Here is a 72,089-nt window from a genome sequence, read left to right on the forward strand (position 1 = left end):
TTCCAGGAGCCAATGCCTGTAACGAGCTTTGCTTGTACAAAGAAGAAAGAAACTGGTTGCACATGGGATTGGCCGTATCCTTTAAGAATTTTTCAAACATGATGCGAAAAATACTTCAATGAAACTGGAAAAAGTTCAATTCAGGTTTTTCTACTCATTATGCAAACAAGGTTTATTCATACCTCAGTGAGCCGTTATAACAAACTGAAGTATTGTAATAGAGTCTTTCGATTATTCCACAAGAATTCGCCAAAAAAGGGGGCTCTAATATCGAATACACAGAGTTTGAGCTGAAGGCCCCTCATTTATTTTTCCAGAGAAGCATACCCTAGACACCCAAAACTAAACAAATAATTGCGCTTAAGGGTCGCTTCACTTACTCTAATAAAACCAAATCTCTAAAAGAAACCCTCGCTCGAATTCTGATTCCATATTTAAGATTCTATTTGATATTCTAGTATTGCTAAAATACACATTTCCAGAGCACTTTCGCACATCCATTTCTATCCTTGACAAGGTCTAAGATCGACAACAATAACGAATGTGTGCCCCATTTGCTTACCAAATCTAAAACTGCACTAAAAGTTATGGCGAATAGGTATGCCATTATCGGCTATGCTTATCAAGGTCTAGGACAGTTCAAAACAGCAATCGACTACCACCAAGGTCATCTAGAAATTGCTAAAGAAGTGGGAGACAAGGCCGGAGAGGGAACAAGTTATGGCAATCTTGGCAACGCTTATCAAGGTCTAGGACAGTTCAAAACAGCAATCGACTACCATCAACGTCATCTAGAAATTGCTAAAGAAGTGGGAGACAAGGCCGGAGAGGGAGCAAGTTATGGCAATCTCGGCAACGCTTATGACGGTCTAGGACAGTTCAAAACAGCAATCGACTACCATCAACGTCATCTAGAAATTGCTAAAGAAGTGGGAGACAAGGCCGGAGAGGGAGCAAGTTATGGCAATCTCGGCAACGCTTATCAAGGTCTAGGACAGTTCAAAACAGCAATCGACTACCATCAACGTGATCTAGAAATTGCTAAAGAAGTGGGAGACAAGGCCGGAGAGGGAGCAGGTTATGGCAATCTCGGCAACGCTTATCAAGGTCTAGGACAGTTCAAAACAGCAATCGACTACCATCAACGTCATCTACAAATTGCTAAAGAAGTGGGAGACAAGGCCGGAGAGGGAGCAAGTTATGGCAATCTCGGCAACGCTTATCGAGGTCTAGGACAGTTCAAAACAGCAATCGACTACCATCAACGTCATCTAGAAATTGCTAAAGAAGTGGGAGACAAGGCCGGAGAGGGAAGAGGTTATGGCAATCTCGGCAACGCTTATCAAGGTCTAGGACAGTTCAAAACAGCAATCGACTACCATCAACGTCATCTAGAAATTGCTAAAGAAGTGGGAGACAAGGCCGGAGAGGGAGGAAGTTATGGCAATCTCGGCAACGCTTATAAAGGTCTAGGACAGTTCAAAACAGCAATCGACTACCATCAACGTCATCTAGAAATTGCTAAAGAAGTGGGAGACAAGGCCGGAGAGGGAAGAGGTTATGGCAATCTCGGCAACGCTTATCAAGGTCTAGGACAGTTCAAAACAGCAATCGACTACCATCAACGTCATCTAGAAATTGCTAAAGAAGTGGGAGACAAGGCCGGAGAGGGAGGAAGTTATGGCAATCTCGGCAACGCTTATGAAGGTCTAGGACAGTTCAAAACAGCAATCGACTACCATCAACGTCGTCTAGAAATTGCTAAAGAAGTGGGAGACAAGGCCGGAGAGGGAGGAAGTTATGGCAATCTCGGCAACGCTTATCAAGGTCTAGGACAGTTCAAAACAGCAATCGACTACCATCAACGTCATCTAGAAATTGCTAAAGAAGTGGGAGACAAGTCCGGAGAGGGAGGAAGTTATGGCAATCTCGGCAACGCTTATCAAGGTCTAGGACAGTTCAAAACAGCAATCGACTACCATCAACGTCGTCTAGAAATTGCTAAAGAAGTGGGAGACAAGGCCGGAGAGGGAGGAAGTTATGGCAATCTCGGCAACGCTTATCAAGGTCTAGGACAGTTCAAAACAGCAATCGACTACCATCAACGTGATCTAGAAATTGCTAAAGAAGTGGGAGACAAGGCCGGAGAGGGAGGAAGTTATGGCAATCTCGGCATCGCTTATGGTAGCGTAGGACAGTTCAAAACAGCAATCGACTACCATCAACGTTGTCTAGAAATTGCTAAAGAAGTGGGAGACAAGGCCGGAGAGGGAAGAAGTCACTGCCGTCTCGGAAGTGTTCATCTCCGTCAAAGAAAGTTTATAAAAGCAATCGAGTGTCTCCGATGTCATCTGGAAATTGCTAAAGAAGTAGGAGACTGGGCTGGAGAGGCATGCTCACTCTGTTCACTGGGAACAAGTTTTGAGTGTCAAGGAAAATTTATGATGGCTTTTCACTGCTTTAAATCTAGTGTAGAAGTGTATGATGACATCAGGGCTAGTCTCCAATTCAAAGATCAGTGGAAGATTTTTTATCGTGATCAGCACAGTGCGGCATACAAAGGTTTGTGGCGTATAAATCTAAATCAAGGTGAAGTTGTAAAGGCTCTTCTTGCCGCAGAAAATGGACGTGCCCAAGCTTTAAGAGATCTCATGAATACAAAATATCAGCAGTCTTATTCTTCAAGGAGCACCCATTCGTGCCTTTCCCTGAGTTTTGTTCCACCTGGCACAGTTTTTATAGCTATTAGTGGACCTTACCTTTACTTCTGGGTTTTCCTTAGTAGACATAATATCCAGATGAGAAAGGTACACGTGAACGATTATAAGTATGAGGATGAATTGGAATTTTTCATCCAGCAACTCAACAAAACTGCCCTTGAAGAGATCGGAAAAAGAGTTTCTCTTACTGGTAGAGTTCCTTCACCTGATGCGCCAAAAGATGGGGAAGTGGGGAACGATATGGTTCGAATTGATGTGAGAAGCTCTCAATCAAGTGCTCTACAGAAGCTGCATGACATCATTATATCTCCTATTGCTGGTCTGATCAATGGCAACGAGCTTACATTTCTTCCCGAGGGACCTTTTTTCCTCGTACCTTATGCAGCATTGGAGGATTCGACGTCAACATATCTGAGTGATTCTTTCAGAATTCGTTTGCTTCCGTCCCTGACAACCTTACAACAAATAAATGATTGCCCATCTGATTTTCACGTGAAGAGAGGTGCATTGCTTGTTGGCGATCCATGTTTCAAACATATCATCTACCAGAAAACACAGTTGGTGCAACTTCCGGGAGCAAGGAAAGAAGTGGAGATGATCGGACGCATGCTAAATATCTCCCCCCTCACTGGAGGAATGGCAACAAAACATGAAGTTTTAAAACGCCTGTCATCGGTGGCGTTAGTACACATTGCAGCGCACGGTAAAATGGAAACTGGAGAAATTATCCTGGCACCAAACAACGTAAGAGAGGACCCTCAGCCTCAAGAGAAAGACTATCTAATGACGGTGGAAGATGTTCTAGAAGCTGGGCTACGGGCACGACTGGTTGTTCTAAGTTGTTGTTACAGCGGTCGTGGGGAGGTTATGGCTGAGGGTGTGGTCGGCATCGCGCGAGCATTTTTGGGTGCCGGCGCTAGATCTGTTGTGGTAACTTTGTGGGCGATTGACGACGAGGGAACTCTGGAGTTCATGAGTTTCTTCTATGATGCACTCGTTCAGGGCAAGAAGGCAAGTGAAGCTCTCAATCAGGCCATGAAGTGTATGAGAGAAACTAAGAACTTCAAGGAGGTCAAGTACTGGGCACCATTTACACTCGTTGGTGATGACGTCAGCCTGGATTTCGAGGAAATTCAGATGCTTAACCAGGTAAATACTATGTTTATAGCTTTTTTTTATAAATTACAAGTGACTTTAAATCAAAGTTATAGCTTTATCCGGGAGTATTGATATCTATCTTGTTATTTTGCTTTTAATCGTGTTAGGAATTTCTCTTTTTGCTCGATCGATTGCGATGCAATTCAAAGTTGACACATTTAAGATGATACCCTTTATAAAAAATCCCGTTGTGCATTGTATCGTTTCACGTTGTAAAGCCAAAGAATAAACAACTCAGCGTTCAGAGACAACTCAGCGTTCCTCTCTAAATTTTGGATTCTTTCTTTTCTCAGTTAAAGCAGTAAGCATTGGGACTGCATCAGAAAGGGGACGAAACCCAAAATTAACGGCTTCCTACAAACGTTTACATTTGGAAAGGAAACCAGCACAGCACCAATGAAATATTTTGTAAAGAGTCTTCTTTTCAAATCAGAGAGAACCCGAAACAAGCATAGCTAAATTTGGAAAGAGTCGTGAAGGATTTTCATTTACTCAAAAGTTTATTTTTCTCTCTCGTGAACTGCTCTTACGAGCTTAAAAGAACTTTGGACACTCAAAAGGAAAAGGACTTTGGATTGTTGTTTTTTTTAATCTTTGGTATATTGCTCAAACTAATTTTAACGCGTTTTTTAATGTGACGACTTCAAATTATCATGACTAACTGTATAACAAATTGCTTTTTCAATATGAGAAGAATGAAGGTGATACCTACAAACAAGATTTCGGGTACTACATCTACGTTAGAGTTAAAACGTCTCGCAAACGTTTTCTACTTTTTAAAGGAGTTTCTGTTAGTCGGCTTTTACCTTGTAGTTGTTAAAAAGCTATCAAAGCCATATGCATTTCGAGAGAGTTTCCATAGAATTTTGAGAATATTCAGTTTTCCGATTGCTCGCTTATTTTAGTTTCAGTCGAATGGAAATTGTGTGATAAACTTTTAGAAGAGTTCTGCCTAGTTATAAGTGATCGATGTTATTTGGTGTCGCAGAAACATTGCATTTTTCTCTTTAATTTTGGACTTAAAATGACAGATTCTAACGTTTGTGGCCATTATTTAATATTAGTATTACGATGGATTTAGCAGATTTTTCCTTTGCCCTTGAATATGAACGCCTGTTATTTTTGTACAAACAATAAGATAAAATTTAAGTGATCGTATTTCTGAAACTTTCACCTGTCATCTTTGTAAAAACTAAAATTTTTTTTCCAATCGTCTCTGGGATTTTCCGAGGTTAAAATATCTTCAAAACCGACGTTTTGAACAGTTTTACTGGTCTTCCTCAGGCTGTTTAAAGGTTTTTCAATATGGCGGATTGTTTAGTCTTTCGGTTTTGAAGATACTTTAACCTCGGAAAATCCCAGAAATGATTCGATAAAATTTAAGTGTGCTGTTAAAACTAATCGCACAGTAGCAAATGAGAATTAGTAAAAGTTGTAACTTTTGCTTTACTGGCCAGGTTCAAATTGTGTATAATAGGAATCTACAAGTAAAGAAGCTCAGAAGTTGCAAGGAAGTTGGAGGCAAATGATGAAAATAGTCACTCCTATTGGGTTGTTTACCTACCTACTAAAAAAATATTTGAAAAAATTGGACAAGCCGTATGTTTCGAATTTTGTTTGAAGGGAGGGGTAAGTCGAAGAAATGAAAATAAAAAGGTTAAGAAATCTCTCATAACCTGTGGGGCTCATTCGATAAGAACCTTTGCCCAACAATTTTGAATTGTTTTATTGACTGGGAGATAAACTTCGATATTTTCTGATTTTATAACCGCTACAGAAGTTTCCTCGGCACCCTTTCCTTAGGATGTCGATTGACGTGCTTAGTTTGCGCGTTACATGATAGAAATGAAGTTTTAGCATAATTCGTTGAAATTTTGATTGGACCCAAAAGGCGAGAAAAGTAACATTTTTTAACGGTAGGATGTGGTGTAATAATCTCTTTCTGGAAAGCGTCCTCCGCAACGGGGTAGCCCAGGGAAAGACACACTAAGAAAAGTATTTGCGGTTCCTCGTCTATGAAAATGATTTCAAAGCCTAAGATCCAAACTGAGCTAAAGGCAGAATGCGAAAGAAAACTGAACTAAAGAAGATGTAGGGGATATGTGGAATTTAATTTTTAAAATGGTTTTAGAAGATGATGCTTCCAATTCGAGTTTGGGAGTGTTTATTTTTGAGGGCCGGGGAACAAAAACCAAAAATTCTTGGAGAAAGAATGAATCTGGAACAGACAGGTGTGAGGAGAACACAGGCACTGCACATTCCTGCTATGCTGAAGCTGAGATGTCAAATGAAACTGACCGTAGAAAGATAAAAAGATTCAAAGCAGCTGTAAATCATGATCATTTGAAATATCAACCGAAGTAAAAGCGAGCATCGCTGAGTTTCCTTTTCTTTTAAACGACAGTGAACCTGACCAAAAATGACATTATTACCTTGACCTGGGAGCAGGCCCACTTCAAGTCAGCGCTTAGCAAGAGCATAACTTCGGCCGTAAGAAAGAATTAGGACTACAGCAACGTAAGCCGGCGAGATGTTTGCCGAGAAGTCTAGCACTGATTAGTGCCAGACCTGTGGCAAACCTTTTCCTGACTCGTCTCAAATCCTCCGAGAAACACTTGTCCTTCAGTGCTGATAATGAGAGCCTGGCCACAGGATGTTATCACTTACAAACTGTCGGTGGACGTGGATCAAAGGCTTGGGTACCAGTTTAAACTGAGACACTTTCTTAAAAGAGGCACTGTCAGTAAAAGTCACATATGATCATCAAAATCCCGGAAACAGCCAAAAAATCGATTTCGCTCATACTTTCTATATTGATAGACCCTTGTACCAAAACAACCAAAACAGGGTTAGTTTTTTCTAATCTTTTTTATTTTGAGAGTAATTAAATAAAAACGGTCGAGTGAGGTTCGAGCCAAATTTCGATATCGAAATATCGAAACTCTGTCATATTCATGGCTTGCCAGCGTAAGTCGAAAATTACCTGTGAATTTTTCTTTACCATAAAATTATAGTTAGGGCCTTAAATAATTTATTGATGACATAAAAAGCAGATGTGTTCTCGTTATAAATATTTTATGAATTTTTTTTCTCGATGACACCCTGCGGCTGTTTTTCAATAGCTCTATGGTACCCTAAAACAACTGCCAAAAACGCTTGTTGGTACGCAAAGAAGAACCCAATAACTACATTGCAGATACAGTTTAAGGATAGGCGTTTTCAGATATACTTTCAATTTTTTGGGATAAATTTTTGTTTTGCAGTAACCCTTGTTTGAAGTTTGCTTATTTTCGAGACTTGCTGCAGCCGCCATATTGAAGTTTCAACTAACTTGGCCATCAAGAAACAATTGATCACATGTCGAAAAGTACATTTGAAGCTAAAACATGATAACGTAACTTAAGATAAGACTTGGTTTTTGTTTCTTATCTAGAAAATTAATTAAATTGGTGGTAGACGGGCGGTTTTTGCTTGTTGTTAGTTTGTTTACACAAGACATTTGGTGACTACTGTACCAAAAAGTTGCGTTTTGTTGATACCTTCGGTTTCGGTCGCAAATCTACTTTCTGGGCATTTAAGTTAGTAGCTTTACTTTTCAGAATGTACAATATACGTAAACTGCGGCTTTTCCATGCCAAATACTGATCAAATAATAAATAATTTAAACTATGTAGCGTGTGAAACAACCTGTGTCTATAATGTATCCGTCGGCAGACCGTCGGCACGCATGTTTGATGACAGAGCTACCGATATTTAATTGAACATTATAATAGTTATAGTAGTTGGGGATTTCTTCAGTATTACATGTTTTATTTATAAATCTGGTTCGAAGGGACGGTTAATTAATGATGAACTATACATCATAGTAGTTATAGTAGTTGGGGATTTCTTACTGCGCATTTTCGGGTTGGAAGCGATGGATCATAAATCATAAATTGTAAAGTTTACGATTTTCATTCATTTTATGATATGTTATAACATATTGTTTGGTATTTAGCACGTGCACGTTCTTACGAGCTTTGTCGTAAGCTCTTTTGTGTTCAACGTGAATAAATAAACTTACTTAATTACTTACTTACGCTTGTCCAAAGATCAGTATCACTGGCATGAGGAAGTTCGCTGATTTAAACCTTATTAATATTTTAAAAAGCAGGATATGTCCAAGTTTTATTCATTTAGTTATGTCTGCAAGGTTTATCTGAACGTAATCGTACGTATCCTACTCCAGTAACAGTTCTTTTCGTCTGGTTGCGTGACACTGTGAAGTGTGAATTTTGGAGTTGTCAATTTCAATTTTCTCTGAGAACTTTTCAGAAAATTGTCTTATAAGATTGCGTCATTGAAATAATAAACCTTTCTCAAGCATGGCTTGTACGTTTTTATCGATGGTCGAGAGAATTTGGACCTGATCCAAGATGGGAGAATCAATCTTGTCAGGGACTCCCCCTCGTATCTTGCAACAGGAATATTACACGCCGTAAAAAAACATTTAAGAATAAACACTAGCGAGAAAAACACACAACGTTTCGATGACTCCATGTCATCATTCTCAAGTGAGAAGAGAATAAAAATGAATAGTTAATTTATACCGTACGAAGGTGGCAAACGTAAAAAGTTTAAAATATTTAAAATATTTAAACAAATAATTGCGCGTGTTGAGTTCATAAATGTAAACTATTAAATAAATAGTTTCGCGCGTATTGAATCCGATTGTTTGTTCAAAGAGGGCTTCATCTTCTTTATGAAAAGCATTTCATGAACTAAACAGTCCAGTTTCCCGGTGCACTTTTTAAGCACGTTGAAATGCTTGGTCAGGTCGCCGATGGTTTGTAGGCCGTGGTCGTTCTTCAGATGTTTGCCGATGGCCGAATTACGGTGCTCATTAATACTTTGATGTAAATGCCGGCTGGTGTACCCGACGTACTCTGTATCACACATTTTTATTCTCTTCTCACTTGAGAATGATGACATGGAGTCATCGAAACGTTGTGTGTTTTTCTCGCTAGTGTTTATTCTTAAATGTCTAACAAAATCTAATGTCATAAAAAAAACAGTTGAAGATTATTGGATGTGACACGGAAATTGAGCTTATTTTAGCAAGGAGTACTCTCTGATGTTTTCGTAGTAACACGCTTTGCCTGTTCAAGCGTCAGTAGTGTTACAAAAATTCCCAGACACTGTAGAACAAATGATGGCCATGTTCTTGTCATGGCAAGGGTTATTATAGCAATCTTTTATGAAATTCCAAAGGAACAAATAAGCGAGATTCTGAAAAAATTATTTGAGCGCATGCCAAAAAAGAATTAAGGCGACTGATAAATAATACTTCCATAATATCTCTTCCTTTTTTCGTGATGAAGAGTAGCTTTAATTTTGTTGATGAAAAAGTCTCCGTGAGAATCTAATCTACCTTACACTAAGGGTGTTTTTAGGTTACCGTATTGTATGGTAATTTACTGTCAGTAAACGACCACCAAGGAGTGAATATCGTTTACACCATAATCTACGTTAATATCAACTGATAAAAGGACAGCAGTATTGAAACTTATACAAACAGTGTTCAAACTTTAGGTACTGGAAAGTACTGGAAACCAGTGCAAGCCATGACGCTTGACGAGAAGATTCTATTTATTTACATTTCTGTTTGTGTTGATAGAATTTTGTACTCCAAAGGGGCCATTACCCCTACGCGGAATGGTTGAACGGTTTGGACAGAGTTTTGTAGCCGGCCGTGTCGACTTTCACCCGTGTTCGGATCTCGCAGATGGGAAGTTGGAACACGGATGAAGTGTATTTCACTGGCGAGAACACGGAAAATCATCATCCGTGCAAAATGCAATTGTTGGCAGTCAATTTTTCTTTGTTATTCTATTTGCTTTTATATAGAATCAAAACGAATTTGGCTGGTTTATATAAGCTATTCAAACGTTATTAGTTTAAGCATATCAAGCATTTGAATATTATTCAAACGCTAATAGTATCAAGCAATTGATTCTCTCTATAAGAGCTATAATTTATTTCCAGTTTATAATATTACGTGACCTCACTAATGTCAGATCAGGAGCCACGCCTCCAAGGATGTTCGAAAAATGGAAAAGACGCGGTGAAATTGACGCTGAAGTGTGGGCTTTTATGGTACACTGTAAAAGTAAGAAAATAAATAGGTTTAGATTGAAAGGAAGTTACTTTATGGTGATTTCTTTTTGTTCAAATTCAAACTGCCAAAAATCCTAACTACGTGTCCACGTCTATGAATAATTGGCAATATGTTGATCATTACGTGATATTCTTGTTGCTTGTCGAGAGATAGGTAGCCTTTCCTGAGCAGGTCAAGCAAAAAGCAAATCTTTGGGACTATAACATTCAACTTTAGAATGTCACTATGTTTAAAAAAACTTGGGCTCATTCTTTGCACGCAATTAATATGTGGGTCTTTTAAAAATTACTTCTCCCAACATTAAAAAGAGTGCAGTCACGGCTTCGATGATGCCTGTTACTCAATTGCGTGACGGATCAGACAAGTGATCGAACCGCGTTGAACGGTCCTCGATTGTTGCAATGTATAAGGTGTTTTTACGTCTACCAGTGCAACACCGGAAAGTGTTCTGATAGGAAACGTCACCAAAATGAAGCTGACTTACTTAGCAAAGGTCGCTTGTGAAAAGGAGAAAGCAGAATTTAGCACGAAACAAACTAACATGTCATGACGAGCCAAACACGTAAAGACGAGGGCAAGAGGAGAGTTACAGCAGGTTTTGTAAACGTTTCTCGACGCATTTCTGTTAAGTGTACCTCTACATTTTGTTCTGATACATATTTAACTTATTTCATTGATTTTGCTTCGCTTAACAATTTAGAGGAGCTTCACATTGGAAACTTTTAACTGCAACCATGTGGAGTGTTAATTACTTCAAAATGGCGGATATTGAAAATTGGCTTACTTCAGGAATGTCTTGTTGTACAGATACGAAAGATACCAGGTAAATAAAACGGTAGAAAGTTGAAGCTATCCTTGAACCTAGCTCAGCAGATTTCCTGGTCGATTTCATTGCGTACCGCGGGCATTTTTGGCACGTTTGTTTGAAGTACCAACGAATCTATTTCAGAGCAGTTGTAGGTGCTCTTGAAAAAAAAATCATATTTTATTTTTAAGGAAAGGTCATGAGTTGGTTGTGCTGCCAATCAATTGCAGAAGCATCAGTCAAATAGGATTAGTGTGAAACTAATTCAAAACTTACGATGAACTGACTCGACAGCGCCACGAATTATGACAATTTCAAAGGTTTTGTTCAAGAAAATGTTGTAAACCGTTTGAAGTAGATTTCTCCTATACAAGCGAGAATTTTAACAAACGGACATTGCTGTCATGTATGGGACTAAAGCCTACCAATGGACAAAGTATGGGCGAAATTGAATTTTGAGCTGTGTCGGCGATTTCTCTGATTTTTACTGACATTTACTCTTAAAAGGTGGATAGCTTTCCACAGATCACCAAATACTATCAACGTTTATTATCCAACTACACCCAGACGAGTACAAATAACGCCATAGACGAGTAAAAATATCACGCGGTATTTGTACTCGTCTATTGTGGTACCGGTTAAACAGGTTTTCTCGCATCCCGCAAGCGAGGAATTGGTTGTAGTTACGAAAAAAAAAAACAAATTGCGGACAATTTGAATCATATTTCCGACGACTAAGAGTCAGAATGGCTGGCAAATATAGATTCAAGTTCATTAGATGAATCAAACGAAGAAAAACAGCTTGACGACCAGAAAATTTCGTCATTTAATGAAGAAAATAGAAACAGCAGCACAACAACGCGCAAATTCCGTTCCGCTTCGCATACTTCTATCACGCACTCCCCGTAAATAAACATCCACGAAATTCGCCCGCACTGAAATAACAGTTTGACGTGTTGGATAATAAATAACTTATAAGACGTTTTGTTGTGTAGTATCGCTAAGTATTTTTACTCGTTATTTGTATTTTGACTCGCCCTACGGGCTCGTCAAAATACGGCACAACTCGTAAAAATACTCAGCGATACTACACAACAAAACGTCTAATAAGATATATGTAGTACACTTGAAGTTCTTACAGAGGAGAGGAAGAAAGGTTTGTTCACTACCTTTTTCGGAGAAACCTTTTGACAATTTGTGAGACGTTTCTTTTCTCTCGCGAAAATAATTTCCTTTGTGTCATACACAAAGTACTGTTTGTACTTCTATTTTTTTCACTACAAAGTGTCTGCTCTTCGATTTAATAAACCCCCAACATTCCTTAGGCAGATAGTAAATCACACTTGGTGGCATCTTAAGACAGCGTTTTTTTTTGCGTTTAGAAACTCTGCATACTTTGTCTAACACAGCGGTCGACAGGCAACAAACATACAGGAAGTTCACGAACTGTGTATTGTTATGATTGACAAACGAGACGAGAAACGATCAGAAAAGGAGTATGAAACTAAAGACAATATTATCGTTGTCAATCATACGCATTATGACTAACTGCGCGGTAAGGAATCTAATTTGGTTTTATCAATTGAGATGATAATGTAAAGTGGCCACCTTAAACAGTTTAAAAGCTGACGTTTTGAGCGTTAGCCCTTCGTTAGAGCAAATGACGAAGGGCTAACGATCGAAACGTCAGCTTTTCAACTCTTTACGAACTCCGAGGCCATCTCACATCATCAACTCAGTTGATAAAACCAAATAACCTTGTTACTCACACCGACACGGCACAACAGTTTCTTTAGAAACTTATCCCCTTTGAGCATGAGGAGTTAACGCCATTTAACAATTGGTTCATGCTTTAGCATGCACCATGATCGAGTTATGGAGTACGTGGAAAGTTTGGAGAGCACGAAAGAAGCGTAAGAATGAGTTGCCCGAGGTAATAGCCGAGGGAAACTCTAGCTTCTTAAGTGCTCTCCAAACTTCCCACTTGCTCCATAACTCGATAGTGCACAGCTAAAAGCATGGACCAATTGTTTTAGAACATAGCCGGTGGAATTGTGCATCAAATCCGACGCAAAAAATCTTTTGTTGTTAGCCATAGTCTAAGGATGTAAATATATGTTTAAGTATGTATATTTTTATCACTAAGAAAAATATTACTTGTGACTCGATCAATTCTTGATCGAGTCACAAGTAATATGATCACAAAAAATAATATGATCGTGACAAGACATACTTCAACGGGTGATTCGAAAATTTCTTAATAATGAAAGTGTTTTTTCCGAATTCTTTGCAAGGGGCATATGATTTGAAAACAGGCACTTTCTGTAATTCTTCGAAACTGACCAATTCAACTTTTTTTTTAGCCGTTTATAAAGGAAGAACAGAGATCTTACCTTCCTATATCCACCTTTTTCTTTATTTAACACAATATCACAAGCTGAGTACAAAAACAAAAGAGCAGTGCCGGGGATTCTCCGACTCGCCTATCATTATGTCACATCTGTCTACTCAAGTCCGTTTCACATTGGTCGTCTGAGTAACGACTCCGTTACAGTTTAAAGAGCGCATTTAAGTGCTCCACTCCTAATCACAACTCCTAGGAAAGCTTCCACCGACGACATTGATTGCAAGCGGCAGATTCTCAACAGGATTTGCTAGGACGGTGTGGGAATTGTTAACATTAGGTAAGATTTCGTGTGTTAGTCTTCGAATTGAATATTAGATTATTTTCCTTCTCTTCGGGAATTTCGATAAGCTTTTGTACTTGTATATGTGGAAAGGAAATCTTAAGAGTCCTGTTATGAAATTCATCTTCCGAAATCAATGCCTTTCATGTGAGTGTGCCTGGATCGATACTCTGTGACGCTGTGTTCAGTCCTGGATATATACACACGAAAGCACCTGTTATTCTTGCGTGAGATCTGGCCGACCTCACAAAACAGGCGGTGGTACTACAGTCTATTTTCGAGATGGTATTCCTCATCCAATTAGACCCGATCTTGGCGCTTCTTTATCTGAATCTTGTGCGATTGAAATCTCTCGACCTAAATACAAGAAACTGATAATCTGGGCAGTCTACAGAGCACCTGATTTGAATCTGGAAAATTTTTATCAAGATTTAAACACATCTATGTCTTCTCTGCCTGAGAAGACAAAGCTTGTTTTGCTCGGGGATTTCGACATAATTTTTTTATGCTCTGAGATAGATAATGATAAAGCCAAGAAGTGCAAACTTCTCCAGGTGACAAATATTTATCACCGAGACCAACGAGTGATACACCAACGAGAATACCGGAAAAATCATCAACATTGATTGACTTATTGTTTACTAATACTTCTCATCATGTTATTGACCGAGACGTCATTCCATCACCTCGGTCGTAAAGTGATGAGCGTGATGGAATCACGCTCATCACCATATATCCCAGAAGTGCTCTGGCATTCAGAGTAATGCCTGAGCACTTCTGGGATACATGATCTACTTAGTTTTTCATTCCTGGTTAATATAGGTAAGTGTTGTCTATCCTCTATGGTTCACCCAGGCTGAAGTCCTGGCATTCAGTGTAATGCCTGAGTGGTTCTGGGATATATAACATACTTAGTTTTTCATTCATGGTTAATGTAGGGAATTTTTGTCTATCCTTTCTGGTTCACCCAGGCTGAAGTCCTGGTATTCAGTGTAATACCTGAGCACTTCTGGGATATATAACATACTTAGCTTTTCATTCATGGTCAATATAGGTAAGTGTTGTCTATCCTTTCTGGTTCACCCAGGCTGAAGTCCTGGCAGTTAGTGTAATGCCTGAGTGCTTCTGGGATATATAACATACTTAGCTTTTCATTCATGGTCAATATAGGAAAGTGTTGTCTATCCTTTCTGGTTCACCCAGGCTGAAGTCCTGGCAAAAAAAAACTTTAAACTTAAACTTTATTTTTATTTAGACACGGTAAATCTATCAGATAGAATAATAGTATTATTACATTTACATTCTACTTTAATCTATATAAACATAATCTAAAATTTAATAGTGAAATAGAAAAAATAAAGAAATTCTGCTTTACATAGATGCCGTGTGTGTTTTGTCGATTCTGACGAAGAAATCGCGACAACCATTTCGAAAAGATTGAAGTGATTGTGCTTGCCGCAATTCAGGGGACAAGCTATTCCAGATAAGCGCGCCGTTATAGCTAAGGCTATTTTTCAGGAAATTGGTGCGGGGCAATGGAACAGCTAGTTTGTTTTCAGAGTTCCTTAGATTATAAGGAGGATCATATTTAGTAAAAAGAGAACCAAGATAGTCGGGCGCAAGACCATGTATAGATTTATAGACCATGGTGGCCACTTGTATTTGTCGCTGAGTATCTAACCGTCTCCAGTGAAGTTGTTCAAAAAGAGGATCAGCGCTTGTGTCATAACTGGAGAAGGTCAGAATAGGGGAAGCCCGGTTTTGCAACTTTTAGAGCTTATTCGAAAGACCCTTGTCACAATGCCCCCAGACCTCGCTGCAGTAATTAAAGTACGGTTGAACTAAGGCATTGAAAACGGACTCCAGAGTGGTTCGGTTAACAAAAGGCCTACAACGTTTAATTGCTCCAATGCCCGATGCGATTTTCTTGGCTATTTTTTCAATGTGCATATTCCATGAAAGGTTTTCGTCTATATGCACACCCAGAGATTTAACCGAGCTAACTTGTTTAATTATGTCACCACCTATGATTAGTTTATGGGAAGTATCGTAAGTACCTATCCTTCGCCGCGATCCAATTAATATGAATTCAGTTTTAGATGAATTTAGAGTCAATTTGTTTGCAGTGAGCCATGTATTAACATTGGATAGATCGTGATTCATAACATCATTGATCATTTCTATGTTGTTACTGGCGAAGGTCAGGTAAGTATCGTCGGCATACAAACGTGCAACTGAATTAGACAGGCAATTAGGAAGATCATTTATGTATAAAACAAAAAGCAAGGGTCCTAGAATTGTTCCTTGCGGAATTCCACAAGTGAGAAATTGACTAATTGAGAGCGAACCATCTACGAAACATTGTTGATTTCGATTATCTAGGTATGACCTAAACCATTCATAAGCGATACCGCGGATGCCATATTCGAATAATTTAGACATAAGAATTGTATGGTCAAAGGTATCAAAAGCCTTTTTTAGGTCGAGAAAAATGGAACAATTATTAGTTTTCCTCGACGTGAGCTCATTTACAATCCTCCAGGTCTGGCGCGAATTGCCTTCGTTTTTATCTAATGCCCTTTCATAATAGAGCTCATTTGCTTTTTTAATCTCGTTATTAACTAGGTTGCGACATTTTTTTAATTTTAGCCAGTCATTAGCATCCTTAGAAAGCGATGCTTTCGATTTAAAAATATCTCTGTCATGCATTCATTTCTTTAAGTAAGATGTAATCCAAGGTGACTTTGAGGCGCGCGTCCGTTTTACATGAAGTGGGGCATGCTTGTTTACACATCCCAGGAATAGTTGTTTCCATGCAGCCCACATTAAATTAGGATCAGAGTAGCATTCGATGCTACTCTAGTCCTGTTGACCTATATCGTTACGAAAGTCCCTCGTTACGAAAGTGATCAGAGGTAAAGTTGATGCCTCTATCAGATTAGAAGCGAAATATGATCAAAGATTTTACCCAAGCAAGCTACTAAGTATCCAGCAGAGAATGCGGAGTAAAAGTGCTGGATACCTATTTTTTTTTTTTATTGCTAACGGTGTGAGGCTCGTTATGGGCGGGAGTTTGCGTATCAGATAATGGCCTTTGCCGAGGCAAGGAGAGGAGACGCCTCAAATTTGACGAGGAAACTTCGTGCTTTCTCTGTAAAGTATGTCAAAATTTCTGCGGAGAACATGGACCCGCCACTCAAGACGCTTGGTAAAAGATTACGTCGAAGATCAAATCATGGCGTTCTGCAGACAGCACTCCTCTCTTCCAATACTAAAACTGGAGTATATATAGCGGCAGTGTATACGAGAGGCTGAAGAGTGAAGCCGCCGATGAAGTAGATGTCAAGGTGGTTTTGAAAGCTAGAAGGGGAGAGAATAAAGGCTGATGGTCTCGAAAGAAACTGTTTGGGGCTGCGTCGGTGGGAGTAACGAAATAATTTGGATATATCAACAAAGTTGAAGTGTTAAATTGGCCATCGCAACGATTACAAAAGCTGACGTTTCGAGCGTTAGCCCTTCGTCATTCGCTCCGACGAAGGGCTGACGCTCGAAACGTCAGCTTTTGAAATCGTTGCGGTGGCCAATTTACCACTTCAACTTTGTTGATATATCCAAATTACAAGGGGAGAGATTGAGGTTTTCGGATCCGGAATACCTGGGTATGTCCGCATCATGGCAAGAGAAGACTCGGCGTTCCGTAAGTATGCAAGTCGTGAAGGCTATATCGACCCTATGCGCCTTCGAGATGGTTGGTTTAACAGCCTCGTTAACCGAGCAGTGAATGATTTCAATGCTAAATCGCTATTCTCTGAGGTTCGTCTGGTTGTTCGTTACCACGGGCCAGCAATACAGCTGGACATTCTCAGGAAAGGAACTAACGAGAAGCTTTTACCAGTTGATCTCGTTCCTTGTTCCCAAGTCGGGGAGAGCTGCTATGTTACCAAGCCTTACACTGAAGGGAGACATTCTGTGTCTAGTCATGAGCTTCTGTGGAGGCAGTCTTTTTCATTACAGGAAAAGCAAGTCTTGGAGTACATGGACAGAGATCATGGCTGCAGGCACGAGCTCCTCCGAATCGTGAAAACTGTGGTTAAGAGGCAGGCAACATCTTTACCGCTGGAGTCATACTACTTGAAGACCGCCTTCATTCACTACATAAAGGGAGGAGGTTTGCAGAACTGGGTCAGTGGAGACGCGCTGGGGAACCATTCACGCTGGGCACAAATTTCCTTGGATTTATTCGAGCACTACAGATTTTTCTGGAGCGGAGAAATCTTACACACTATTGGTTATCTGGTGTGAACCTCCTGGATGATATCAGTCAAGTAGTTACTAGAAATATGGCATATCGTCTTCAAGCAATCCTCAATAGTGAGGTAGAAATGAATAATGTTCTTTCATAAGAAGACGGATAGATCAGTTAAAACACTCCGGTATCCGCTTACTATATACATTGTAGTGCGTGTGATTTTGCTTCAGATAATATACAACTTATTACTGAGTCACTGCAGAAAATCGATACATATAGGACAACAAGGCAATTTCCATGACCAAGAAGAACTTTGTTTGGTAAGGTTCTCTCGAAAAAATCAAAGTTGTCTTTTACTGAGGGATAATTCTCGGCTCGTTAAGGCTGTATTAGTCAAAAAAATGTTATGCGTTTTTTCTGAGCCCGTTTCCTATATGCTTTGCCAACTAAAAAAAGAGACGAATTAGTTTGATGCAGTTTTCTTGCAATAAATATAGCAAATACAACGGAATTTATGAAGAGTAAAATTTCAACCGCGAAAATTTACCTATTTTGAATAAAACTAGCGTTATAACTGTCCACCTATCCGTATTCCTCGTTATTTTCCATCATTTTTGGCTACAATAAAAAACTTTTGTACGGTCAGTGGACATTACTTTCTTTGCTGGAAATAACGGTATCCTGCCCTTCGATTTTCTGGTGCTTTGGAGTGGCCTGTTATGGAAGCTTATAAAACCTGGTTTTTAAAAATACAGCTTAATTTTATAGATTTCTTTTTATGGAAAATGGGAATTCCATGCCCTTCGAAATCATGTGCCAAGTTACACGTCGGGGTAGAAGTAATTCAATTCACATTGGGGCTTTCATGGCATACGCGATGGAAGGCAAGAGAGAAATAAACTAATATAAAGCAAGTCGAGTGTCGTGGGTCAAAAGAAAAAGGTGGGGGCGGGGGGAATGGAGACAGGTGGAGGTCTTCCTTTCATTATTCCAGGTTCAAGGATTCTTTCACTATTATGTTTGATATGTCATATTTCAAAATGACTCTTTCTAAAAAACAACGGATTCCATTGACAGTTTTAACTGTAAGTTTGTTGACCTTTGACGCGTGAGAATCTATGTCTCTGGTTGGTAGAATATAGCATGAGAATTGTTTAGCTGACCTATCCACGGCAGCGACCTGACATACTTCTGCTTATTTTCCCGTTGAATTTGTCTCGATGTCAAATAAAACAAAGTGATAAAATTTACTGTCATCAAATTTTTCCTTTAGAACTGTGGGTCTCGAAGTGTATTTCGGAACTGCATTTTCGTACTGTTCTTGTTTCGTGACAGCAGCGGTTATATCATAAAGATCAGTGATTGAAAGTTCAGAATTGTTCAACTCCAATGTTGTCGCAGAAGAGTTCAGGTTCAGGCCAATGCCACTTTCATACATGGTACCTTCTTTGCCCTCGTTTTTCGAGGTTTCTGAAATCTGGTAATTGTGATCGACGTCGTTTGAATGCAACTGTTGATTTCCTTTGTTTGTCCTTCGAACTTTTCATGTCCATTTTCGTATTATGGTCTACACAGAAAATACCTGGCTCTATGTTAAGTGACGCTAGAGTTTGACGAATGTACCTGTAACCTAAATTTACTTGAGAGACACTGCAGGACACTATAATCATTGCTTTCACTTCCCCCGTAAAAGCGAATTTTGGGGTTCTTCGAGCCCACCAAACTGTTCAGAGACTCGTTACGTTGAGAATTTGCTGCAGGTGCAAGTTTGTTTATAACAATGTCTGTGCTATATTCATCAAAGAGAGATTTCAGGGCTGATTGAATGCCATCTCCTTGGAGGTCTTTGCCATAGGGAAGATCTCTGTGACAATAATGAGAAGGGTCTTTCTTGTATCTACACCATGTTTCTCTACAACCAGTGTGGTCACCAAATGCATGAGGCACAATGCTATGAATTGCAGATTTCATGTTTGTGGCATCCCCCTTATTTTGTGCAATACAGTGTGTAAAGGATTTGACAAGGTAATTTATGACTTTCTGTGACAACACTGAACTGTTGGGGAACCTACTTCGTTGGCTCAAGTTGTATAGGCGTGTTGTAAGAGATCTTTTTATGTGAACTGTATCACTTCATTTTTCCACACCATAGGGTACCTTTTGCTCTAGGTGAGATTCAGTCATTGAATCATCATCCCCGGTGTAAATTGAAAATTTGACATTTGATTTAGTTACCTTATTGAAAAGTTCAACTGCAGCTAAAGGCTCCATTGACTTTGAAGAGCCTGAATGATTTTTTCTACAGTCATGGTCATTTGGTTGTTTTCCTGCCTTTTTAGCTTCATCACAGGAGTGGCACATTTTATTGTTTGTTGTGTAGTCAAGGACCTTACCAGTTGAAAGGCCCATGACTGCAGCATGTCCGGTCTTAGAGTTGAAACCTCGCCCCCGTTTCTGCCTCCCCATGTCGTAAGAACAGGCAATAGATATCAAATTGTTCTGGTCAGGCTTGTTACCATTTTCAATTGCCTTCTCTCGTTCAAAGTGTAGGAATTGCTGGCAACTATTTTTTGCTACTAGCTCTATTGCCTTTCCAGCTTCCCTTTCCCGATTTTTAAAAGTCGATGAGTTCAGTGCAGGCACATTGAGGATTGAAAGTAAATTGTTTAAATGGGTGTTGCCCACTCCTGTGTGTAAACAGCCAAGGGCAGCTCTCATGTTCACATCAAAGGTCAGTGGACCGCGTGCACCAGATCTGTGCTCTTTTGATGTTTTAATGGTGTTTCCCCCATTGCATTGGCTGCATATAACAGTAAACGTGCTTGCCGAGCCACTGTGCTGTTCTTCAATAACATTGCCAAGAGACAAAGGGCCTAGAAATATTGTAAAATACACTGTAAACTAACAGGGAAAAAAGACTACACTATATTTGTTATGTTGTTTTATACGATAATGGTGTAAAATATGCTATAGTGCAGTTAAAAATAGTGAGAATTTACCGTAATGACAAAATAAACATTCCTTCAGACCATCTGTAAGGGTTTCTAAGTCCACCAGTCTGGATCCTTGTGGCAGGTTCGCCTTCCTCTTAGCTTTATTCTGCTGATGGGAATCAGGGTTGGAGTCAACAGAACAGGTAGGCCGATAATTAGGACAATCTTGACAGGAAAATCTTACCAAAAATTAAGAGTTCCGAATAAAGAAAAATGTACTGACCTCACGTGCTCGTGTCATTCGTTTTGCTGGGGGGTTCGTTTTCCATGGATATGTTATCATACTGGAGCTTCCTTTTGGCATTCCACGTTTTGAATCCTCCGTGTAACCTTTTTATTTTTGTTTCTTTTCTGGTTTCGATCGCTTCCACTTTCCGAAAGCGACCCGACGCATTACGGATGTTGTATAGGCATTGTGTAAACTTCTGGTCTTTCACTGTCAATATTGTGCTCATTACTGGAAAGTATCGGTGCCGTTTCACTCTCGTCAAGTAAATTTCGCCATTATGTGACAAAAATTGTGCACTCGCGTGAAGCCGCCATGTTTGTTTACATATTTGATGCCATTTAAAAGCGCGCGCTATTTTCGTACCCATTCTTCGCCCGGCCAAAAAACCCTATTGAGCCACCTTAACCTTGGCCTTTGTTAATTCTTTACTCTTTCTCACCCAATCGTTGATGAAATCCTTTAATCTCCTCTCGCCCAGTTGCCCTTCGAAATACAAATATACTGGAAAATAGTGCAGAGGTCACCTTTTAAGCTCTTCAGACACCTTTTACAAGCCAGCCCTAAGGAGTTAGGGGCAAAATAGGCCCTCATTTATTAATATCTAGTTTGGAAGATTATAATTTCGTAATGGCGCTCTACCTGTTTGGCGTTGAGAAGGTTTATTTTTCCCGAATTCATGATGATTACGCACAAAAGAAAACCAACGAACTTGAAACAAAATTATATTCCTGCCTTCATGCAAATCTAATGAGTTGATTGGTAACTACTTGAAAGACAGAAACTTCCACGTTATCATTTTCTTCCATAAAATAGCCTCATCGAACAATATTTTAGAAAATTGTACGTAAAAAAATGTAGATTCTACATTTTCCGAGCAATTTTTACCAAACTTTTCTGTGGTAAGACTTCTTTAATACATTAAACATGCACAAATCATAATTATATATGTCCCTACTTAAGTCTTGTGAAAACTTACTTTTTCAGTCATTGTGATTGTATATATTTTTGCTTTCTGTGACAGAAATTATGAAAATCATGAAGAGATACTAGAAGACAAGGAGATTCGAAAGCAAAACAGTGCATAATAGATGAAGGGTTTTTACTGATTTCTTTTTTTACTGATGCACAGGACACGAAAACGAAAGAGCTTCCATCAACAAATACTATTGACTAGCTAGCAAATTTGAGGCGTATACCGTAAGATAATTTTCGAAACATAAATATATATATATATATTGAGCGTTATTTTGAGATATAATATAGTTTTCAAAAATATTTTATATAAGAAAAGGGCAGATTCTAGCTTTTTTCATTCAAATGTTCGCTATATCTGCTGCGATATCTTAAGTTGGATCGAATCAAAAGTGCGACGCAGGGAATTCCCCCATTCGATTCTACTACATCACATTCATCTACTTAAGTCTATCTCACTTTCAGTTTTCAATTGGACCGAATGCACCTCATTACAGACGTTCGAGGCAGTATTGAACTGTTTCAGTATAGATTTATTCGCTCAAGAAAGCCCTAACACCTGTTTCAACGCAACAGATTCTTAACGAAAAGGGTGAAGAAGCATCGGAAATTTCAACACCAGGTTAGACTGAAGGCCTTGCCTCGTATATTAATTGATAAAAATATTGAGAAAGTTTCTTTTGTTTTGATCGACACACGCTTTGAAGGGTACATCCATCCTTTGCGGAAGCTTGCTTCTTTAAAAATTTTTTCCTTAGGTGTTTATACCTGTTATCGCTGTGCATACATCATGCTTTTATTTGGTTCTAACAAACTTTCACTGCCAATGCTTTCATTCGTGAATACAAAATTTACGTGGATAACGTGAGATAGATTTAATTAAACAAGAATAGACCAACCTGTTCAAGTAGGTAGCAAGGGTTTTAAGTCAACTAAAAAAGCGAAAAAAACTGTGATTACCTTTGAACTGGTAAATTTACAAATCACTTACATGTATTGGGATCCAGGTTTTCACTGTGATAAAAACAAAACTACTTTTTTCCGAGAACCACCTGCATGTTTTTCTGGTAAAACCGGAAGTCTGTCCGAATAAGTTCTTATCGAGATGTCACGCGATGCTCACCAAATCGTGCGCTTACCAATTTTTTTATATAGCGTTACGTAATTTTTCGGTGTAGGCCGTTCCAAAGATTAGGCATGTGTCACGAAATGTAAATTTGATATATACTTTCGGGCTGTAACGCCATTTTAGGCACTTTTTCGAACCATGCGTGTGAGCAAAGCATAGTCACTAGCTTTGGTGTCTAGCTATTTTGATAACACTATGACTACATCAAGAAAGAACAATCACCGTCGTCAAATCAAGTTAGCGTATTTAATTTTTATCATATACGTGTTGGTGGAATTTAGATTTTTTTTGTTAGAAGTAGGAGGGTCTCAAGGGGGTTAATCGTTAGCCGTAAAACGGCCAAAAAAGTTATCTGCTAAGCGTGAAGATTGACAGATTAAACGCCTCTTGAAGAAAATTGTAGGGCAGCCGTATTTCCATCCGCAGTGAAGTTAGATTTAAGAACACTCGGGATGTTTGAAATTTTGACTTTAAGTAAAAAAAGAGTGTTCATCAAGGAAATGAGAAGACATATGTTGGAAGTAACAAAATGATTATTTCTAGCATATCTCGTGGGTGGTTTGTTGATTGGTACGCAACGAAAACTCACACGGTTGTATTTACAATAAATGGATACGTGAATCGTTTTTAAATTTTTCGGCCATCAGTACTCGACAATTTTTCGGTTCTCACGACACTGAACATCTGAACATATATATTTAAAGAAGAATTTTGAATAAAAAAGAAAACGTAAGATTACTTTTAACGCTTTTTGGTGGAAACTGCAAAAAAGCCGTGAAACTCTGAACTCATGTCAAGGTTCCGTTTCTAGCATTCAAGTGAGAAATCAAAGGCTTTGGAAAACAGTATACGTAATACGGGAGGAGTAACATAATGTGTGGATGAGGCTTAAAAATGCAACAAAAAGTATGGATTTTTAATGGAAATACATTAGTTTGCATTAATCGAAGCCTTAGTGAAAGTGCTGCCTTAAACTGAGTTTAGCAAGTAAAGAAAGAAGGAAGGGAGGCGGAAAAAAAAACTACCACTATGAATTGTGTCTCATACGTAGATAGTTTCTTGAGCACACTGAATCAGGTCGCACACATGGAAGTGTATTGAATACAACTCCCTTACAAACCATCAAGATCGTTTTCTTTATTTATCAGAACAAGGCGTTAGCTAAGGCAAGAGAAGGAGACGCCACATCTTTAACGAAGGAGCTTCGTGATTTCTCTGCAAAGTGTGTGAAGATTTCTGATATAAACAAAACTCGTACCAGAACACTGGTGAACGATTACATTGAAGACCAGATCATAGAGTTCTGTCGACAGAAATCCGAACTTCGGATTATAAATCTGCAGTACACTGGCAGTTTTTACGAAAGGCTGAAGACTGAATCTGCCGATGAAGTAGACATCATGGTAGTACTGGGAACGCCAGGTTCAGAAATCGAGATCGAAGTGCCTGGGTATGTCCGTTTGAAGTGAAGAGATAACCGGATTTTCTGGAAGTATTCGGGTCATGAAGGTTATCTTGACCCCAAGAGTTTTCCAAATCGTTGGTTCCTCAGTATTGTTCAACGAGCAGTGAATAAAGTCAAACCTAGAGGAGAGTTCTCTGACATTCGTCTGGTTGTCCGTACACACGGACCAACAGTCCAGGTGGATACTTTCAGGAAAGGATCTACAGAAAAGCTACTATCAGTTGATCTCGTCCCTTGCTTCCAAGTCGAGGATAGCTGGTATGTGCCAAAGCCTTTTAAAGGTAAACTACTTGTTTTTTTTTTAACCACAAGGTTTTTTTGGAGGCAGTCGTTTTCGTTGGAGGAGAAGCAAGTCCTGGAGAACATGGACCAGAAGGACCATGGCTGTTAGCAAGAGCTTCTTCGAATCGTAAACACCGTGGTTAAGAGGCAGGTAACATCTTTTCCATTGGATTCCTACTATTTGAAGACCGCCTTCATGCACTAAAATCAAGAGAACACAAGTTTAAATTCTCTTGTTAGAGGCCTAGACTGGGTGAGCGGAGACGCTTTAGGGAAGCATTTCCTTAAATTTCTTGGAGAGGTGCAGTTATATTTGGAGAGTGGAAGTCTTCCCCACTATAGTTTACCTGGTGTAAACCTTCTGAATGATTTCAAGAAAGTGGTTGTGAAGAATATGGCGACTCGTCTGAAAAGGATCCTGAATAGCGAAGCAAAGCTGAGCAAGATTCTTGAATAATATATAGCTTTGGGGATTCTGTCTTTCTCAGTTTAAATTATCAATTGAAATGTACTTCACTATTGAACTTTGTATCGTCGTTTTGGGTGGAGGATGCACATAGTGAACAAATTGTTGTCTCGCTACGAAACCCACTTACGTCAACGGACCCTTCACATTCTCGTGAGTTGTTTTTCATTCCTTATACGTTCAGAAGGGAAGAAAACAGCCCACTTCAACTAGCAGAAATAAGGCGAGTCAGCGAAAGAAAGAAGTGTGGTAGAAAAATCAATCATTTGGGCCTATCCCCCCCTGTTTTTTTTTTTTCTTTAATGGATCACTTGGTTTCTTATTCATTACCATAACTTACCCATGGTCGACATGCAACCTACCATCTGTACCATCTGTAAAGTCATGATGACAAACTGACCAGGAATTGATTTTTTTTTTCGTTTAATTAAAAGTCATGTTTAAATCCCTTCTTCATTTTTTCGTCAAGGTCAAAAGAGGAGAAAATCTTAAGCAACTACGTGAGTTGATTACAAGGTCTGCGCTATAAACCCAACTTCGATCTTTCCTTTGGCGAAACAATGTTGTAAACGAAACTCGCTCAGTTTTCTGTTTCAATTTGGTTGACATGTTCTGCCATAACCATAAAAAAAATATTTCCCTTGAAAACACAAGAGATGAACGAAATTCTATCTGGTCAGTGGCCCAGTCCCATCTACCGAAGAACATTTACAACTTTACCACCCGCTACATCAACAACTCTCTCAGTCCTACACGTAAGAATTTGGTAAGATGGGGATTATCACAAAGTCCTGATTGTTCCTTTTGCCTTAATCCTGAGTCACTCCTTCATGTTGTCGCTGGTTGTCAACAATGCCTTGATCGCTTCACCTGGAGACACGACTCAATCCTTAACTTCATTGCCAAGTCCCTTCAACCTGTAATTAATGTTAGCTCCTCAATCTCTGCAGATGTGACTGGTTTTCTAAATCCCTCAATAATAACTGGTGAAAATTATTGCCCAGATCTCCTTTTCCTAACCCAGTCCAAGTGCCTATATGTTCTAGAATTAACAGTTGGTTTCGAATCTAACTTGTACAACAATGCAGTACGTAAAAAAGAAAAATATCGGAACTTGATTAACGAAATGAGTAGAACCTTCAGATGTGTGAAATTTGTAAATCTCTCGATGAGCTCCCTTGGCGTTTTCTCAGATGAATGCTCTACGTTCTTAGCCATGATAAATGACATAGGCATTGCCAAAAAGCAGCAACTTTACATAATCAATAAAATGATAAATATAGCTATTAGAGCAACATATTACGTCTTTTGTTGCAGAAATAGCAATTGGGACAACTCAGATTTGATGCAATTTTGAGTTTTGTGTGTGTGTTGAATAAGCCAATCTCAAGCAGCATTTGTAAATTGCCTATATGTAGTGAGATTTACATTTGTACATTTAAAAACACAAATAAATCTTCCATCATCATCATCATTAAGTACTTGGGTGCGTCCGACTTAAGACGAGAAGTATGTTGGTGGATATGTTGTCCTTAATGCTTTTAATTACCCGGTACTTTCGTGAAATCCTAAAACGAAAAAAGCCTTTATTTACATTTAACATCGTCTTTCCTGGAAGGTAATGGCTTCATGACAGCTTAATAGCTGTTACCACATTGTAAGAGGTTTTCCCAAATTTACGCTGTTTACAGTTGGACACAGAAACCACTTAGATTAAACTAAGAATAATCTAGTAAATTTAATCCATGTTTCTCTTGCGAAGGCGAATTAAGTGTTATTTTTTTGAGCGAGATTCTGTACAAGAAGTGGTCAATTATGGCATAAAACGGCGTTTCATATCGTTTTTGTAGCTACTGCCTTCTATATATTGTCGCAATAATTGAGTGAGGACAACAAAAGAATTCCAATCTTGACCCAGTTTTGCCCCGGTGCTACTAATTCTTTGTTTTGGATTGCTACAGAAAACGATAAACAACTCAAAGTAATTTCAGAATGGTGCTTATCCTTGCAGAAATATCTTGAAAGGTGTGATCGGTGCTTCATGAAAACTTCAAGAAAAAAACTTTTTTTCGAAGAGAGAACATTTTACAGCTTGAATAAGCGAAGTATACCCAGTAGATCCAAGGACATAATTTTTCAGTTCTTGCCGCGGCACCACAAAAGATGCTTAACATCTCAAAAAAATTTCAAAGTGGCGTCTGCAAAGACTTTTCCTCGCAGAAATATCAAGGAAACTTTGAAGATGTAATTTCCTTATTCGAAGGGAGTGCACTTTACTACTTGAGTCTGTACTAATGCCTTAAAGAGCCGCTAAATATGCGAGGCGAGTAAGGTCCGAAGGTTAACAGGATGACCCTCTTCAACGGAACCCGGGGGTATGAAACAAAAATCTCATGAAGATGGAATTGCAATGACTAAAATAAGAAAATAATTTTTAAGTATCAAGCAAAATTAAAAGGAGCATTTTTTTAATTATTATAGGAGCCAAAAGGAGAGACCGATAGAGGAACGGTGCCATGAACTACTAAAATTAGGTGTTTGCTAACTAATAAAATTAGGAATGTTCTGGCTAAGTGTGACTGTCTTGTGAGCCTTGGTTTTTTTTTTATGTGCTTCAGTCCTCACATTTTTTTCACTGTTTGAGTAACGCGTCCTCGACCGCTGTGATAGGGCTTACTTCTCTTACGATAGTCGCCATCGCAAGTCACGTTTGCGTGCGTCCTTGACCTAGCCTAGAATTCCCAACGGGAGGGTTTGTTTAGGTTTTTGTTCTCGTAGATTGTTCATCAAACCTGATTGATTTGCAAGCACTTTTGAGTCATATACCTTGAGAAATTCCTCGAAACGGACCAATCGAGCGTTCTTTTTTAATATTATTATTTGTTACCATCAAATATCGCTTTAATCTTTCTCTTGTGGAACAGAGTACTCCTAAATATGTGGTATGCGGCAAGTTTTCTGTTTTGCATGTGAGACAAATATTCTGCATCAATACCCTCTAGCATCTTTATACAATCTCTAGTTCTTTTCAGTGCTACAAAATTGTGCCATAACAGTAGCCACATGCAGTCGTTGATTGTCTGTTTTTTATATCCCGAGACGGACTCCGCCGAAAAGCGGGGATTGCTCGAAGCTTACAGAGCTAAAAGCTGATGCAACAAATTTAAATCCTTCACAAATCCTGCCACCATGGCAGCGTTCTCTGTCATCGGTTGTCTTCTCAAAACGGCTGTTGCATGCTGTAAGCTATGTTAATCTCTCCATAAATTTGTCGCCAAGTTGTCGCATCTCGTAATTTTTCCATCAAACTCGTGGGCTGTAGCAAACGGAGGAGAAAACTCTACGCCTTTTTCATTTTATTAATTTCGCATTCGATTTGTTTTTAAGTTTCTTCTTCTGGACGATCGATTGGAGATGATCACGTGTGAGAAAGATAACCGGCTATGTGATCGAGGGCAAAACCACCAACCGAATCATTAATTCCATCTACAATCGGCGACAAATTTGGTGATACATCAATCTTTTCAAACCCCTCTTAACGCACTTTTATCTCTTTTGCCCATTGCAGCCCCCCCCACCCCCCTTTCCCAGGTAACAATGTTGTATCGTGATCTCATGAACCTTTAAACTATCTATTGAATTTGGGAGGGGCCCTGTTAATGATTTTAATCTCTTAAAAGAGTGTGATAGGAACAGGGCTGGTATTTTTCAGATAAGTAGTACTATTCAAAAATGATGTTTCAATTAATTTCCTCATCACCAAAAATGCTCCAACGCCACGATTTTCCACGAAATTCTCGGGTATGCTTAATTTTTCTCTTGTAACCATCGATGAAAATCAAGGCCTCAAAGTCTGGTGCAATTCCGCAGCCAAAAGACATCACATGTCCTGAAATGGTAAGTCCATTAGCTTCCTCATCGTAGGTCAGCCTAACTCCTCCCTTGAGCGTACTGGCAATCCATGACTGAGTGATTTTTGCCCATCCTAATCAATTGATTGCCAAGCAATAATGGTATTGTTATTCTTAAATAAATATGTTAATCAACAAAGAGTGAAAACTTAAATGAACTTGATACGTACGCCCAACTGCTGACATGTCACAGTATCCTTGGAAACTAGCAGTTGGCCCCTGAGGCTGAATCCAGTATATGGTGCCGGCGCTGATGTCGAAATCTATAATAAACCAAGCGTAGGCGTAATTCCAACTCGTTTATTGTCTGTCTAATGTGTAATCGCCTCTTTATACATAGGTAATATGAGAATCAGTAATTTATTTATTTATTTATTTGAGGATTTGTACCAAGTACTGGAGCAGAAACAAAAGGGCATGGGTCCCCTACGAGGTTTAAGCTCCAACAAACCCACCCATCCCACCCCAGGGGAGGACATACATCACACAGTAATCTCGTGCATGGGAAATTAACGTCTCCTACTCCTAACCCTACAGGAGACGGGACCTCCATTTATTCGTCCCTATCGGAGAAGACTAGAATATCTAACCATTTCTTGATGTTATAGAAAGGAAGCATATTCTTCTCAATTATTTTAAGACCTTGAGTGTTGGTCCGGCCGGGGCCGGAGTAATTTAATCAATCAACTGTCACTGTACACACAAAACGAAATATCTGGTTTCACAGGTAAAGAAATTGTTCTCGCGTGGGAGAGTCTCCATGTTTCCGAAAAAATCTCCTCTGTCTTTATCGTCTTTCCAAGACTCTCCTGGTACTGTGGCTGGAAAACCTTTCCTTTCTGGAGATTGAAGTTATATCAGCAAAACATTTACGACTCACTCCAATACAGGTTTTTATAACGCCTGCTTGGAAACGAAACCTTTCGCTCTTTGATGCTCATCAGTTATGTAACTGATGAAGGCCTGAGAGAATAATCTTTTCCAGCGCTATTTTTTTTGCATGTCCTAGAATCGGGCACAGTAAACTTGAAAAAAAGGAAAACGAAGCTAGTCCGTATATTAATCTACTTTGAGACTATGAAAAAAAAGATTTGTCGTAATTAGTACGTATTTGGAGAGTCCTTTATCTTAAATTTATCTCAGTTTACCAGTGAAACCAACAGCCAACTATAGGACTGCTGAGGTTTGTTTCCCAGTGACTCAGTTGTTTCACGAGAAATTCCTACCTCGATCGGTGAGTTTCTCATGATAGACGGACCTTCGTTGAAGTTTTCAGGTCGACTTCTGTTCGTTTCTGTGCTTAGTTTCAAAAATGTTCAACAAGGTTGTGGTCCAATCTCTGGCAGATTGAAGTTCTTTGGCAGGCGAAAGAACGAAGGTGAGGCTCTCCGTATGGAATGATTTAAACACAGATCCCACCAAGTTGAATTCCTACTTTGAACTTCTAGATATATACACATTTCCGTTTGACCATCAAAAATTGAAATTTTATCGCCAAGATTGATTGCAATAACACAGTTCATTAAAGCATCATTTCTGTTTACTTAGTCTACGAAGATCGCGCGATTTTCTTAAAAAATTTTATTGATACTTTTGAAACAGCTTCTTTAACAAACAATAACTCTTGCTTTGGCAAAGTAAATGAAATAGTATGTTTAATAATTTTTAATGTTATTATATCTGTTTCTTAATTTATTCCTCCCTTGTAAGTTTGAGAAACGTGATAAACGCTTTTTATTCTAAGTCAATCGCAATTTTTGGGAGATTGAGAACTGATTGTGATAGCTAAATCTTAGACTTTTTCAATATTTTGGGGGTAAAAAGGGGAGGCTTTGCATGCATTTTAAAGTCGGTACTGAAAGTAATGACTAAAGTAATCTAATTTTTAAAAGTTAAGCTAATTTACATATTCTGATTGTTGAATTGTTATAATAATTGTTACACCATAAAGCTACTATCAGCAAAGTGGGATGCCTGTAACTTACTTTAAAAACACCTTGAAATATACATATATATATGTATATATGATATGTGGTAGTCGGAAAAAAACAACTACATATACATCCCTACAGACCGGTTTCGTGGTTGCCCACTCATCAGGGGATTTTAATGGCAGAATAATGCGATACCATCGCTTATATACTATACTAATTGCTAATTAACAAGGTTTATGCAGTGTGAAAAGTGTCAAGTCAGCTGTTGCGTAGGAGTGCTTTGTTTCTGTGTCGGCAGGAAGAGACGAGTTCGTTACGCTTGTTGAGTGTTGATAGGTCTGGGTTGCAGATTATTAGGAATTTCTCTTTAAGGCACAGGTTGCATCGTTTGCTTGAGCTGTTGTAGGGCAGGTGGGAAGATAGGATGACCCACCGTGGCAGACGCAACACGAAACCACGAGCTAATTATAACAACTTCGAAAATGCTATCAATCTCTCGGACCGCACATTATCGGAGCACGAACTCAGGATCTTGAGTAAAGGTCTGAAATTTGTCCCTACGCCGACAAATGTAAACAAAACTGAACTCATTACTGACATCAAACAATGGGGTCGCCGAATGCGCTTAAGGGAATACTTTGGTAATGACGACAATAGTAACACAGAGCTTGACGATGACAACACCTACAAGAAACCATTGAATTGGACGCCATCTCCGGGCAGAGATCTAGCCTTAGACTGCTATTTAAATGGAGTAAAACGTGCCATCTTGCAACACGCGCCCCACAACGCGCAACGCTCTAACATCACTAGGCTAGAACGCGAAGCTATTAAATCGCTTAAACGTGATAGTGGTATTGTTATTTTCCAAGCTGACAAAGGCGCAGCAGTAGTAGTGCAAAACAAAAGGGACTATCTAACAGAAGCTTACAAGCAACTAAATGGTACTGATGAAAACGGTAACAAGGTATATAAACATGTGGTCAGCGACCCCACGTCTGACTTCGTCATCAGAGTAAAAGAACAGATACAATGAAATATATGAAGTTCATATATTTTGAACTGCGGTATTAGATACGTATGATGCACGATCCTCGCAGTAGATAGCGCAATTTAAGCAATAGCGAAAATCGGACCTGAAAAAAAAAATCAGGCCTGTACGGGATTCGAACCACTGACCTCTGCGATACTAGTGCAGCGCTCTTACCAATTGAGCTAACAAGCCAACTGGGAGCAGGCTGTTAAGTTGATTCGTAATAAACCCGTGAAAGTGATACATCAGATGCAATGAAATATATGAAGTTCATATTTTTGAACTGCGGTATTAGATACGTATGATGCACGATCCTCGCAGTAGATATATCATATATTTCATTGTATCTGATGTATCACTTTCACGGGTTTATTACGAATCAACTGAGAAAAAGGAATGGAATTCTTAACGTGAGATGGATGCGAAGACGAATATAACAAGTAATTATGCGAGTGTGTAGATTTGTAATACACACTAGTGCATAAACCGTTACCTTCAATTGAAACTTTGACGTCTAAAAAGGATAAAGAATTGTCAGAAATTTCCCAAGTATATTTCAGAGCCGGGTGAAAAGAATTGACTGCGGTTATGAATTGAGTGAGCTCCTCTCTGGTAGAGGAGGTAGCGCCGAATGTTCACATTCAGTTTCGTTGCTGCTATATCTTTATCTTTCTCTACACCGATCTGATGTAGATGATTATTTTCCAAACCGATTCAGCCTGTAAGAAAAATAGTACTGCTAGCTAAAGTAACGAGTTAAAGTTCTATTAGTCTCGGTAGCGAATAGTACTGTACAATCCTCAATGCCTTTTCGGTCACCCTCCCCTCCCTTGTCTGATTAAACGCCATTCCTCCTTTTACTTCTAATCGAAGTTCCAAGGTGTTTGATCGATATTTCTTGGATTTGTTTTTTTTAACTTGCCGTAAAAGGACTCTTAGTTTGAATGTTAGGATACGACATAAAGTTAATTATCTTTAGGTCGCATCCTAATTTTACTCTCAGACCATTAGTTATTGGTAATAACACTATAGAACGCGTATCCACTTACAAGATTCTAGGAGTATTCATCGATAGCGACCTTAGGTGGAATAGTCATGTTAACGACATATATATAAAACCTTGCAAGAAGCTCTACTCTCTACGTATTCTACGTCGAGCCGGCGTTGACCAAGGTAGCATGTTAATGGTCTGTACAAGCGCTGTTAGATCTGTTATAGAGTACGCCGTACCAGTATGGCAATCCATTCTAGGTTATCTGTCTGACAAAATTGAATCCATACAGAAAAGGGCGCTTAAGATAATTTTCCCATGTGCCGATAGTTACTCAGAAGCCCTCGAGTTAGCACGGGTGGAGACCCTTGCGTATAGAAGAGATAAGATATGTAAAGAGTATATGTGCAAAATGAAGGACTTAAACCATCCTCTCCATCCTCTTCTACCAACACGCTTAGACGATACCTGTCCCTAATAACCTAAGGCACAAATTAGACCAGTTGTATCTTTACAGAAACGTTACTACCTGTAGAACGAAGCGCACCGAAGACTTTTCAACTCTAAAGTATTTTTAACAAATGTGATGTATGTTCCGTGTGCTGTATATAACTTGTACTTAATGTATACGGAAATGTACATAGTCGTTCTTATTAAGTTTTCATTGTATCATAACTCGTTAATTCAGTAAGTTACTGCAAGAGAGTTTAATAAACTATTATTATTATTCTTATTATTATTATGATTAAATTACAGAAGAGACCTTTAAGTTCATAAAGTTGTTTAATTGAATAAAGTTGTTGTCGCTATCTCTAGCACGGGAGATTGCGCACTCTCTTTCATCTCGAAACGTTTTCTCTGTTGGGGAAGAAACAAAACAAAGCCTCAATTTTTTTTTCGGAGTTCTCTGAAACTCGCTCCTGTCAAATGCTCTCCCACATCCAGTCTGGGGCTTGAATTCTCAAGCTCTTACACGGTAGTCCGTCGCCCTACAATTCGGCTAACCAGGCGGCGGTTTGACGACCAGCCACACAAGCAACAACGAAAAAAAAGGAGAAAGTTATATTATTGTGGTATCATCAATCAATCAACTTTATTTAACGAGGGTAACACGGGACAGTGCTTCGACTGAGTAACTAGTGGTATACTCTGGATTAATAAAAATAGAAACCTTAATAACATTATATGACGCCAAGTCCTAACTTGGCGTACATGTATAAATAGTGAAGTATTATAGTCCTAAAATCGAATCATGTATCACGAAATAAACAAATGATACAAGATTTTCTGTTTCGAGTTGGATGAGCTCATACTCAGCTTCCTCAATACTGCTGGTGTTAACAAGTACAAGGTTTAGTTGCACACTTGTGAGGCAAATCACTTTTTCACAAGAGTTAAGGTGAGAACTGAATTAGTTTACAAGGACCTGATGCAGTGAATGAGATAAGCGGGTATTGACTTAATATACATATAGAAATAATTTGGAATGTAAAACGAAGGAATGAAAAAAAATTATCATATTTACTCGTCACGAGCGTGGGGGAAAGAAAAGGATTGACATCCCTTTAAGACTCGAATCTTAGGCTTTCGGATTTTATCATCTGAGACTCTACCACAAAATTATCGTTAACGTAAATCAAGACCTACACTGGGTTCATATATGACAAGTGTCCTGCATACTGCTAAGATCTGCAATGTCGAAAGTGTCATGTCTGAAAATAGATAAAGAAACGCCCAGCTCCATTGTCGAATAAAAAATATTCAAAAATCTAAATATTAAGGTTTAACGAATGAATCCTTTAAGAGGCTTAATCTTTTTTCGTCAGTACACACTCGTTAAGACAAATAAAATTGTTCTTTATCCGACGACCGAGGAGAAAATTCTCCTCGGTCTTTAACAGTTAAAATGAAAGAATTATTTCTCATTGCTGACACGTAGATTATCGTCACGTACGAACCTTTAGGTAGCTGATTTATATAACCATAGAAGATCTATGCAACTACAACATTACTGATTCCAGTATCATCTGCACCGCTTGTCTTATACGAACCGTGGTATATAGCCACACTTACTGAATCCTAACCCAGCGGAAAATACTGAGACTCAAAGAGAGAGAAACTTACGTGACTCATATTTATCTTTCGCGGTCCCAATTTACAGAAAACTCATTCAGTAATATTTCATTCACAAAATTACTGCAAGATACGCTGAGGTTCTCTGCACGCACGACGATGCGTGGAATTCACAGATAGAAAATACCTATAGCGCGTATTTCTTTAAGAAGAGTAGGTATGGTTTTCGCTTTAATGTAATCAACTGACACCTTCCTCCACAAGACGCAAAATGATTTGAATCTGCTTTTTTTAGTTACGACGAGAAGTCAAGTTTTCTTGGAAAAGAGCTTTATTGGAGTTCAATCGCGGCACCTTAAGGTGAGGAAAGATAGGAAAATAATAAGTCGCATATTATAATCAAAAGATGGGAAATTTGTGAAAGAAAATATACAGACTACTATGTTATTGATGGCATCTCCAGTCTTATGCTTTATATCTCCATCCGGTGATGAACATGTGTGATCTTTGAGAAGAGATAAAGTTATCATTTAAAGGGAAGTATTCTGATGTAACACCAAATTCTCTTTACATGTGAGATAAGGCCAGTGAATGAAGACATCAGAAAGATGGTTTCCCGCTAAATCTTGCTCGGAACTCGACTTCGTGCAAACAAACCCGTCATTTATAGAATGAACAGATTTATTATTCCAACAATAATTGTAGTGGAATGCATATAATACCGCCATTAAATTTGACTAGGGATTTTATTCACTTTTGACCGCAGAATTGCAGAATTGGCGGGAGTCATTTTCACGAAATAAGTTGATCGCCATTATTTTTAGAACCTTCATGAGTTTGTCACGGCGAAAGCAGAAAATGAAAATTTGACAACATCGTAACGCTTTTCTTATGGAAAGACGATAAATTGTCCATCAGATAAACTGTGCTACCGGACTGATATCACCATTCAGCTTTAGACACGCTATTCGCCTTTCGTGTCACTTTCTCAGGTTGATGAATGAATGCAAAATTCTCATTCCTTTGTGAAGTCGCCTTTCAAGTTGTCTGTAGAGAACTATGGTGTTTCTGTGGTAAAAAAAAAAAAAAAAAAAAACAACACACGACTGCTTGTAGATATGGTATTACTGCGGTTCTATTCATCAACATAAAACCGGAGAAATTGTATTTTGGTACGATATAGCTCACGGTACGGATTCATCCTCTTCGATTTAGTTATGGCAGAGTGTCCTGCTCTGAGCAGAAAAAGGATTTTGCGAATTTCGATTATTTTCTGCTGAAAGGGATGTAGTTGAATCTAAATCGCAGAACGAATCAATCCTCACGCAGAATCATATAAATATAATAACAAAGCATAAAAAATCAACAAACAATGAAGCACAGAATTGTCTTGAAGCAGAACTGCAATTTTAAACACAAAATTATGCATTAGACGGGATTAGATCTTTTCTAATTTCGTGAATATGAAATCTTTTATGTCTTCATCGAAATTGATGTAACTCAAAACAACATTCTTGATATTTTCAGGCATCTAAAAATAACAAATGGCATCGTTTGGGGAATAGAGAGAATCAGAGGAAGATAGTTCAAAAGCTACAAGTCAATTTTTATTTTATATTTTAATATGATACTATAATTTTTATATTACAAATCATGACAGCTGTTTAGAGCCTAAGTGAATTAGAAGCGCGAAGGTTTAGTTTGACTCGATTTTTTTCTTGGTTTGTTGATGTCAGATATAAACATATTTAAAATACATTCTGCTCACAAATTCTACAGGATTCTCTAATTTGATTCACAGCTGAATTGTCTGTCCGCGATGCAATTTCCTTAACCGTTTAACTCCCAGAAGTAATTTACATGAAACTTCTCCTTATAAAATCCATATATTATCCAGCAAATAGGTAATGAGAATACTCAAACTTATCAGGTTAAACTTGTGATCTTGATCTGACACCAAAGTCTCGTAAGTAATTTCAAAGGAGATGTGTAGCAGCTAGAGGGAGAATTAACAATCAGATCTTGGGAACTAAGTGGTTGACAGTATGTGACTACAAGGTTGGCGGCAGAAGCACTTGGTGAACACGTGACAGAGCTGGATGACCTCAGTGTTCTATATTTAGCTCTATTCAACATTAAACCCCGCCAATGTTTCTCAAAAATGAAACGAAGCATGAAACGAAACCTGAGGTTGAAAAAAGGGAAATTTAATACAAAATGGATACGTTTCTGCTCTGTTTTTAGATGGCGATAACAGTTTTGATTTCTTATCATTCATTTCGATATAATATCAGAATTTTTCTGTTTCGAAAACATGACATCTACGCTGCATGCAATAAGCGTACCATTTATATCGTCGCAGATAAAGATATCAATGTCGTCATGATAACTGGATTTATAACATGACGGTTTTACTTTCCAAGAAGGCTTTTGCTTACATCCAAGAACCACTCCAAGATTAAATTTGATCCTTTTTCTGGAAAATATCTCCCGTAATGTGGCCTGGTTATATTTCTGTGTCCCAAGATAAAGTTGCTTTTCGGAGAGCTGAGTTTTGGTGCAGCAGATGTCTACATTCGATGCTATTAAAATTTGATTCAAAATTGTCTTTGATTCAAATTTTCAGTCAATATCTGTATGATAAACAGGATGATACATTTCTGCATGTGGATATGAATTTATCTTTGATCTTCTCGAGTTTATAATGTCTCTTCAAAAGTGAGCTCAAGAAGGCTGTATATTGACTAAGTTCATTCTCTCCATTTTTGGGGACGAGGCGAAGGTTTCTTCAATATAGGTTTTTATTGCATGGACAAAATGCGTACATGTACCTTGGAATTTCTGAATGAATCCGCTGGTCTCTTAATACTTTCGGTGTTTTGATGCTTTTGTGAATCCGTAGTTGCCTAAACTGCCGAAAAACAATTTTTACTCAAGTGACAAAAATGAACTGTGTAGTTGCGACATTACACGAGGTATTTTAATCGGCTACAAGCATTTCTATTCTCCTTTTGCGTGATCTAAGCAGGAATTAAAAAGGCCGTACCACGGTAGCTGATCGATCAGAGCACAAAATTCGCCTGATATTGCTCGCTCGCGGCATCCACTACTTTAGAAAAGCAAAACAGTAGAAGGAATATTTGAATAACGTTATAAAAAGCTACCAAATGTGAAACTTTTACCCCAGAAACCACAATGACTATGTTTCGTTTTCGTACATGATCAAAAATTCGTAAACAGCGTCACGATCAATAATTCTTTTTATAATTTTTTAATTCGTCAGGGCTTACAAACATCACTAGAGCTTGGCCCTTGAATAATGTAGTCTGTGACACGAATATAATTTTTGTCGTCAACAATTCGAACTATGTATCCACAAGGTGGTCAGTCATATTACTTCTAACCGCTTTTAAGTCTCAGTTCGGTTTTAGTAGATATGCTGTTCACTCAACGAGGGATTAAAGTGGCACACATGTTTGCGTGTTTATTACATCGTACACTGAAGGTAAAAATGTGGGCTCATTGAAAGCTGATAATGGTGCACAATCCTAGTCTGACGGACAATATCACCTCGCCAGCTAAAAACAAATTTCCCGGATATTCCCTTTGAAATTAGATAACAACAGATGCTTTTTTTCCCAATAATGCATTGACATATATTTTCAAAGTTTTCCCTACTGTTACGATATAAATAGGTTTTTTCAGTTTCATAATGATTTTACTTTACTGAGCGTATTTCCTCCGCCAATGAGACAATAGTTTCGCTCAATGGCTACAAGATTAAGCTATCCAGGAGTCTGAGAGTAACGCTTAGTTTTTCAATTTTCTTTTTAATTTTAGCAGATAATCTTTCTTGATAACGATAGTATAAATGAAAAGAACACTAAAATAACCTCTTACAGTATTCAATGCCCTTTTGATCAAAATTAATTCAAAATGAATAAACAAGACTCTCTCCAACAAAACATTGGAAAGGGTCATTATTTCGAGTAACAAATAATTTCCTAGTTCCTTCAGACTAAAATTTATGAAGGACTTTAATCACTGAAAATAATTACTGAGTTAAAAAAAAATTAAAATAACGATGAAAAAATAAGTTTTGATTGCTTTAAGTGCGGTGGCCCAAAGAGGACATGCCTCATTTTTTTATCGAGCGATAAAATCAAAATATCGCGCGATGAAAGGAAATTATCGCGCGATAAATGATAAATTATCGCGCGATAAAGGAAAACTATCGCGCGATACTTTATCATTTATCACGCAATAAGAGGGAATCTAGTTAGGTCGTGTAATCGGCTCTCATGCAGGTTGTTTCCGTAGACGACAATAAACAATTTTTTAAAAAATGTTTTAATTTTTTTTAAATATAAACCAGTGAGCAGCACTCTTGGGAATAGTAATTGTAAAACTTCTTTATTCTTTTCGTCTAACTGTCGTAGACTTCTTCAGGGAGTTTAACAAGTATAACTAGACGCCTGCATTTATAAGCAAAAGTTAATGATTAGCTAAAAGCTAAAACTGTGGCCCCAAAATGTTTTTCTCACCTTGCCATCCAAGTTTTAAATTTTTCACAACCTCGCCTGTTCCAGTTCTTAGGTCCGGCCAACCCTGTATGGTCATTGGCCCCCGTTATAGCCACTAGCTTTATTTCTCCAACCGGCTATAAACACGTAGGACTTGTTCTCACAACTAGATACCCCTGCAATATTAAAAATAAAAATTTAAAAATAATTAATGTTATCGTTGAGAACGGAGAAAGTTATCACTTATAGGGAGGTATCTTGATGTAGCTTCAAATTCTCTCTATTCTCGCTTAATATGCAATCCCTCTTTGATCTTAATTTGGTATTTTGAAGCCGCAGAATCTAAGATCGTGAAACATTCAGTATCACAAGAATCAAGACAGGCCCTTGATGATTGCAGGTGCTTGTAAATATGCGAAGTTTTGTCCGACAAGAGGTGCTCACGAACTCGTGTACAAATGTGGCGAGTGGTCTCACCAATATAACTGACATTACCGCCAGCACATGAAAATTTACATACGACACGCGAACGTAGACCCAGCGGTACTGAATCTTTCACACTGAACATGTTTCTGAGTTTAAATGTACTGAAGACTAACTTAACATCTAAATCAGCTCTACAATAACGTTTGAGTAGTTGTCTTAACTTAGTCTGAGCGATGTTCGAAAAGCGACCAACATAGGGAAGTTTATAATAGTGCGAAGAAGGTTTACCGGAGTTAGAAGAGGCGTTCTGCCCAGTAGGAGAAGGATCATTTTTCTTTGCTAGATACCTGTAAATGATGTTGTTTATGACCCAAGATGGAAAACAATTTTTCCGCAGCAAAAAAATAAGTTTCTTCATCATCATCATCATCTTTATTTGCCTTATTTCAACAATTACATAATAGTTAATTACAGCGATAACAGTTAGAAGGCGAGGAGACCCAAGAAGCCACCAGGCTTATGGGAGAGCCACCTCACTTACAATAATAAATTAGGTAAAGAAAAGGTGCTGCGAGTGTGCGGCTTGGCCAATTCAGCGATTATTTAAGTAAAAACTCTTGCAATTTCGCTTTAAAGCTGAGAAAGTTTGACGAACGAGTGACTGAAATAGGGAGAGAGTTCCAAATTTTAGGACCTTGGTAGGTAATTGTAAACTGCTTGACATTTGTATGGAACAAAATGCGTTCGACAATTACTGGCTGTTCTGGTACCATAGTTGTGAATTTGGCTATTCCTTACAAAAACACGACGAGCTTTGTACGACTTTGAATTTCTTGTCCCCTCCCGATTTTGCGCTATTGAATAGCGCAAAGTCAGGAGGGGGTCTAATTTTTCTTCACGTAGCACCTCTGCGGGGCAAAAATTTAATGAAGGATTTTCACAAGAAAGGTGTTGAAAAGTGAGGTTCGGCACATGGCTATCTATCAACAGATTTAATTTAACACGTCAGTCTAGACAACATTATGAGGTAAGTATCGAGTGCGCTCCGTGGATCACAAAATGTAGAAAATGCATCTTCTCAACGTAAACAAAAATTACGAGACGCCCATATTGAAGTGTGCGTCGTTTCCTTTATGTTGAGCCAAGCAGGAGCACTTTGAAATCTTTGAGAAAAAGTAAGAATTATAAGTACGAACCTATGAAAGAATTATTAGCTAGTACGAAGTACGAACATAGTTCTCAAAGCCATTAATCAATCGATCGATGATACAGAACGTGAATGGCTGGACGCGAAAACGATGCTCACTAACTATGGCAGAAATCTACGTTACAAATTGCCAAATATGCGCGAAACACATGACAACAAGAAGGGCGTTAGAAAAGCATTACAACCAAAAGTATCCTTGTTGTGATACTCCACAGAGTATCGTCTTTCCTAACTTGGGAAGTAAGCAGGCTCCAGTAGAAAAGCCACAACTTTTAACTGGAATGGGCATACTTGAAATGGCTGGCAGAAATCATGGAGTGTTTAAACTCTGCACATAATCCTAGAGTTCCTGGTAAGTACTAAAAAAACAAACTTGGATCAAACTCTTCAGACTATTCGTAATGTTACCATTTATCTTTCTCCAAAGGGTTTTTTTTTTCTGCACAGTTCCACGTGTTATAAGAGCTTAATCATTTCGTTGGGTCTTTGATCAATTTTACTTCAGACAACCGCTTTATATCAGTGTAGCAAAGCAAACAATGTTACAAGTTCGGCTTTGCTCGAACGAAGTGCATCAGTTTCAAGGCCGGGCTGTATCGACAACGGCTCACATGCTCGCGCCCAGTATTGAAAATTAGAACAAAAAATGGCCAGTTGTCTTGATCCTCTATTCCGCATAATTTTTACAAACTATAAGTGAACTAGAACCCCGAAACCAGTTATTTGCAATGGTTGTAAGAGTAAGACTTGTGGCCCTCACTATGCCTTTCCATGTCATGTACTTTTTGTTACCAGGCAACGAACAACACTGGTGTATGTTTTGAGACCAAAAGAAGATCAAATAGCGTAATTCAAATGGCGACTGAGGTTATATACGCCCAGGAGTATATAACCTCAGGGTTACAAGTCGTCCTGAGGCCATCTTGAAGTGAGACGAGCGTTACTTTTAGTGTTTCTTAAAAATATTTTTATCATAATATCGTGAAATTTTAATGTATTTTGTACGCCTCTGTGGACTTGACTAATACTTTAAAATTCTTTCGCAGCAAAATGATGCCACTTCACCTTTACAAATGTAAGACTTGACTTTTTTGGGTCATTTACCCAGCAAAGTAGGACAAAACTCTTCGTAAATATGTCCTTTAAAACTTACAACCTTCGTGACGTGGAGCGAGCTCTGTCTGACCAAGTTAAGGTAAAGTTGTGCTTGACAAAATCCTTCATTGGCTCCACAGAAATAACAAACGGTGTTGTTAATCTGTCGGGGCGTGCTGCCCTAGAAGCTGCAAAGAAAATGCAAAATTTCAAGAAAGCCTCTCTGCAGTCACAACTAGTCATAGATGTTGGAGAAGAAATGGAACTACTAGATAATGTGAATTCATATGGTATCCAATTTTTGGGAATTCAACAAATAGAATTATATGGGAAAAGCCCAATCTATAAAATACATGACAATGTAACTAAGAGACAAATATATATGACTCTTTTGACAACATATCTTTTCTTTTCTTGCTTGCCCGCATGTTAATCTTTCTCAAAGCACTACGAACTGTCACTCCAAGGTTTCCATCACAATAATACACCACCTAGATAGAAACAATATAGGCACTGAATAACATCAAAACCATTATTATAGACATTCATAGTTACTTGTATTGTATTACATACAGTGGATAAACACATACATGTAGATGCCATCAAATGAGACATTCAGTTTTTATTGTGGCCTCTTGTTAAGACTGAAATATTTAAGAAAACCACTCACAGTTATGATTCAAATACATGTAGTATAAAAAATACTTTTGGCCTCATTGTAGCATAGGTAACAACAATATTCCTTTGCTTGCTTTAAGTAGTTGAGTAAAGACTGAATTGATCATGTTAAGTTCATTATAATTTCCACTTTTGTGTGCAAATGAGAACCACATGAAAAAAAAATTACCATACAGTTATCACTAGATAGATAAGCCAAGCTCCTTCCCTGTTTCAGGCAAGCCAAGCAGTGATCTCAACATTTATTCACTGAAAAAATATGAAAACAAAGAACCAAAATTTTTCATGTGATCTTACCCTGTTAGTGCCTGGCAATCACCTGTAAAAATTAGACTTCCACAGAGTCCCAGCTTAAAATAGGTGAACCTTTTGTCTGCTCTAGAGAACTAAAGTTCCAAAATTATTGTCCTCTGGTTACAAATTAGGATATTATCAATCAAAATATAGACTTGTTTATGTGTAATTACATTACCATTTCAGTGCCCAAGAAACACCTGAGGATAAATTTCCCACAGAGTCACAGCTTGAAAAGCCGAGTTCCTCTGCTGTTTCAGGCAGGCCAAACAGTGATATCAACAGTTTTTTGTGCTCGAAAAACTAATTTCAAAAATGGTTCAAGTAAAATTAATAACATTTTAGTGCCCTAGAAACACCTGAGGATAAATTTCCCACAGAGTCACAGCTTGAAAAGCCAGGTTCCTCCGCTGTTTCAGGCAGGCCAAACAGTGATACCAACAGTCTTTTACTCGACACAAATTAAATTCAATAATGGCTCATGTGGAATTAATAACACTTTAGTGCCCAAGAAACACCTGAGGATAAATTTCCCACAGAGTCACAGCTTGAAAAGCCAGGTTCCTCTGCTGTTTCAGGCAGGCCAAACAGTGATACCAACAGTCTTTTACTCGACACAAATTAAATTCAATAATGGCTCATGTGGAATTAATAACACTTTAGTGCCCAAGAAACACCTGAGGATAAATTTCCCACAGAGTCACAGCTTGAAAAGCCAGGTTCCTCTGCTGTTTCAGGCAGGCCAAACAGTGATACCAACAGTCTTTTACTCGACACAAATTAAATTTAATAATGGCTCATGTGGAATTAATAACACTTTAGTGCCCAAGAAACAACTGGGGATAAATTTCCCAGAGAGTCACAGCCTGAAAAGCTAGTTTCCTCTGCTGTTTCAGGCAGGCCAAATGGTGATACCAACAATCTTTTACTTACTACAAACTAATTCCTACAATTAGTTTGAAAGGGAAATTTTACCATTTTAGTGCCCAAGGAACACAGAGCTGCAGTTTGAAAAGCACAGCTAGTTCCTTTGCTGTTCCAGGCATGTCAAACACTTACCAAAGTTTCCAGTTCAAATATTTTGTTCACAAAAAGCACCTGGAGATGTCATTTCTAACAGAGTCACAGCTTAAAAAAGTCAAGTTTCTCTGTTACTTCAGGAAGGCCAGACAGTAACTGAAATTGAAAAGGACAATTATTAACACTGAAAGTGAATTATTTGAATGGTGCAAAAGTAGTAGCTACATGTAGTGGCCCATATTCCATAGAAAAGAAAAAAAAACTCAAAAAGAAGCCCATTTAATGATCTGAATCATTAACTGCTCTCTGTCAACTGTTCAAGAGTTTACTTGCTCAAGTTATCTTTTGGATCAGACTTAATTTCTTGATTAAGGTTTTGACTTCAAATAGTATCCACATTTATCCATCCAAAGAGGAAGGCTGTTAAGAATACAAAGGGAATGGTATCTCAAATGCTAAAATTTGTAAAGGAACAAAGTGGATATTCCATGGGGTAGGTGGCTAACACCAAAAACGTTCTGAAGGGGATATGGGGATGCCTGTTTTCTAGAAACATTGACACTGGTTAGGCTAAAGTTTTGTTTGTTTAGTTTTTGTTTTTGTTTTTTTTTTGGAAAAAAATGTTCAAATTACCCCTAAATGTATGACATAACAAACAGAGTTCAACACTGAGTCCATGCCCAGCTAGCACAAAATTTTCTTCATTGACTTTTTCAAGAAGCATGTATAGTCAAATGTATCTAAGAAAAAAAAGTAAAAGGATAATTTACAAAAATTAATTTTAATAAAATATTACCTAAACCTGAAAAGGTCAATTAAAAGTAATTTTTTATGTAAAGCATAATCCAATCTGAAATGCAACCTTTAAAGTTAGCTTTGTAATGTTTGCCATCAACAGTGAAGCCTTCTTCTTTCAGAACTTTATTCTCCTCATTTAGCCAAACAATCAACTTCTTCACCTGGCTCCTGAGAAAAGTAAAAAAAAAGGTCTAAGAGTAAGTCTACGTTTGAGTTTGGATTATCAGTTAACAGTTACCCATTACCTGTGATAGGGAATGATAAAGAAGTTATATCCACAGTATAGTAAAATCAAACTCTACTAACTTTTTCTCAGCACAATTAGCAATCGCAATTGGATAAAGAGCCAGAGCTACCCTTGCGAAATGGTTTCCTAGCTTTCTAGGATTCCTAGGAATTTCCTAGGAATTTCTTAAGAGTCAGTGGAATTTTCCTAAAAACATTTAAGCTCTCTAGAGGTGTGAACAAACATTACTAGGTTCCTAAGAATTTCCTAGGAAATTCCTAGGAATGATTACAGGTAGAATTTACATAAAAAAATAGATTCTTGATCCTTGGGAAATTCTTAGGAATTTACTAGGAAAAATTATTTTTTAAAATAAAACCTTAATTTTTAAGAATTATACTTGTGAGTTTAGCTTTTGAAAGAAAAGTGCCATTTTAGATGTTTCAAAAAGTCACTACTTGCAATATACCACAAATTTTTTTTATTTTGCATTATAATTTACAACTCATTAATTTTAAAGCAGATATTCTTGAAGTTTATACAATTTCCAATAAAACATTAATTTTTTATCCTTCAATTGCATATCACAATACATTGAAATAAAAATTTACTGTAGTAAAGAATACAAGCAGAAACCTAAATCAAATGCAATTCAAGTGGGATTTCAATCCATGTGTTTGGTGCTCCAGTCAGATAATAAAAAATGCTATACTGCAAGGACAGCGACTCTGACCACACTGAAATACAAAGTTATATCAGCCTGAGGCATCCCTGAAAAATGGTTTATCACAATGTGTAAGATTCAGCCAACATAATTTTGCACTGTCTCCTGATTTATTCCAATTATATGGTGAATTCTACATACTTTCCATTTAAAGTAAACTTAAGTTCAAAATAGATAGTATCAAGTATCAATTTATTTGCCAGATTAGAATATTTTATACAAAAAGCTTAAGAACATATCTTTACTTAAATATTATAACAAGGAAGTCTTATTTGAAGCGATGGGAAATTTCAAATCTGGCATATTGAGACTTAAAAAGTGATATTTTCTAATATCTAACCACAGACAGCCTTAAAGTTTGGAAATCTTATTATAACATGGTTTCTGGAATTGCCATTTAGAAGCTTAATCTTCTCCAAAATTTCAGTGACACTCTTTGCTTTCAGGTCAGACCTAAAACATTGAGAATAAGAAATATCAATGCGATGCTTCTTTTCAAAAAGTGCTAGAGGAATAAAAGAATAGTTGTAGGTTCAGAAGGAACAGTTGAGGAAGAGAGGATTTTGAAACTAATTTCTTAAGCTTAATTGCCATTTTTATAAAAGAATTGCTTATCAATTCTATAGTTTTTTTCGTACTGGTTTTGAAACTTACAAGCATCATTGAAGCTTGAAGTGCATTGAGACATTGTGAAATGCGCTATATAAGCTTAAGCATTACATTACATTTTCTTACCCGGTCCAACGTAACGATGCACAGAGCGCATGTGATTTTCCATTGTCTGTTGTCGTGAGAGAACACGTTTACAAGCCGTACATTCATACTTCTCTTGGCCGTTAAGTTTGACTAATTTGTAAATTTGATGTTCATTCCCATCCATGGTTCATACTAGCAGGCGTTAACACTAACTTTAAAAGTCATTTATCGCTACTTCGATCACCGTTCATTAGATGGCGACCATGGCGCTGAATGGATCACACGATCACTAGTCCCAGTCTTTCATGAGCAAAATCTTCACATGACCGACACATGACCAAGTATAATCCAATAAGGTGAAGTTTCCAGGCTTGCCGCTCAATTCAACGTTCTATTCCGCTCTACAACGTCCTTTACTGTAAAGTTTTGTGCGTTGCAGCTGAGTCTTGCTGTGTTCTTCTCTGATCTAAACGTTTTAAAGCGTTCGCAGCGTTATGTGGGTTCTGGTCGAATGGATCGAAGAAGGTCATAGCATAAGCGTCTTAAAAGACAAAGACATAATACGTTATGGAAAAGAAATCGCAACACGAATAGAATAATGTCGTGGAATTGTCGCCATACGAAGTAAAAGAGGGCACTCAGATTTTCAAGGCGAAAGTTATTTCTGTTCATAGTAAGTATTACACTTTTATTTGGTTAATCGTTGTCATATGTATCATTTCTACTTCTATCGATTGATTGCAGAACATATGAATAAATATGTAAGAATTTTAAGCTTAGCTCTAAAAGTAGCTTTTCTAAGTTTCATTAGTTTAAACTGAATATAATGGTAATAAATACTTCTTATTTGTGTCATTTTAAAGGTACTAAAGGTGAAGCTACAAAGCAAGAACTTAGTTTGCTTGTTCCAGGTAATTTTGAGTTAAAGGCTTTTCATAACTTTTGCACGTGTGACAAAACGAAGCGCCATTTTGCGCGGTGACGACGTTACAGCGGACCAATCCTTTTCCATCCCCCTAGAAAAAAGTATTTCTGCTTTAGAGTACACTTTAAAGCTTTTAATAGCCCATAGTCTTTTTGTATGCCTAGATCATTTGTGAAAATTCACATCACTTTTGGTTTATTTATAAGACAAAGATCCAATATAAAACCTTCGCAAATTATATAGGAACTGTCTCAGAAGATATTGAAAGCATGAGAGACACCAGCATTGCAACTTTATATCAGAAGTCACTGTTTATATGTAGCGATTATTCGCAGAGGGTGAGGTGAATATCGTCGAATAATCCCCGAGACGAAGTAGAGGGGATTATTCGACAATATTCACCGAGCCTGAGGTGAATAATTGTTTTAGTATAATTTCAGAGCTGAACAATAGAGAATTTTCAAAAGTCATAACATTTTAGTAACATTTATTAACATTTTATTTTAACATTTTATATAAACCGCACAGAGCGGTTTATATAGCGTCTTAGTATGATTTCTGAGCTGAGCAAAGAGTTCCAGCCATCTGATTTGTCTAGCAGTTCCTTATATGATGCTATATAAACCGCCCCATGCGGTTTATATAAAATGTTAAAATAAAATGTAAATGTTACTACAATGTTATGACTTTTGAAATTTCTCTGTTGTTCAGCTCTTAAATTATACTAAAACAATTATTCACCTCAAGTTCAGTGAATATTGTCGAATGATCCCCTCGACTTCGTCTCTGGGATTATTTGATGATATTCACCTCGCCTTCCGCGAATAATTGTTAAATAAGGAACTGCTCGAGCAATCAGATTGCTGGAAACTCTTTGCTCAGCTCTGAAACTATACTAATTAACAATTAAAATGATATCACATAAGAATAACAATCTTAATTAGTTCAGATGCCAAAATAGCATTGACATGTTTGTGCGCGCATTTTATCAGCCGGAATGAAAACATGCTCCACTGGAAAATAATGATTTTGCCAAAAATGTATATTTTGATCCAAACTTTTCAAATTGCATCAGCCTTGCACGATTTCTGATAATTGATATATGTGAATCCTAAGTTGTCAATTTATTAATCCTTTGAGTGATCTTTTACTGTTTGTTTTGCATTCCAAGTAATTTTGTATATACATGTACAATCTATAGTAACAAAAAGTATTGTTAATTATAATGTTTATTTGAGTTGTATATAATAAATTCAATTCAATTCCTATCATATGGTGTTGTATGTTTTATGCAGTTAAGTGCAATTTAATGGAGTTGACAATGTGGAGCACAAGTGCTACTCGGCGCAGTCAGCGGTCTGGCATGCACCTGTATTCCTTTTGTTCTTGGTCCACGGGGCGTTGTTCAGTTTTGTTAGTGTTTTACTCAGTGTTTTTCTGAGCGTTAGCATTTTTCCCTGTTTTTCTCCTTCTGTGTGGGGGCTCATGGCTGGGTCGCCTGGATTTGCCATCCATGGGAGCAGTCTTCATCTAGGAGCTGGCTGCCAATAGTGGAAGCTCCTGGATGTCTCAGGCACCCTACCTCCACTTTGTGGGGCAGTTGTTAAAGTGTCTATATTCTATTTTTCCTATTTTCCTAAGAAATTCCTAGGAGTTTCCTAGGAATTTCCTTGGGGACCTAATCTTGGTCAGACAAAAGTGAAATGTGTATCCTGAGAAATTCCTAGGAATTTCCTAGGATTTTTTTCGAATTTTAATTTTTTCACTCCTAGGAATTTCCTAGGAAATTTCTAGGAATTCTTTGAATTCTTCGTCCCAATTTACTGTGAAATTTCACACCTTATTCCTAGGAATTTCCTAGGAATATTCTTAGGAAATTCCTAGGAAAAGCTTAGGATTTCCTAGGAATTTCCTAGATCTTTTCGCAAGGGTAGCACTCTATTAAGAACCACAGAGCCCTTTGCCAGTTGTGATAGCTAAATCAATTGGAACAATTCCAATTCTCTCCCTGCAGTACAAACAAACAGTGTTATCATTATCAGCAGCAGCATCATGCAGTACATGTATGTGCACAAATTGAAAGTGGATTTAAATGTTCATCTCAGATTCAGCCATTTAGATAACCCAAAAATTTTCCTTACCTGCAAGAGGTCTTCCAGCTCGTTTCATGAATAAACGAGGTCCTATCGATTTATCCAACTTCAGCAGATCTTTAAGCGGTCGCTTTATATCTGAAAAGAGACAGGCGCGACCACTGTGTCGGCTACTGTAGCAGGCGTAGATAGTGGCGTCTCCAATCCAAGCGATCCAAGCTGTCTTGAGCTGCCGCGAAAATTCGATCTTTCAGCCATTTCCGAGTCAAACTGGTGAAAATTTAATAATTCCCTCACCAACCTAAATTGATCTGAAGCAACCACTAGCTATTTAACGAGATTTTTTCTTCGTAACGCTCTTTTAATTATTCTGAAGAGGGCTGAAACATTAACAGTGTCCTTCTTTGGCGACGAACCAAACCACGGTGGGTCGACTTGTCCACCGTTTCCATGGACCAGATCGCGGATGCATACGTCTGCAATGTCTTCAATCACTCCTCATGAACTCTCTTGATTTACAAAACCAGTCGTTTGATACAGTGTACCAAATTTTGCCTGGATCGAGCGACAGTCCGAAAATTCGGCGAAGAGGATATAGCTTCGCCGCCATATCACGTTCGCGCCAATTTTTGTATTACGCGCGACGAAGCACTTTGTTATATATTAAGTGTAATTAGAGTCGAAAACAAACCATTTATGGACACATGATCTGGTTTTCATATGTACAGCGCACTCAAGATATACTTAGCACCTTCATCCACCGCAAACTGTGCAGTCATGACAGATCTGTAATTTTGCTAATTCGATTTTCTTGACTACCCCAGAAATTAGAACCCAACCCAGCTGTGAATTTCAAAGTCGCATAAAGCTCGTCATGATCGAGAAGCAATGGGGGCAATAAGTTATTTTTGAAATAAAACATAAATGTAGCCATTTCAAACGTATTGACTTGGAAAATATCTAAAATTCCTAGTTTGGAGAATAAAGGGGCAAAGTGGTCTCGATAGTCTGAGTTGATGATAGCCCGCACAGCTCGCTTTTGCAAATAATAAATTCTATTTAAGTTAGATACGTATGTGGACGACCAGACGGAGTTACAATAGACGATATAAGGATAAACTAAGGTGTAATACAAACTGAGCTTGGTTGCAGAGGATAGGGAAAAGCCAGACCTAAATATAATATTTATTGATTTAGCGGTTTGTTTACATACATAGCTGATATGGTATTTCCAGGTGAGATGATTGTCAATATAGACCCCAAGGAATTTAGTTACATTAGCTTGTAGGGGTTTACCTCCAAAGGAGAGAGAAATGCTGGAGTTAAATTTCTTCTGTCTGGGTTAAAAAATTATATAGTTGGTTTTCTTTACATGAACTGAAAGCTTGTTACATTTTAGCCAAACATCAATGTTTTGGAGTTCATCATTAAATATAGATTCTAAGCAATTTATATTCGCGTGAGAATAAAAGATACTAGTGTCATCAGCGAAAAGTATAGGGTCTGATAATTCAGAGGCATTAGGAAAGTAATTAATGTATAGAATAAACAATAGTGGGCCTAAAATCCAACCTTGAGGGACACCACACTTGATGGTTTGCATCGGAGAGCAAGCTTGATTGAATTGGACAAATTGCTGGCGGAAAGAAAAATAGCTTTTAAACCACTGTAGAGCCACGTCACGGACACCATAGTGCTCCAATTTGGCAAACGGGACTTGGTGGTCGAGAGTGTCGAATGCTTTGGAAAGATCTAGGAAAACACCCACCGTTGTTTGGTGTTGGTCGATTGCAGATGCAGTTTTGTTTACCAAATGAATTACCGCGTGCGATGTTGAGTGATTTTTCGAAATCCGAACTGACAGCGGTAAAGTATATCGTGTTTTCCGGCAAATTCTACTGAGCGATTGTATATGACTTTCTCGAAAAATTTGGAAAACTTTGACAACAAAGAAATGGGTCAGTAGTTTACAAAAAAGCTAGGATCCTCTGCCTTGAAGATGGGAATGATTTTAGCTATTTTTAAGTTTGTCCGGGAAAATGCCTTTTAGTAAAGATATATTGACGATATCTGCCAAAGGAGCAGAAATAAGGTGAAATGAATATTTAATGACATGCATTGGGATACTGTAAGAGCCAGGAGCCTTCTTTGAAGCGAACATGCTACAAATACTCTCCAGTTTACTAGTTGTGGTGGGCTTTAAGTTAATGGAGGGATGTTTGTTGTAACCGAGATAAGAACGAAAAGAAAGATTCACACTGGGTATAGATCTAGCTAGGTTGGGACTTATGTTTGTAAAGTATTTGCAGAGTCTGTCAGCGATCTCCATTGGATCCGTTAATGTTCTGCCTTCAGATTTAAATGATGTGGGAAGAGATGACTTACTTTTACGCTTGTTGATAACCTCGTTTAACAATTTTCAAGTTGTGTTTAGATCATTTCTGGCATTCTCAAATTTGCAGTCATAGCATTTTTTTTTTGGCAATGCGAATGAGATGGGTGAGTTTGTTTTTGTAGGCTTTATACTTCGTTTCAGAAGATGTGGAGGGCGATGTGACGAGCTTTTTGTAGAGTCTGTTCTTGTTGTTAATTGATTTCAGAAGTCCAGGGCTAAGCCATGGGGAAAAGAACGTGTTCACTTGTTTACCTTTGAAGACCTTTAAGGGAAAACAGGCATTGTAGACGCTTGATTATTCTCCAATAAAATCATTATAGACCTCATTGGGATCTTCCATGTTGCGAAATGAGGACCATTTTACGTTTGAAAGGTTCTCGTTGAATTTTTGCAAATCATCGTTATTGAATGTGCGCATCATAGTTTTCCTTTCTGTGCTACACGTTAGAACTGCGTCGTTAATATATGCAAAAACAGGTAAGTGGTCAGATAAATCTTTTAGTATAATGCCACTAAAAACATTATGTGTAAGGTTGTTGGTGAATATGTTGTCAATTAGTGTCGCAGAGTATGAGGTGAGGGGCGTTGGATTGGAGATGAGAGGAAGAAAGGCGTGTGAAAATAAGCTGTCAATAAATTCCTGTGTTGAAGCATGATGATTTTATTGAAGAAGGTCTACGTTAAAGTCTCCCATTACATAACAATGTTTATTGTCCTTAGAAATTAGTGAGGGAGTATTGCTGAATTTGTCGATAAACATAGCAGTGTTTTGATTTGGTGGTCTGTACACGCAACCGACAATAATGCTTTTACCGTGGGGAACGATAATTTCTAAGGACAGTGATTCAATTACATCTGGATCTGAAAATTTGCATTCTTCGAGAAGTTTGAATTCAAGGCCATTTTGTAAATAAATTCCAACGCCACCGCCTGCTTTCGATTTACGATGGTTGGAGACAAAATTGTATCCTGTGATGTTTACAAGCTCTGCAGTGCAATCAGTTAGCCCAACTTCTGACACACCAATCACAGAGAACGGCGTATCAAGGTTTCTCAGCAATAAATTACGTTGATCGAAATTTCTCATTAAGCTTCGAGTGTTTAAATGTAAAATAAAAAAGTTTGTTTTGTCGCCAAAAGAAGCTACTTGATTGTTCAGATCTTCCTCAACCATGTAGCCACTATTGGGCAGGCGAGTGATGAGGTTAGAGTCGGGATTCAGATGACTAGGAAGCGGATGAAATAATTCGGGCCTTTCGACAGGATTACATAATAACGTTTCAAAACGGTCGGCATCGTAACTCAGGGGACCATGAGAAAATTCATAGATCGCTAACTTAAAGAAACTATCATCCAAGTGATTAAAAGGGAGGAGAGATTGAAGGGGTGTCTCGTCAGCCATCATAGAAGTAGCAAATTAAATTACAAGTAAGGTTACTCAAGGTTCAGAAGTCAGATTACTAACCTAAAAGGTAGGTTCTCTTGCAAATCTTTCAATGTCGTCAAGGGTGTTGAGCTTGATAGGGCGAGAGTCTGCGGTTTGCCGTAAATAGATGGGGAAGTTCTTGCACCAACAAAACCTGAAGCCATTACGAGTTTGAAATTTTTTCGTATCGGCGAGGAGCTGTTGTACTTGCGCAGTTAGATGATCAAAAAGCTTTACGTTCTCTAGTGTGCAGTCGGCAGGTAACCCAATCGAAGAAGCTGTAACCTTGCATGCATCTTTCCGTACATTCATGACCTTTAGCAATCCTTCTTGTGAACTTGCAAACGACTGGACTCGGTCCAGGAGTGGCGTTTCTGGTGGGAATACGATGAGCGATAGCGATATCCTGAGTCAAAATTTCAACTCCTGCAGCTTGAAAGAGGCTAAGACATAATGTAGTTGTGTCGGAGGCTGACTCACTCGCTTTTATTTCAGTTTTCATCTTGACATCCAGATGAAAACCAAACCAGCAATTATTGATCTCATATGCTCTGTCAATCAATGTTCTGACTAAACCTAATTTGTAAATCTAAGGGGCGAAGCTGAAATAATTAGTAAGAAGACCAGTAAACGTCTTCTTGCGATATACACTAGTGACGATGGATGCATGATTGTTGTCTAACAATATGTCTAAGCCTACGAACAGGGTATTTTTTCCATTATCAGTGACACTTCTAAGTTTAAGGTTAATGATAACGATCCTACATTACAAAGGGAGGGTAAGTTACAATGTTTATTAAGAGCGTTTAAAAATAAGGGCCACTCAGACAAAGATACCTATGAGAGAATCTATCCAACTGGTTCTCAACCAGTTAGGTTTTATGGGCTACCTAAAATGCACAAGGCTCGGTAGCCTAATGAAACGCCTCCTTTTCGACCCATAGTATCTTCAATAGGTACCTACAATTGCAATTTATCTAAGTTCCTTTGTAATCTTCTAGAGCCACATGTCCCGCGTGAATACAGCTTCCGCGACACGTTTTCTTTTGTACATGAAATCAACCAGTTATCAACCTCAGGGAAGTTCATGGTATCTTTCGATATTGAGAGTTTTTTCACTAGTATACCTCTTGATGAATGCATTGATCTGGCGATCAGATACATTTATCAAGGTAACCCTGGTCTTAAGATAAACGCAGCTGACCAAAAAACGCTTTTTACCTTCGGAACAGCTGAGACTGGTTTCTTGTTTAAGGGTGTGTATTATGATCAAATAGATGGGGTTGCCATGGTGACCCCATTTGCTCCAGTACTTGCAGTACTCTTTATGGGACATCATGAAAAAAACTGGCTAGATAACTATTCATTCTCTGAAGTTCTGTTCTACAGACGCTATGTTGGTGACACCTTTTGTTTGTTCAATAGCGAGGAGGACGCGCTCGTGTTCTTTCATTATATCAACGCCATGCATCCTAGTATTCGTTTCACAATGGAAAAGGAAATTGATAAGAAATTATCGTTTCTAGACATATCGTCAGACAACCATCATGCATCCATCGTCACTAGTGTATATCGCAAGAAGACGTTTACTGGTCTTCTTACTAATTATTTCAGTTTCGCCTCTATGATTTACTAATTAGGTTTAGTCAGAACATTGCTTGACAGAGCATATAAGATCAATAATTCCTGGTTTGGTTTTCATCTGGATGTCAAGAAACTTATTTTCTTGCTACGGAAAAACTATTTTCCATCTTGGGTCATAAACAACATCATTTACAGGTATCTAGTGAAGAAAAATAATCCTTCTCCTACTGTACAGAACGCCTCTTCTAACTCCGGTAAACCTTCTTCGCACTATTATAAACTTCCCTATGTTGGTCGCTTTTCGAACATCGCTCAGACTAAGTTAAGACAACTACTCAAACGTTATTGTAGAGCTGATTTAGATGTTAAGTTAGTCTTCAGTACATTTAAACTCAGAAACATGTTCAGTGTGAAAGATTCAGTACCGCTGGGTCTACGTTCACGTGTCGTATATAAATTTCCATGTGCTGGCTGTAATCTCAGTTATATTGGTGGGACCACTCGCCACATTTGTACACGAGTTCGTGAGCACCTCTGATCGGACAAAACTTCGCATATTTACAAGCACCTGCAATCATCAAGGGCCTATCTTGACTCTTGTGATACTGAATGTTTCACGATCTTAGATTCTGCCGCTTCAAAATACCAAATAAATAAATAAATGATTTAACAATGGACATCCACTGGGTGGCTATTCTTGTCCACTGTTCCAGATCGAATTGGAATTTGGAAATGTTGGTTTTTGCGGAGGGAGGAAAACCGGAGGACCCGGAGAAAAACCCTCGGAGCAAGGACGAGAACCAACAACAAACTCAACCCACATGAGACGCCAGGTCCGGGAATCGAACCCGGGCCACAGTGGTGGGAGGCGAGTGCTCTCACCACTGCGCCATCCCTGCTCCCCACAAATTAAGATCAAAGAGGCATTGCATGTTGAGTGGGAAAAACACATTCTTAATCAGCAATTGAAACATCTAGAATTGTCTCTTTCATTTTGATTATGTTGTTCATTGGTCTTTTATTTTATTATTATTACTATTTTATTTGTTTATTTATTTATTTATTTTTATCTAGTCAAGCGCGCGCTATTTACATTTTTGGCGTTTTTAACATTCAAATGTAACGTAAACCCTGACACGTAATTTGTAACGTACCTTAATATAAATTCAAATGTCCTAGCGTTAAATGCTCATTTGCAACTAAAGATGACACTAGAATGTCGAAACATGTCTTGTAAATTTAATCTTAAAGTTGTTGTTTCTTTTTTGAGAGTTATTGTCACTCTGCTGTGTTTACGTCCTTATCTCAATTTGTTTGTTTGATTCTGATTCTTTTTATTTTTTTGGTAATTTGGATATTTATTTTGAAATCTATCTTAAATTAAATAGAATTTAAGATTGATATGGTATGGTGGGTGATTAACGTCATAATTCAAGTTTTGATTTTCTGACATATTATTACATTTTGCACAGTAATGAATTTTTTGTCTGTTTGAATTTTATGTTGGTTTCATCAATTTTCTGACAGGATTCAGAAATTTTCGTCTAATCAAATTTCCGGAAATTATAAATTTCCATATATTTCATTGAAAACATCAGTATTTTTTGTTCCATTATATATATATTAGATAATATAATATTATTATATGAGAAAACCAATTTACAAAATTCCGTGTGAAACATCTGAAGATGAATATGAAGACTGACAGTGAAAGTGAAAGTGAAGCATCAGACGAAGAATACGTTCCATCTGATTTCGAATACGAATCAACTGATGAAAAAACAACCGATGAAGACGAAGACGCGTCTCATGAAGAAAATTAAAACAATTATATAATATCTATATAGAATGAGAGTTAATAAAACAAATGATTGAAATTGTAGAAGATTATAATACAAAAACTTTATATTTTATAAAAGCTGCAAAAGAAATAATAGATGATGTAGAATGTGGAACAAATGAAGAAGGAGGAATAATAGTTTTTCCACCATCAATTAGAGCAATTAAAGCAATAATGGGTGACAGAAACAAGAACATGAAGATGGTTTTAAAAGTACGAAAAGACACACCTAATCAACAAGAGTTGTATAAATTATTATCAACTTTAGCGAAAGATAGATTTGTTTATGTTTAATAGAATAATAATATAGTGTCGCCTAGTTATGAAACTTATGATGAATTATTGGAGAAACAGAAACAGAAATAGAAAAACTCAAAAATAAAGTAAATTAGTTTTATATGAGTGAATTTATTAATCACAAATTCTGTGAATGATTCTCCTATGAGTATCTGATGTGTCTTGTGTTTTAAACTTCTGACTGCATAGTTTGCATTTAATACATGCATTTTGGAAGAATAAAACAATTTCCTTTATGATTTCATCATAATTTGAAGATAAAATTGTTTTATTGTTTATATCTTCATAAGCTTCTAATGTTTCTTGTTGTTTTTCTGATACATCAAAATTATTTCTTGGTGATTTCAATTCAATTGCAAATTCATTGTAATCTTTATGATTGCATAGCAGTAGTATATCAGGCTGACAAGAAGTATATCCTTTTCTGTGTGCATCACATCGTTTATTTACCTAATCCTGGTACAACCAAGTCACCATGATTACTCTTTATAAAATCAATAACTTTATAATGAAGTGATTTTTTATTATCTATCATAATCACATTGTTGTTTTCTTTATTAAACATATTATATTCCCCAGATTTTCTAATTGATGGAATAACTTCACTTGTTACCTATTTATTAAGCTTTTTTAGCTTTTTTCTTTTCAATTATCAAAATTAAACTATAGAATCCTCATTCATTAATTAAAGTCATTTCTTGTGTTTTTGCATTTTCAATGTCCTCAGGACGGGGGTCCCTATAATGCCCTCCGTGTTTAAAAGGACTCAAAATAGGTTCTTTCATTCAATATTCTTCGTCAATGTTTTTTTTTTTTTCAAGGCTCTCTTTTTATTTTCATAACCAAGTATTTCACAAATGTCTTTACCAACAAAAAATGGATTATTTTTTTCATCAATCAAACTTGAACTGAACCAACGTTTGTGTTATTGAAAGTACGAGAAATCATTTCCATTATAATATATGTGTATAAAATAATCTTTGAGTCATGTGATACGTGACAACCAATCAAAGAAAAAGTTGAAAATTGTGTAAACAATACTTAAAGATTATTTTATTTACATATAGTATAATGGATTGTAATAAAGAGATTCGTGATGCTTTGATAGAGGTAGAAACATATGACTGCCCTTTTTGTAATGAGGTTATCCATAAAAATGAACCTGGTGAAGAAAAATATTGTGAGAATCATAGTATTTTTTTAGATGATGTTTTCCTTGTTTGTGTTAATTGTGGACAAGTAAAAGGCCCATATTTGAAACATAATGATAAGTTCACTGATTTCTATGAAAATAAGCATAGAATTAGAATAAAATCGGTATATAATAGAAAATACCATAGAAAAAATGTTATATATGATATTTGTGATGAAACTAGAATCCAAATAAGTATAAACAACATTGAAAAAATTGTAAAAGGTTTTAGTTTGATTGATCAATGCGAACCACAAATCAATTGTGCAAGAAAAAGAATGATATCAACAAGGTTTTTAATCACCAAGCTTTTTGATATGCTAAATTTATCACCAAATAAAATTAAACACAAAAATCCAAACAATCTCTTAAAAAATATGAAAATTTTTGGAACAGAATTTTGGATTTGATTGGATATGAAATATTTGAAATAGTTAATCAATGACTTTTTTATCATATTGTTGTGAATATTTATTAGCTGATGGGCACATATCAGCAATCAATGCATCCATAACTTCACCAATTAAAAAACACAAGCTCATAAAATTCTAACCCTCTTAAATAAGATCTTAACTCAGTTAATATCTTTTGGGATGAGGTGAAAGCAAATTTACACATTTCAATAAATTTTTTTGTAATTATTAAATTCTATACATGTCTTGGAATGATCCCTGGACCAGATACTGCTCCTGAGACTATTGGATTCATTGTAGCACCACCAATTACTGTACCAACAGCTACTAATCCGACAGATATTACTTGGCTTGCGATATGTTTTCTTTTTAGGTTTTTATGCATGGCTTTAAATGTCCAATATTTTTTAAGATAAAATTTATAAAGATTTTTTATTTCGGTTATTCTATCTTCATCTAGTTCTTTTGAAACATGGTTCCAACTGAAGATGCTTTTTCCTCTATTCATAGATTATCAATTATATTAATAGAATTTAGCAAGAGCTACATAACTCTTGTCTCCTCCAGCAAAAACAACACCTTGTTCTTGTAAACCTGGATTTTTAATATCATAAGATATATTTGGTAATACAAAAGATAAAGTTGTGTATCTTTGTGCATATATAAAAAAATATTGTACCGTGCAAACTTATTGGATCACTAAAATTTGTACTAAAAATAGGCTGTTAATTCTGATGTTTCGAATCTTTTTTTAAATAATAAACTAAATTTTTGAGTCAACTGTGCTTTTAACTTCATCAACATATGTTAATGTGTATAATCCTGAAACATTTATGATTAGTTTAGTGCGATCTGAACTATTAACTATAAAATCTAAATTATCACTTTAAGTAACATTATTTCTATGATCTTCTGTTCTATTCGCATAGAACTTGAATGATTCAGTAATGGAAAATCTTAATGGCTTTGTAATACTTCGTGTGATTGTCTCTGTTTTACCTCTATACCATACCTTTTATGTTAAATAATCTACATGCCGCTTTGTTTTTGGATTATAGTCATCAATAGGATCTTCGATATAAAATTTTGTATTTAAAAAAAAAATACCACGATCAATGTAATCTATTGTGTCCCAAAAATCTTTTACTGATAAGTCATTCAAGTACCCTTTTGCACCATAAACAATAACCCAAATATCTCATCGAGGATCATATGCCTCACCTGATTTGTTTTTCATCACAACATCAACCATTGAATAATTGGAAGATGCGTTGTTCCATTTTGTTATATGAATAATGCTTCTTACTTGATTGGAAAATCGATTCATGAATTGTCTTGAAACGGTCTCAATAGAGCTTGTGGCATTTATACTGTATTATAATCAATCTTGCTTGTTTTCCACCATAATTCAATGGCAACTGTATATTCTGATCTATCACCTCGGTACATGTTAATTCCAAAACGAATTTAATAATATCCCTCTCTAGAGTCTAATTTAAGACTGAATCGTTTACACGGTTATTGATTTCATGAAAGGTTCCATCATCTCTAAGCTTTCTACCAGTGATATCATCTTCATAACTGAACTGACCTTCATCCTTCTTAAAGTAATCTAAATCATTTTTGTATCTCCTTCCAACACCACGGGAAATGTTGTGATCAACGTATTTTTTATAATTCGTTGTAATGAAAGCATTCTTGTCGCTTATTGTCTTATTGACGTAATTAACATTAGATGCATATGAAGCTTTCCTCAGGTTGTGGATGTTTGAGGTTTGTAGTAGATTTAGAATTCATGTTTAGATTCCCAATCATAGCACGTGTACCATCCAAAAGCAAAGCCTTATTAACTGTTGTTTTACCTAATTTACCGTCTAGTTCATTAATAACAGTACTAGTGTCAGCTTTCTTGTTTAGTTCAGTGTTAAATTTATTCAAATTGACAACAGCAGTACCATTTAGTGGTTTGTCTGAAATTCCTCTTATTTATCTGTCAGCACCGTGAATACTAGTGAAATTCAAAGCCTCTTCAATATTTCCACCTTTTGTTTTGTCAAGATAATTACTCAAATCGACATTAGATGATTTACTGTCTACATAAGTTTTATTACAAAGATCATTTCCAGCTGTTGGTGCTGCTGAATTGGTTATATTTATATATAGTACGACAACCATCAAGTGGTAAGCATTTTTTGTCTTCGCTTACAGCTTTATCATCAGCAAATGTTTTACTAACTGCTTCATTATCATCAGAAAATGATGTCGGCATGTCTATAACTCTTCTTTTTCGCACTTGTAATGGTTTTGTGTATGCTGAATCAGGCAAATTTAATGTAGTGGATCGTCTGCCATACATTGTTCTGTTTTTTACTGTGTTTAATGGTTCATCATTTAGAGTGTAAATGAAAACGTATTTAAAACGTAGTCTCTTATAGTCATAATTGAACCGATTGAAATACTTTTTTTAATATGGCTGAGATTTTTTTGTCCGATAGTTTCCCAAGTTTCATTATAAGTTGGTTTCAAATTGCTGACTACTTTATCACCCATATCAATATCACCAGTCACTGCTTGCCTTCCATCAAAAAGCAAAACAGAATCTTTATCAGCCTTTCCAGCCATCTCAGCGTTTAATCTTGTGGAATCAAATTTTTTAGCTATTTCGGTATTAAATGTTATTTTATCTAATTTAGCATTCAATCCATTCGTTACAACTGACAGATCAGCCTTTTTTTGAAGTTCAGAATCAATGTAGTTCTTATTAACTGCATCTTTATCGTTTGAAAGATTGAATAAATTGATTATTAGATTGTCTTGCATATCAAGAGTACCTGTTATTGGTTTTTTTTGGTCAGCATAAGATTTTGTACAGGCATCTTGATCATCAGTTGGATTTTTCCAATTTTTGAGTTGTTTATTTTCCATGTCATAGTCACCAGAATCTGTTAATTTAAATCCTACTCCTGGTAATCCTCTTTGGCCTATTGAAGTGCCACCACCAAATGACCCGTAATCTAGTAATCCATTTGAATAACTCATTATATATATTATATGGATTATATTTGTTCATTGAAGTTCTTTGAAATGAATTTTCTTGGTTTATCAATATATAAAAATGAATCTTGTGTTGCTCTTTGGTATTGATCTTTTGTAATTCCTGTTTCTCTGTATATCATATTTCTTTCATTTATGCTTAGAAAATCATAAATACAAATATGACTGCAGTTCATTCTTTTATCTGTTGGTGTTCTATAATAACTCTGGCTCAAATAAATAACTGAGCAGATTTTGTGTCTATCTCTAATGAAATATTCAACCAATGGTTTCTTGTTCTTTTCACATACGAAGTCATCAAATATAACAATTTTTCGTGATTCACTATTCATTTCAGATACAGGAATAATTGCATCATTGCTACCCTCAATAACAGGATAGCCAGCTCCTTTTGAAATTGGCACAAATGTCCTCATTAAATGTTGATACTTATTTTGTTCAAGGTTTTTTGCGTAAAGAAATATTTTATCAAAATATAAAAGGTTATATATCATTTCAAGAAGTAAACTTGTCTTGCCAGAACCACTAGGACCACAAATTAGAACACCAAAACATCTATCCGGGATAAATTTATATAACTGTTTGAAATCACTAGAATTATCCTCTTTAATATCATAGTTAGTTATTCTCATTATAATATATTAATAGATAATTTTTTTAGTTGAACTATTAGTTAAACTAGTAGTTTTATGTAATAATATTGTATATGAGCCTTGAAAAATGGAAGAAATTAGTAAAAAGTAAAACCAATCTTGGGAATCAAATCAATGATGTTCGTAATGAAATCAAGAAAAATGATATCAGCAGAAAGGTAAGTCAAAAAACATATTCAGAAATGTTTGAACCAATAACGAGCAAATTAGATGAAGCTATTGACAGTAATACAAATACGCCGCCAATTAGAAAACGACAAATGAAAAAAGGTCAAGTTCCTGATTATGGTATTCAAGCTAAGGATGACGCACCAGATATGAACCTTGGCGATCTTTTTGATGAACCAGTATTACCACAAGATGAAAAACAAATTGCACCAAAACCACCAAGTTATGAGGACATGTTTTTTAGTGATAAAGAATTTTATGTTGATCCACAATACTTTAAAGAACAACCTGATCAATTACCTCCTGAATATGATGAAGATGAAGTTCCAGATTATGAAATAAATGAAGAGGATTTGAATAACCAGATTCTAAATAAATTATGACTTCTAGATTACGAAAAGGTTGACAAGGTTCTTAATCAAGAAATAATGAATCTAAAAAGATCAAAAATTTTATTAGAAAGACGATGAAAGTTGCTGAGACGAGAAGAAATGAACTAAAATGTTTTAATTTACAAGTAACCTTGAATTTTAAAAAAGGGAACAAATCTTCAGCAGAAAGACAATTAAGAAACAAAGAAATTGATGATGCAAGACAAGTATTAAATCAGTATATAAAACATTACAAAACAAGAATGAATACAATGATTGGACAATGTTTAAAAAGAAAACAAAAAGGAGGCAAAGTTGTGTTTTTTAACGATCCCAAACATCTTTTGAACAAACTTGAACTTATCATTGGTGAAATGACAGCTGGCAATACAAGTATAGATATGAGAAACACAGGTCAAGCCATTCTTGATACTCTTCTGGGGATGTCAATTATCAATAAAAACCAATACAACAAAATTGTAAAGAATTATTTCAAAATATAATATATTTATAATATATAATGGAAAGAGAAATTGTTTTAATCTCTTAAAAAAACGAATATGGAAAGCCAGCAGATTTTACAACTCATTCTATTCAACCTATAACTCTCATAGTACAAATAAATAAAGGCTGATAGTTTCGAAAGAAACTGTTTGGGGCTGCGTCGGTGGGAGTAACGAAATAATTTGGATATATCAACAAAGTTGAAATGGTAAATTGGCCACCGTAATGATTACAAAAGCTGACGTTTCGAGCGTTAGCCCTTCGTCGGAGCGAATAGAGGAATTGTGGGTTGTTTGTGCTTTTAAAGGCAGAAAATGGAGCTACGTTATTGGTGGGTGCATGGCAACGAGAAAAACATGAATAAATTAGTGGAATGAAAAGCGTTCATTGATCCCTGTGGGATTTAGACTGCCGGTTTGAAAGATGAGCTTTTGTTCAAGATTTTTACGGCTTTCCGTGCCACCTGAGTGCAAGGAAAGACCGCAGATTGCCATATGTTGCTTAGAATGATTGGGTAAATTAAAATGTCTAGCGACTGGTTTCGATGTGTCCTTGTCATTCCTTTCCACGTCTCGAAGGTGTTCTCGGAATCGGTCACCTAGTCTTCTGCCTGTTTCGCCGATGTAGATCTTTTTGCAATAAGTGCAAGTTATGCAATAGATTACATTAGCGGAGGTGCACGTGAAGTGATCGGTGATCTTAATGGATCGTTTAGGTCCCGATATTTTATCAGTGTTGTGAATGAAAGGACACGTTTTGCATCGTGCACGAGCGCATTTAAAAGTGCCTGGTTGCTCATTAGTCTGAAAAGAACCTCTGACCAAAAAATTGCCTAAGTTTTTGTTGCGTTTGAATGAAATGAGCGGAGGCTGCGAAAAGATAGTGCCTGTCTCTGGATCGTTTTGCAGTAATTTGAAGTTTTTAAGAATGATGGATTTAAGTGAGTGGTTGTGAGGGTGAAACGTGAGAGTGAATGGAATGCGGTCGGAATCTTCCTTATGCGACGTTTGTAGTGCTGAATGTCGATCAATAAGTTGAGCGCGGTGGTAACCCGCTTGAACGACGGAAACAGGGTAACCACGTTCATCGAAGAACTGGCACATTGACTCTGATTTGTGGTGAAAATCAGAGTCATTACTACATAAACGACGAAGTCTTAGAAACTGAGAAAAAGGAATGGAATTCTTAACGTGAGATGGATGAGAAGACGAATATAACAAGTAATTATGCGAGTCTGTAGGTTTGTAATACACACTAGTGCATAAACCGTTACCTTCAATTGAAACTTTGACGTCTAAGAAGGATAAAGAATTGTCAGAAATTTCCCAAGTATATTTCAAAGCCGGGTGAAAAGAATTGACTGCAGTTATGAATTGAGTGAGCTCCTCTCTGGTAGAGGAGGTAGCGCCGATACAATCGTCGATGTAGCGACCGTAGAGTTCAGGTTTGGACCCGTTGTATTGGCTGAAAAATTGGTGTTCGACAAAACCCACAAAAAGATTCGCATAGCTAGGTCCCATTTTGGTGCCCATGGCTACACCGTTGGTTTGTTTGAAGAAGTTGTTTCCGAATGAAAAACAATTGAGTGTGAGCACTAGTTCGGCTAAGCGTAGTAATGTTTCAGATTTAGGTTCCTTAACAGTACGTTGATCAAAAAAATGTTTAAGGGCCAGAAGGCCTTCGCCATTAGGAATGACAGTGTAAAGAGACGTAATGTCCATGGTGAAAAGGAGTTTTTTTTGGCCGAGGAAATTAAAGTCTTGAAAAATTTGAAGAGCGTGTTGGCTGTCTTTAATATATGATGGTAAAGTTTTGACGATGGGAGCCATAATTTTGTCTAAATAGCTGGAGATAAGTTCGGTAGGGCAACTGCAAGCCGAGACAATGGGCCGACCCGGGTTGTTAGGTTTGTGAATTTTAGGTAAAAAGTAAATACGAGAAGTTCTAGGAGTGGTTATAATGAGATTCTTTGCCGTGGCCGGCAATTCTTGTTTAGTTATGAGTTGGTTGATCGTATTCTTGACGGAGTTTTGATTGCTGGCAGTGAGGTCTTTGTCGATCTTTTGATAAAAAGAGGTGTCAGAAAGTTGCCGCAAAGCTTCTTTTTCGTAGAGGTCGGTGCGCCAAATAACGACTGAGCCGCCCTTATTTTCAGACTAATGAGCAACCAGGCACTTTTAAATGCGCTCGTGCACGATGCAAAACGTGTCCTTTCATTCACAACACTGATAAAATATCGGGACCTAAACGATCCATTAAGATCACCGATCACTTCACGTGCACCTCCGCTAATGTAATCTATTGCATAACTTGCACTTATTGCAAAAAGATCTACATCGGCGAAACAGGCAGAAGACTAGGTGACCGATTCCGAGAACACCTTCGAGACGTGGAAAGGAATGACAAGGACACATCGAAACCAGTCGCTAGACATTTTAATTTACCCAATCATTCTAAGCAACATATGGCAATCTGCGGTCTTTCCTTGCACTTAGGTGGCACGGAAAGCCGTAAAAATCTTGAACAAAAGCTCATCTTTCAAACCGGCAGTCTAAATCCCACAGGGATCAATGAACGCTTTTCATTCCACTAATTTATTCATGTTTTTCTCGTTGCCATGCACCCACCAATAACGTAGCTCCATTTTCTGCCTTTAAAAGCACACACAACCCACAATTCCTCTATTCGCTCCGACGAAGGGCTGACGCTCGAAACGTCAGCTTTTGTAATCATTACGGTGGCCAATTTACCATTTCAACTTTGTTGATATGTCCAAATTATAACTCTCATAGACAATCGTGTTTATGTTATTGGCTTTAACAGAATCATAAACATGAGTTTCACATCATTTAATGTTAACAGTTCACTAAATAACTAGAAGCTTAAATATAATAAAGATAACGGTTCAACTTTCACTGAAATCACTTTACCAGCTGGTGTATGGAATTATACCAATTTCAATGATTACATTAAATCTCAAACGAAAGTTAATAACACTCATCCCATAACATTAGAATTTGATGATACAATTTTTAGAGTGGAAATAACACTAGCCAATAATTATAAGCGTGATCTTAAAGATAGTAATTTTAATGAGCTTATTGGTTTTGAAAAAGTTGTTCTAAGTTCTAGAACTCATGTTGGTCCAAAACGTCCCAACTTATCACAAGACAATGATCTTCTAAAGGTTCATTGTGATCTTATTGATTAGAGCATGGTAGATGGTCAAAAAACAGACATAATCTACAGCTTTAGTACAAGTGTACTTAAAACATCCTACAGTTTCACTCTTGAACGACAAAGGGTCACTTATAGTCCAGTCGACAAAAAAAATTTCAGGTATTAGAATCTATATCACAGATGGAAAACGAAGAATTGTTGATTTGAATGGACAAGACAGAGCTTTTTCATTGCTTTTAAAACCAATAAACTAAATTAATGTAACTGATTAATATAATGAGATCTATTGAGGTAAAAAAGATTTATTATCCAAAATTGGGTCGTTTTGTCTATAAACACAAAGAAACTGGTATAATGATTTATAAATTGTTCAAACCAATAAAAGCTGTTGCATCAGCTGTATTTAAAAATGTCGCACAACCATTTGCTAAAGAAAGCTCTTCCTGCTGATGTCTCACATGCTGGAGAACGTTTTGGAAAATGTGTTCCACAAAAATCAAGTGATTATATAATAAAAAAATTACATGAAACGAAAACTACACCACAAGCACCTCAGACAAAAAAGTAGCTATACAAGAGATGCCAAAGGTTGTGACAGAAAAAATTCCTGTAGTAACACCAATAAAAAAAAGAATTCCAAAAAGTAAAAAACAAGAAGATTCAATTGATATGATTCTAAATCGTTTAATAAGTGGTAGTGGTTTTGGACGTAAAATAATCTAACTTATAAATATAATGGCATTCAGATCAATGGTCAATCACATGCTAAAGTTGGTTATAAATTTAGTATCAACGAGCGAAGTAGTTTTTTCGACTGGTATAATGCTTATTTTGAGGTCCGATTCCAACCTCAAAAGCTAGATGGTACTGTTTGTGGAGCAGATCGTGCAACAGTAATAAATGGTTCTCATTCATCCATTCAGCAGATGATCATTAAACGTGGAGGTAAAATCGTTTACGATACTAATAATCTTCGCAAAGTTACAAATTTGAAGAATTTGCTTGAATACAGTGATGATTACTCAAGAAGTGTTGCTAAAAATAGTTTATGGTACCTTGATACACACCGTAGAATAGCCAATGCAAATCAAAAGATGGGATTTGAAGCTCGACGATTGTTGACAACTGGAAACAATAATGTGAACGTAAAAATTCCTCTAAACCGTTATTAATTTTTCGAAGAGCTTGAAAAAACCAGGAAAGATTTATTACTCGACGTTTCGGGGTCATCGTGACTCCATTATCAAGAGACTAGTTTAAAAACATGCAAATAAGGAAAGGTACAAGAATAGCATAAATTAGACTGAACGGCTTAAATAAAGACCTTGGCGCGGATGGAATCCGTTTGCACGTTCAGTGTTGGCTTACGCATGCGAATATACAACATTTCATTAACAAGGCAATCAAATTTGCCGTTACATTTCGTGATGACGTTGAATTGCTCGATCAAGCGTTCAGGCATTTCACTATTGTGCTGGAGGTGGTAGTGTTTGTAGATAGAAGATGATTTCCTAGTGTGCCCTTCTACGCGCTCGTGTAAGTGACCACGAGTATAGCCCACATACCCTGCATCACACAGGTTACATTTAAATTCATAAACGACACATTGTTGGTTAACAATAGGGGGCTTAATTTCGTGTTGCTTAAGCTGTTGATCGAGCTTAGGGCTAACGAACACTGGTTGGACAGTCACGCTTAACTTCGAGCTTAGACTGTTCAGTTGTTGTTTAACATGATTAGCTGACGACTGGTCCTTGAAGGGTAACACTAATCTCACAGTCTCCGATGGTACGTCTGGTGATGGACAGGGTTCTGCAGATGAAATCCTTCTCTCAACGAACCGCTTGATTGTAGTTTCAACCATTGGCTTTGGGTATTTCAAGTTATGAAAAGCCCCTCTAAGGCGGTCACATTCCTCGGAGAAGAAAGACCAGTTAGAAGATAATCGATAAGCGCGATCCACCATGGTGTTAACTAGGCTGCGCTTGTACTTAACGTCAACATGACTCTGGAAATGCAGAAGGAGACCCGTGTTGGTTCTTTTGATGTAGACCTTACTCTCAATCTTTGGTGCACGGTTAAGCAGTTCAGTTCCTAGAAAGGGAAGGGATCCTTCCCGTTCGACTTCCATGGTAAACTGGAGGGAGGGATGGGTAGAGTTAAGGGTGTCTAGAAACTGGCCAGCGGTCACCCTATCAGGCATTACGGTCAGGGTGTCATCGACGTACCTCCGGTAATAGCGCGGAAGTTGACCGTGTCGTTCGAGGTTTTCCTCAATCGAGCACATGAAGACGTTAGCCAGCAACGGTCCAAGGGGAGAACCCATAGCGACTCCATCTGTCTGCTCATATAAAGCACCGTCAAACTGGAAAAGCTGGTTTTTCGTAGCTGCTCGGAGGAGGTCGATTAGGTCCGCTTTAGAGATGTTCAAGCTGTGCGTCTCGTTGAACCAATCCTGGGCAAAGGCTTTTTCAGCTAAGATCTGTATTGTTTCCTCCAATGGTACATTTGTAAACAATGAGATGACGTCATAGGAAACTAAAATTTCGTCGTTCCTGATCTCGAAGCCTCGTACTTCATCAGCAAAGCGGAATGTGTCTGTCACTGTATATTGGTTGCACGACAGGGGTTTCAATTTGTCGTCAAGCACAATTACTCGCTAGCGAAATGGCTTGACGACAAATTGAAACCCCTGTCGTGCAACCAATATACAGTGACAGACACATTCCGCTTTGCTGATGAAGTACGAGGCTTCGAGATCAGGAACGACGAAATTTTAGTTTCCTATGACGTCATCTCATTGTTTACAAATGTACCATTGGAGGAAACAATACAGATCTTAGCTGAAAAAGCCTTTGCCCAGGATTGGTTCAACGAGACGCACAGCTTGAACATCTCTAAAGCGGACCTAATCGACCTCCTCCGAGCAGCTACGAAAAACCAGCTTTTCCAGTTTGACGGTGCTTTATATGAGCAGACAGATGGAGTCGCTATGGGTTCTCCCCTTGGACCGTTGCTGGCTAACGTCTTCATGTGCTCGATTGAGGAAAACCTCGAACGACACGGTCAACTTCCGCGCTATTACCGGAGGTACGTCGATGACACCCTGACCGTAATGCCTGATAGGGTGACCGCTGGCCAGTTTCTAGACACCCTTAACTCTACCCATCCCTCCCTCCAGTTTACCATGGAAGTCGAACGGGAAGGATCCCTTCCCTTTCTAGGAACTGAACTGCTTAACCGTGCACCAAAGATTGAGAGTAAGGTCTACATCAAAAGAACCAACACGGGTCTCCTTCTGCATTTCCAGAGTCATGTTGACGTTAAGTACAAGCGCAGCCTAGTTAACACCATGGTGGATCGCGCTTATCGATTATCTTCTAACTGGTCTTTCTTCTCCGAGGAATGTGACCGCCTTAGAGGGGTTTTTCATAACTTGAAATACCCAAAGCCAATGGTTGAAACTACAATCAAGCGGTTCGTTGAGAGAAGGATTTCATCTGCAGAACCCTGTCCATCACCAGACGTACCATCGGAGATTGTGAGATTAGTGTTACCCTTCAAGGACCAGTCGTCAGCTAATCATGTTAAACAACAACTGAACAGTCTAAGCTCGAAGTTAAGCGTGACTGTCCAACCAGTGTTCGTTAGCCCTAAGCTCGATCAACAGCTTAAGCAACACGAAATTAAGCCCCCTATTGTTAACCAACAATGTGTCGTTTATGAATTTAAATGTAACCTGTGTGATGCAGGGTATGTGGGCTATACTCGTGGTCACTTACACGAGCGCGTAGAAGGGCACACAAGGAAATCATCTTCTATCTACAAACACTACCACCTCCAGCACAATAGTGAAATGCCTGAACGCTTGATCGAGCAATTCAACGTCATCACGAAATGTAACGGCAAATTTGATTGCCTTGTTAATGAAATGTTGTATATTCGCATGCGTAAGCCAACACTGAACGTGCAAACGGATTCCATCCGCGCCAAGGTCTTTATTTAAGCCGTTCAGTCTAATTTATGCTATTCTTGTACCTTTCCTTATTTGCATGTTTTTAAACTAGTCTCTTGATAATGGAGTCACGATGACCCCGAAACGTCGAGTAATAAATCTTTCCTGGTTTTTTCTATGCCTTTGCTTTAGCAAATCCCTGCTGATGAAGAGCTTGAAGATCGTATATTACTTCCAATACAATTACAATTCACTTTAACACTACTAAGTGAGGCTTATCTTTGAAATTCTCGTTTAGAATATGGTTCAACTACATTTTATCCAGAAATTGAATGTGATACTGAATCTAAAATGAGAACATTTGATGATTTAATGAAATACACAGTGCGGCAGAATGATTATAATTCAGGAACACAGCTTAATCCAAGTAATTTTCATACTTTTTTCCGGAATCAGTTATTTCGATCTTGCTAACCAAAGTGAGAAAGTCACAAACAACCCTAAAAAGCTTATTTTTAGAAATAAACTGAATGCTCAAGCAGCTGCTAGTAGTGCTTACAGAGTTAATGCTGTTGTTCTGTATGATAAAGAAGTGATCATAAACCAAATAGGAAATGAATTATTGATTATCTAAATAGTTTAATTAAAAGACATTCATTTTAATGATTTTTTAAATTATATATTTCCTACAGTTTAAATTGTATAACATATTTCATATATGACACAGTTATTTGAAATCAACGTTTTATGGTCATTGATGTAATGCAGTAAATGGTTTGAACCCGGGGGTAACATGGGAAGGTGTAGGGTGTAGTCTGATCGTGCGGGTGAGTGTAGTCCTGAGAAGGACTGTTGTCGGTGGTAGTGACTGACGTTTCGACAACCTGTGCGGAAGTCATCATCAGAGTCAAGTGAATGATTGTTGTCAGTAGAATGTTCTTGTTCCAGTTCGTGTGAAATGATCGGTTGGTTTTGCCGTGATGTTATTGGCTGTAAGACTCAAGTGACGTAAGTCGGTCGTGATTGGTCTGTTTCGATCTGTCGGTAAAGTTAGGTCGTTCTTTTTCGGTCGTTTGAGATGTTTATGTCGTGAATGAG

At 37.5% G+C, this 72,089-nt stretch overlaps 2 protein-coding genes, 4 long non-coding RNA genes and 4 pseudogenes across 7 annotated transcripts in view; 6 read left to right on the plus strand and 4 right to left on the minus strand.

Moving 5' to 3' along the window:
* LOC148738154 (uncharacterized) overlaps positions 1 to 5,493 on the plus strand; it is a 73,268-nt gene extending 67,775 nt beyond the window's left edge. Inside the window, exons 8-10 of the mRNA XM_088748665.1 lie at positions 7 to 74; positions 525 to 3,869; positions 4,172 to 5,493. Of these exons, the coding sequence (XP_088604791.1) occupies positions 7 to 74; positions 525 to 3,869; positions 4,172 to 4,183 (3,425 nt within the window). The 3' untranslated portion in view covers positions 4,184 to 5,493. The remainder of the gene's footprint in view (positions 1 to 6; positions 75 to 524; positions 3,870 to 4,171) is intronic.
* Positions 5,494 to 17,145: 11,652 nt separating this feature from the next.
* LOC148738157 (cyclic GMP-AMP synthase-like receptor 3 pseudogene) lies at positions 17,146 to 18,355 on the plus strand (annotated as a pseudogene).
* A 406-nt stretch (positions 18,356 to 18,761) lies between these two features.
* On the minus strand, positions 18,762 to 23,217 carry LOC148738158 (uncharacterized; annotated as a pseudogene). Its single transcript, XR_015996803.1, has 4 exons — positions 23,199 to 23,217; positions 20,776 to 20,934; positions 19,417 to 20,649; positions 18,762 to 18,826 (listed from the first exon to the last, which is right to left on the minus strand). The product of XR_015996803.1 is annotated as an uncharacterized LOC148738158 (transcript).
* Positions 23,218 to 23,993: 776 nt separating this feature from the next.
* Positions 23,994 to 26,609, plus strand: LOC148738159 (cyclic GMP-AMP synthase-like receptor 3 pseudogene; annotated as a pseudogene).
* Positions 26,610 to 34,448: 7,839 nt separating this feature from the next.
* Positions 34,449 to 36,353, plus strand: LOC148738160 (uncharacterized). Its single transcript, XR_015996939.1, has 2 exons — positions 34,449 to 34,580; positions 35,550 to 36,353. It is a non-coding gene; the product is annotated as an uncharacterized LOC148738160 (long non-coding RNA).
* A 5,610-nt stretch (positions 36,354 to 41,963) lies between these two features.
* Positions 41,964 to 44,492, minus strand: LOC148738161 (uncharacterized). The gene is made up of 2 exons (XR_015996880.1): positions 43,481 to 44,492; positions 41,964 to 42,996 (listed from the first exon to the last, which is right to left on the minus strand). It is a non-coding gene; the product is annotated as an uncharacterized LOC148738161 (long non-coding RNA).
* Positions 44,493 to 45,987: 1,495 nt separating this feature from the next.
* On the minus strand, positions 45,988 to 47,216 carry LOC148738162 (uncharacterized). Its single transcript, XR_015996881.1, has 2 exons — positions 46,981 to 47,216; positions 45,988 to 46,698 (listed from the first exon to the last, which is right to left on the minus strand). It is a non-coding gene; the product is annotated as an uncharacterized LOC148738162 (long non-coding RNA).
* A 136-nt stretch (positions 47,217 to 47,352) lies between these two features.
* Positions 47,353 to 48,946, plus strand: LOC148738163 (uncharacterized). The gene is made up of 2 exons (XR_015996882.1): positions 47,353 to 47,614; positions 47,805 to 48,946. It is a non-coding gene; the product is annotated as an uncharacterized LOC148738163 (long non-coding RNA).
* Positions 48,947 to 68,227: 19,281 nt separating this feature from the next.
* On the minus strand, positions 68,228 to 69,657 carry LOC148738164 (uncharacterized). The gene has a single exon (XM_088751104.1). It carries the CDS (start codon positions 69,360 to 69,362, stop codon positions 68,349 to 68,351), a length of 1,014 nt encoding a protein of 337 aa, XP_088607230.1. The 5' UTR covers positions 69,363 to 69,657; the 3' UTR covers positions 68,228 to 68,348.
* A 165-nt stretch (positions 69,658 to 69,822) lies between these two features.
* On the plus strand, positions 69,823 to 71,195 carry LOC148738165 (uncharacterized; annotated as a pseudogene).
* The last annotated feature ends 894 nt before the right edge of the window (positions 71,196 to 72,089 follow it).

This window comes from Stylophora pistillata, chromosome 2 (genome assembly GCF_964205215.1).
Source record: "Stylophora pistillata chromosome 2, jaStyPist1.2, whole genome shotgun sequence".
NCBI lineage: Eukaryota > Metazoa > Cnidaria > Anthozoa > Scleractinia > Pocilloporidae > Stylophora > Stylophora pistillata.

Excerpts from the sequence above, each read along its gene's own strand:
- LOC148738164 (XM_088751104.1), bottom strand. The coding sequence starts at position 69,362 with ATGGGTTCTCCCCTTGGACCGTTGCTGGCTAACGTCTTCATGTGCTCG.